The sequence below is a fragment of the Solanum stenotomum genome, chromosome 9 (genome assembly GCF_019186545.1).
Source record: "Solanum stenotomum isolate F172 chromosome 9, ASM1918654v1, whole genome shotgun sequence".
Lineage (NCBI taxonomy): Eukaryota > Viridiplantae > Streptophyta > Magnoliopsida > Solanales > Solanaceae > Solanum > Solanum stenotomum.
This window is the reverse complement of record NC_064290.1, coordinates 14,962,353-15,034,441: the sequence shown is the minus strand read 5'-3', so window position 1 is coordinate 15,034,441 and position 72,089 is coordinate 14,962,353. Positions and strand designations below refer to the sequence as shown.

Sequence of the window (72,089 nt, the reverse complement as noted above, 5' to 3'; positions counted from 1 at the left end):
TTGACCCAATTACCTGGATTTTAAAAATAAAAACCTATTCCCTATTATTAACCCAATGACCCGACCCCCTCTAGGATAACCCGGTACCAATTAACCCAATTACCCATTTCCATTTACCCATGCTCTCTCTTTAGATAATCTCATTTTCTCCCAAATTTATCCATTAACTTTTCCTCTGATTTCTACAGCGATCTTGCTCAACAAATCGATTCTTCGCCAACGAAAGGTAAGATTTTTGGATTCTAAGCTGTTTTGTCTACAGTATCTCTCTTTCGTTCTTCCTGCATCTCTTTCGTTGTTGATTACGAGTTAGGGTTTGTCTCCAAATTTTTGGCTCATTTGTTTGCCTCTTTACCGATATGTATTACGATATGTTAGTTAGGGTTTATGGGTATCTGTCTTTCTGACTCATTTGTTTTCCTTTTTACCGATATATATTACGATCTATTAGTTAGGGTTTGTGAGTATCTGTTTTTGTGTTATTTGTTTGACTTTTTACATCTAAAAATTAACAATTTGTTACTTTAGTTGTTGATTTACGAGTGTTGATGTTGTGGGTTAAGGTTTTTCAGTTATGGATTTACCTTTTTACATCTAAAATTTCACGATTGTTAGTTATTTGTTTGATTTTTTATGATTTAGGGTTTGTGGGTAGGTTTTAGGGTATTGATGAATTTGAAGGAGGTGGTTTAGGTTTTGGAGATGTTATTGATTATGGGCTGATTTCTGGTCCCAATATTTAATTGGGAAATTCTTGATTGAATATGGTCCATTTTTTATGTGGGGCCAATATTTTATTCATTCTTATTGAATATGATCCTCTTTTTCTCCAAATTTCTTAGTTATTTGTTTTTTTTTACAATTTGTTAATGTTTATTCTTATTGAATGTGGTCCCTTGTTGTCTTTGTGTGCCTTCTTAGGAATTTTGTTAATGTTATTACTATTTTTGGAAGTTGTTAATGTTGTCTTTGTGTCCCTTGATTGTGTGCATTTTTACGTGTTCTGTTTTTCCTTTCTTAGTTATTTTGTCTCATTCATGCTTTTGGAAGTTGTTAATGTTGTTTCTTGTGTGTCTTAGGTTGCCTAAAATGGTTTTGGTTGATCTAGTATTTCACTATGGTGGGAAATGGATAAGAAAGCCTAAATTGCTCTATGAGAAGAAGCTTGTTCACAAATGAAAAGGTTATAATTCTGATCTCTTATCTTATATAGATATTACTAATGAGTACATTAATATATTAGGCTATGTGGGTGTGCAGCAATTACTAGTATCTGTCCCTTCTGGAAAGTACTATGAAATAGAAGGTGATGAGGGGATTAGGACATTATTGTCCTTTGTTAATGATAAATTTGATGTAATTAATTTATTTGTTGTTGATGTTGAGAATATAATCAAAATGTTAGAGACTGTGGTAGTTATTGATGATGTATCCACTGATTGTACTTCTGATGGTACTGAAAATGATAGTGATACTTCCAATGATAACTCTGATTATAATTCTGAAGAATTAGAGGTTCTTGCACTAGAAAGGAGGAGGGTAATTGATGGTAGCTTGTGTGATTACAAGGATTTACACAAGTCAATGACATTTAAGGATATAGCTGAAGCTAGAAGATACATTAGTTTGCATTCATTGGCAAATGGCTATAACTTAACTACTAAAAAAAGTGACAGAAAAAGACTTAGGGTTGTTTGTAGAGATAAATGCAACTTTGTATGTCTAATTTCTGGTGAAAAGCATGTTGCCGGTGTTAGAGTGAAAACATTGAAAGGAGATCATAATAAAGCATGCAAGGATCCATGTGGTAACTATAAGGTCAGTGCAACTACAATGGCCTTTTACTTTAAGGAGAAGTTGCAAGCTAATCCCTACTACAAGATAAAGGAAATGAGAGTTGATATGAAAATTGCTTTCAACATTAATGCTCATTTTGAAAAGTGTAAGAGAGCTAAAAGAATGATTTTGGAGGACATGGAAGGCAGTTTTTGTGATGATTATAAGAAAATTGTTGGGTATGCAAATGCTTTAAAAAAGAGTAATCCAGGAACTTTGTCCTTAAGGTTTCAAGAAATGCATTAGAAGATGGAAAAAGAAAATTTTCGAGGATGTACATTTGTTTTGATGCATTGAAGAGTGGATTTAAGAATGGGTTGAGACCTTTCATTGGCCTAGATGATACATTTTTTAAGGGTAAAGCTAAAGGTCAATTGTTATCTGCTATTGGTCAAGACTCAATGAACCATTTCTATCCTATTGCTTGGGCTATTGTGGACAGAGAGTGCAAGGCATCTTGGGTGTGGTTCTTGAAATTACTTCAGAAGTCTCTAAACATCAACAGTGGAGAAAGAATCACATTCATGTCTGATATGCAAAAGGTAAATTCTCATATCTGTCACTTCTTTATTCCTTCTTACTTACTGTATCTTATAAATCTTTATATGTTGTCTTATGTATTTTCATTTGTCTTGTACTGATATACAGGGATTAATTGAAGAAATATTTTACCTAATGCTATGCATAGATTTTGTGTGAGGCACATAGAGGCCAACCGGAGAAAAAAAGGTAAGAGATCTAAAATGATGACTAAGGTATTGTGGTGGTGTGCATGGAGCACCTACAAAGAGGAGTTGGATGATTATTTGAAGACATTAGGTCAACTGTCTGAAGAAGCAAAAGACCATCTGTTGCATTTTCCAATACAAACTTGGTGTAGAGTATTTTTTGACACTGTTTGCAAGAACAGTAAGGTGGAAAACAATTTGGTTGAGTCATTTAACTCTTGGATATTGGAAGCAAGACACAAGTCAATAATTGGTATGCTTAAGGATATAAGAATCAATGTTATGACCAAGTTTGTCAAAAATGAAGATGAACTGATGACTTGGAACTGTGATTGGAGTCCTATAGCTATTGAAATGTACAATGAATTCTTGAAGATTGCTAATGTGTGTGAATTAAATTTCAATGAAGATGATGAATTTGAAGTAAGTGAAGGAAATGACAGACACATTGTCAATTTGGCAGCTAAGAAATGCACATGTAGGATATGGGATCTTACTGGAATACCATGTCCCCATTCAATCAAGGTTCTTATTTACAAGAATCTTGATCCATTGGGAGAGATTCACTGGTGGTACTCTAAGGAGGCATATCTTTTGACTTACCATTGTTAGCTACAACCAGTGCCTGGTCAAAAGTTTTGAAAAATTGAAGTTGAACAGGCAATGGAACCACCAGAATTGGTAAACTTGGCTGGCAGACCTAGAGTGAATAGGAAAAGAGATAAAGATGAAGCACTTAAGAGACAAACTGAGTGGGTTGCACCAAGAAGAGGGAGAAAAATAACATGTTCAAACTGTGGGATTCTTGGACACAATGCGAGAGGTTGTCATAAGGTAATCATTTCATTTGCTATGTAATTAGTTATTGTTATTGTAATTTTGATTTTTCTGTTATTTTATCAGTTTATCTTGTAATTGTGATTTTTTTATTTTTTATCAGTTTAATCAGAATAGTGAAGAAGGCACTTCTAATACTGGACAAGTTAAGAGTAAGAAGAAAAAGGTAAAACCATCTTTTTTAGTTCATTTACTTTACAATGTCATGCTTCAGTTTTGTGTAATTATCTCACTTCTAATATTGTAACTGTCTCACTTATTGCTATGTAATCCATCTTTTCATACTGTAATTGTCTCACTTATTAATATTGTAATTGTCTCACTTCTAAAAGGCAAAATCCATATTTTTTCTTATATTAGATGGATAAACAATGTGACAAGGGAAAAAAGCAAACAAATGAGAGGCATAAGACACAACCTACTCAAGATTGCGCATCAGATGAAGATGAAGATGAAGATTTTGATCTTGATGTTGAGGAAGACATGCCATGGAAGCAAAGAGATTTTTCACCAAAAGGGCCTACATGGAAGGGGAATGCACCTGAAACTGAAAATATGTTGGAGCAATTAAGAAAAGAAAAGGTATGAAAGTTGGACAATTTAGTAACCTATTTTACAAGAGTGATGCTTAGTATATCATTGTGGTCTTTTAATCAGATGGATATGCGATCCAACAAGGAAAAGAAACAAGGAAAGGAGAGGCATAGAACACTAATTGATGAAGAAGATGTTGAGGACTTTCCCTTAACAACTCCACCGCCTACTCAAGATGAAGATGAAGATTTTGATATTGATGTTGAGGATGACATGCCATGGAAGCCAAGAGATTTTTCAGAGTTGAATTCTAGAATCCAACAAAGACAAAATCAGGCACGACCTACAGGATCAAGAAGAATCAACTTCCTTGGAGATGGTCCGAGTGCAAGTGATTTGTATGCACCAAAGGGACTTACGTGGAAGGGCAGTGCATCTATTACTGGAAGAATGTTGGAGCAATCAAGAGTGGAAAAACTTAAGACAAAAAAGGATAATGGCAAGGCACAACAATGACAAGTTCAATAATGAAGACAATATTTTGTTATTTTGTTGCATGTTTTTGAGATACTAATGGCATACAAAAACATGCTTATGTGTTTAAAAGCTTTTTGTATTTGCACTAACTTCTTTTGGGGTATGTACTGAACTAACTTCACTATGTTCAAATCAATTTTTTGTCATTATATATGAAGTGTTCATCGTGTTCTGTAAATGTGTAAGAGAGAGATCATAAATGGTCAAGTTCTGTAAATGTGCAATTTTGTTCAGGTTCTGTAAAATATATGAATGTGAATAATGAAGAATTTGTTTGTCAAAAAGTTTAAGTTGTCCATGCTGGTTTGAGGAAGACAGGAATGATTATCTTGGGTGGAGGGTTGCCTAAGCACCATATTTGCAATGCCAATATGATGTGAGATTTAAAGGATGTGAGATTTTAATTTTCTTGTACTATTTTCGATTTATTCAATGCAGGCTCATTGTGATGCAACAATTGCATTTTCCATATTTGCAGCTGAGAAATTTGCAGCTACATGGACTAAAATGCTTCTTTNNATCATAAATGGTCAAGTTCTGTAAATGTGCAATTTTGTTCAGGTTCTGTAAAATATATGAATGTGGATAATGAAGAATTTGTTTGTCAAAAAGTTTAAGTTGTCCATGCTGGTTTGAGGAAGACAGGAATGATTATCTTAGGTGGAGGGCTGCCTAAGCACCATATTTGCAATGCCAATATGATGTGAGATTTAAAGGATGTGAGATTTTAATTTTCTTGTACTGTTTTCGATATTCAATGCAGGCTCATTGTGATGCAACAATTGCATTTCCCATATTTGCAGCTGAGAAATTTGCAGCTACATGGACTAAAATGCTTCTTTTGCAGATACATGGACATTTGCAGACATTTGCAAACATTTGCAACTGGATTTCCCATGATTTGGACTCAACTATAGGCACTTACTATTGACTTGTGACCATATTTGTTTCGTTATTTGATCAAGGTCATGCTTGAATGCTTCTTTTGCTAGTCCGATTATTTGTTTCGTTAGTGAAAATTGTAGAGTACGTTGCTTGAACTCTCCAAAAATGATGTTATACTCGTATTGGACCCTCAAAAATTATACTTGAGTTCTCATGACAGAATGAGCATTGGTCTGGGAATTTAACTTTGCATTACACTTGTTATGATTATGATGATAATGAAAAATTGGAGCAGTTGTGTTGTTGTATGACAATAATGACGGGACCAGTAGTCTTTGTTGCTATAGATGCATTGCATGTAATTTGGTATGTGTGCAGTTTAAGTAGGAAGCAAAAACATTTGTTATATTAAGCAAATACATTTCCAAAATGGTGCCAAGTTTGAACATTACTTTTTAGTGTGTATTACTTCAACTACTAAACATTACTTCATATTATATCAGTGCATATGTCCTTCCATTACAACACCAAAATGAAGAATAAAATGGTCCTTCCATTACAACACTAAAATGAAGAACAAAAAGGGAACCAACATATCAAAAGACACTAACAACTGAATTCACTAAATACTAACAACTAATGCTGAAAGTAAACACTAACAAAGGAAGTCACTTAGTCGTTAAAGCAACTAGAAATCCAACAAAAAGAAAACATGAAATCATAACTTTGTACTTTATCTTGTGATATTTGTCTTGAAATGTCCTAACTTTTTCCACTACCAAATCATTCGATGCCTCCAATGTAGCAATTGTTTCCGACAAATATCCTACTTTTATCTTCAAATTTTCCACAACAATCTTCAAGTTCTCCATTTCAATCTTCAAATTCTCCACTTCAATCTTCAAAATATCCATTTCCATCTTGACATCTTTCAACGACGACTCTAAATTACGTAGGTAAGCTACTTCAGGAAAAGCTTGGTCTTCCCATTCCCAATATCCACATGAAGAAAACTGCCATAAGAATACTCGAAATCAGTTCATATGAATAAATACGAAATAAGATCATACGAAGAAATACCAAATCAGATCAATAATAGGAATAAATCAGTTCATATACTTACATCCGGACGAGGACATCAGAAAAACCTTCTTCCCAGATTAGATGTAGTACTCGAAATCAGTGTTTTGACCACCAAACCACAAGAACATTTTCTTTGAGACGAATAAATATTTTGTGACATTTTTTGAGAAGAAAAATGAGAGGTGAACGAAAAAGAGATGCTGGAAGAACAATGGGTAGAACGAAAGAGAGATACAGGAAGAACGAAAGAGAGATGCCGTAGGCAAAACAACTTAAAATCCAAAAATCTTATCTTTCGTTGGCGAAAAATCGATTTGTTGAGCAAGATCGCTGTAGAAAATCAGAGGAGAAGTTAATGGGTAAATTTGGGAGAAAATGAGATTATCTAAAGAGAGAGCATAGGTAAATGGAAATGAGTAATTGGGTTAATTGGTACCGGGTTATCCTAGAGGGGGTCGGGTCATTGGGTTAAAAATAGGGAATAGGGTTTTTTTTTTAAATTCGGGTAATTGGGTCAATTTGGATCAATTTTGGGGATTCCGTCTAAATGAGGGGTAATTTTGGTGAAATTAGTAACGGGAGGGGTACAATTAACTTCATTTTAACGGCGAGGGTAAAGTCAAATAATAAACCAAAGTTGGGGGATATTTTTGACCCTTTTCCCTGAAATATATCATTTCATGATAGAATGATTTACTCTTGTTGAATAATGATACTTCAAATTTCGATCAACTTTGAACTCTCAATGGCTATAAACCACAATTGAGATTTAAAAAAAGAAGAGTAGAAAACTTATAAAATTCATTGTGGAAAAATAAGAGAAACCCCCTTTATTTATAGCCAACAAATGATAGTATGAACATTTGTGTATTATGTCTTATCGAAAAAGTCACAACTCATCAAAAAAGTCACAATTCTTTAAAAAAAATCACAATTCATCTAAAAAAATCACAACGCTTCAATATAACAAAGTGTTATTCAAATTACATTTTTTCTCTTGATGTCTTTTCAGAAAAAATACTTCATTTTTTATTCACGCCTTTTAAAATCAAACATATACAACGTATTCAAATCATGTTTAAGAATTATGATACAATGTTACAATAAATTCAACTCATGTTTTAAAAATATCAAGGTACGAAAAAAGAAAATATTATCAATAAACAAAAAACTAAACTAAAATTGTGATATAACGATATAATTTATATACATAAATAGATCCTTCACCAAAGAAACAGTGACAAATATATATATGGTAGACATTTTCAAATACATGATATAAGAACTAAGAAGTATAATCTTCTAGTACATTTTGTCTATTTATGTCTATTTCCCATTGCTTGACTTTTTCAGCCATTAGATCTTTGTAAGAAAGTAAAATCATTTATAACATACCATTAATTACATAATCTATATAATTATTCTTTGTGTTTCAGATTTCAAAATGTCGCATCAAAATTAAAATAATTGACATGATTTAGATATTTCAATTGTCAAAAAATATAGAATAAACGAAATTGTATCCACAAACATAAAAAAAAAAATTGAATTCAAAATTGTAAGTAAAAGAAAATGTTAAACTAAAACGATCAGATATCTTATTTATAGATATCCAGAAAAGAAACAACTTTATTTTCATGAGTTACTCAATTTAGCTATGTTATATTCTATTAATTGCTCTCTTCAGTTAACTATCGGTGCAATTAAAAATCCTTGCTCAAAATAGATACAAGTAATTCAAAACTCAAATAAAAATTAAAAATTAAAAATTGAAGAAAAATTGCAAGGTTATGTAAATGTTAATATTATCACTGCACGTCGTAATATAGACCTATACAACGCCATGTGTTTCATTTTATGTGATCCTATTTGATTTGATACGGGTGTTTAAAAAAAAAAATTAATCTTATAATCTAAAACAGTTCTTAAATATTTGTGTGGTGATAAATCATTACATTAAATTAAATTATTTCTACTAAAAAAAGATGACCTTTTTGGAACTAACTAAGTGCCCGTTTCGATGGGCTTTTAAGTTGGTCAAAAGTAGGGGTGTACATGATCGGGTTGGTTCGGGTTTTTCAAATATCAAACCAAACCGTTTGTGTAAAAATTTAAATTTATAAACCAAATCAAACTAATAAAATTCATATTTTTTCGGGTTTTTCAACCTCGGGTTGGTTCGGGTTTTTCAAATACCAAACCAAACCATTGTGTCGAATTTTTAAATTTATAAATCAAACCAAACTAATAAACCTCAAATTTTTTCAGATTTTTGGATTTTTCCGGTAAAGTTTGCAAACAAACATATAATTAACTTGTTCTCCAAATATTTCTTTAGTCCAACCAAAATACAATTATCTAAGGTGTTTTTTTTTAAAAATAAAGTACTAATGACACAAAAATATTCAATAAAAAATAATAATGAAATCATCATATGAAATAAATATTGCAAAGTCATAATGAAAATGATCATAATTTAAAAGTATTAAATCATGCTAAAATAAATTTAATAAGTATTAGTTACATTACTAAATATTTAAGGAAAATTATAATTAGATTATGTATTTTAATTGTCTAAACCAATGTAAAACTAAGGAACAAATATTCAATATTATTGTCATGCTTAGTGTTGAATTGATTTCCTTTTTACATTAGTATTAATTTGATTTTTGATTTAAGTTTTATTATAATTATCAACATCTATGAACTATAATCTTTATTGGACCATTCCAAATTCTAAGTTTTAAACTTGAAATAATATATTGTAAAAGATAAAAACTATGAAATAGTATAAGAAATATTTTAAAATTATATCAAAGTAAATATTTTTATGTATAAATTAAAATTTTAAAATTACATATATAATGTCGGGTTGGTTTGGTCTCGGGTTGTTTTTTTTTAGTTAAAACCAAACCAACCCAAATATAGTCGGGTTTTTTTCCCAATACCAAATCAAGTCAAACCAAACCACTAGTTGGATTCTTTTTTGGTTTGACTCGATTTGCGATTTGGTTCGGTTTTCGATTCAATTTTGTACACCCCTAGTCAAAAGTGACTTAAAACAAGTCAAAAGCTAAAAGTAGGTTGATCCTTACTTTTTTAATAACTTAAAAGTTATTCTACTTTGACCAAGTATATTACTACTTTTTTACTCTTAATTCTTTTAAATAATTTCCAAATTCTTTCATGTGATCTATTCAAATTATATATTTTTGAAATTTAAAATAAGTTGCACATTTAAAATTAACTTAAATATTAAGTTATTGAAATTGAATTAAAATATAAATTAATTTTGTTTTAGAAATAAAAACCTTAGATTAATCAACTTTTTATTATGTTAACAGTTTTAAGGGTATTTCAGACATTTTGATAAAAAAAAGTGTTTAACAACACTTATTTGCCAAACACATGAATAACATTTTTTCAATTGTAACACTTTTATTCAAACACATAACTACTTATTTTTAAAATAACTTTCAAAACTTTAAAAAGTTACTTTTTAAAAATTATTATTTTTTAAGTCAATCCAAACGGACTCTAAAAAACTATCATATAAAATGAAACAGAGAAGTATAATTTTCTAAAAAGACACGTGTCACATGCGTTAAGGTTGTAGAGTGCTAAAAAGATTTTGCCACGACTTTCATTTATTTCGTCGGCTAAGATGAAATTGGTTGAAGAATTTAATAGCCCCTCATCCTACTTGGACGGAGTATAATATACTATAGATTGAGGGTCTGTTTGGTAGGAAGGAAAATGTTTTCTTGGAAAATAAGTGAATTTCTAACTTATTTTTTCATGTTTGATTGGCGAGTAGAAAATATTTTTAATGTTTAATTGGCAAATGAAAAAATATTTTTAAAATTTGAAATATTTTTTAAAAACAATTGACGGAGGTGGCCTAAATGGGGTGGCGGGGGTGGGGTGGCATAAATTTTTTTTAAAATTTGAAATATTTTTCAAAAACAATTGACGGGGTGGCCTGGATGGGGTGGGGATTAGGGGGTAGGGGTAGAGGTAGTGTAAAAAAAGATTTTTTTTAAAATAAGTGAATTTGAAAAACATTTAATTCAACGAAACATAGGAAAATTGAAAAACATCGTACCAAACACACCCTGAGTGCTGTTTAGTTTACTGGCTAAAAATATTTTAAAAGGGAAAAAATAATTGAAGAAAGAAATAAAAAATAGTTAAGTCATCAACCAGAATATTCACGTTGTTCATCCCCTTTGTTTCTACTAAATTAGTTATAAATAATATTCAACCCTGACGCCGCCGCCGCCGCCCATACTTCGCTATTTATTTTTTATTTGTCCATAATTTTGAATATATATTTTTTTATATAGAAAACACTTTCTTCTAGAGACGTATGTGATGTAAAGTTCATTACTTAGATTTCGTATGATATCAAACACTGAATATTGTTTTTAATTAATAAAAAAAACTTGTCTAGAATGAATTTTGTACCCCCTTTAAAAACTAATAAATGAAATGTATATATTTATTATTATATTGATGGTTGTATTTTTCTTTAATAGACTTAAAAGTGAGTAGTTAATCTTAAATATAAAATATAAATGATACAGTAATTTTATCAAATCACTCTTATTAAATATAAGTTATTTAAATTTTGGAAAATGAATAGTATTTAATAGCAAGGGTAAGATAGGCAAATAATGATAAATATTCATTAATTTTATAAACTGGACAAGTATTGTTGGACATTTCAAAATAATATAGTAGACAAGTAAAAATAAATAAATAGAGTATCTTTTTCTTGATATAGTAAAACTGACAAATAAAAATAAACAAATAAATATTAAATATAGTAGCAAAAGTAAAAATTTCCAACATAGTTTTTTTAAAAAAAATATAAATATATATTAGAGTGTCGTATCTTAATTCAAATACAAATACTAAAAAGGGAAAATTGTATATAAACAAACTATTATTTAAATTAAATGCTATAAATATAGTTTGATTTAATTGTACTCATAGCAAACTGTTGCTATTTCGCCTCTCTCCTGGTGAATCTCATTTGCCACTCTCGTTCTCTCCCTCGNTAAAAATAAACAAATAAATATTAAATATAGTAGCAAAAGTAAAAATTTCCAACATAGTTTTTTTAAAAAAAATATAAATATATATTAGAGTGTCGTATCTTAATTCAAATACAAATACTAAAAAGGGAAAATTGTATATAATAGCAAACTATTATTTAAATTAAATGCTATAAATATAGTTTGATTTAATTGTACCCATAGCAAACTGTTGCTATTTCGCCTCTCTCCTGGTGAATCTCGTTCGCCACTCTCGTTCTCTCCCTCACCTCTCTCACTTTTTATACAAACGCAAATGTATAAAATGCGTTTGTGTTTATATAAAGCGAGAGAAAATTGTATATATACATATATTTTCGTTCCCCTCTCTCCCCTCTCCCAGATCTCGCTCGCCACTCTCCCAGATCTCACTCGCTCACTCGCCTCTCTCACTTTATACAAACACAAATGTATACACTGTGTTTGTGTTCGTATAAAGCGAGAGAAAATTATATATACAAATACAAATGCATATATTTTCGTCTTATACACTTATGATTATACAAATACGATCTTCCCCTGCCCAGTTTTCTTTTGTCTTTCTCTTTTTCTCGCTTTATACAAACACAGATTATACAATTGATCTTTTGTATATGTATACCAAAGCAGATTATACAACTACTTTCTTTTGTATATGTATAGCGAAATTATACAACTGCTTTCTTTTGTATATGTATAGCCGAATATACATATTTATGTTTGCTATGAAGCGCAATTATGCAAATTATAGCTATAGCATACAAATATAATTTTTGTGTTTGTTATATCTGAAAGTTGCTCTACTAAAAAAATATGATAGCGACGTAACTTATTTTGAACTGTAATATAGGATAGGCTGAACATTTCATTCATCACTACATTGGAATCTTTTTCCTATTGGGGATATTCTACGTACGATTTATATATAGCACAAAAATAATTACTATGTAGTTGTTCAAAATAGTTTTTGCATAACTAAGAAAGAAAGCATGTGCATAAATTGGTTTAATCAATAAATTAAATTGAAGAAATATTATTATTTTTTTAATATTGTGTTATTGAGTTGATACTTTTTAAATGATTTTATAATTTTTTTTGTTAGATTATCAATTTGATGTTCAGTTTTGTCATTTTGGTTAATAGTTAAATTAATATCCTAAATTTTGCTCTTAATTATATGAGCTTTAATATTTTACCAACCATATTCCCTAAATTTTAGTATAACTTTCGGTTTGTAGGCAATTCAAACTACATTATCTGTCTTTCTATTACGACACATTCTCTCTTCTAGGTTTTAGATTCAATTGTTATAAAGAAAGATATTTAATATTATTTTTTATAATTTATTGCATGAGTCTTTAGAAGAAATTAGAATATTTTTATCGCAAATAAAGGTGCACTTTTATTCTTTCTATTATTTTTATTTTATGAACATCATGTATATATGATTATATAAGCATTTTCTTGTTGATTAAATAAAAAATCGAACTGTGTTAAGGACTAAAAACTGATTAAACGATAATTAATCATTAATATTTTATTAATTTGAGTATCAATTTAACGTGTTCACAAATGAAAAAAATTGACAAACTAAATCCCAACTGATGCGCACCCCTAGACCGTGGTGAAAATCAGTTTTTTTCCTTAAATTGATCGGGTAGTAGAAGACTCAAATCCTAACATGTCAAAATTAGGTGTCTAACTAGCTATTTTTGAGTTTAGACAACCGTAATTTTATAGGATAAACATTTCTAATAAAAAGAATAATTATTAAAAAATATATATTTTAAAAGAAAAAAATAATATATTTATTTGAAATACTCTTTACTTTTAAAGAACCCATTCTTTAGGGGTGACAATGGGTGTGGGAGGGGTAGTCAAACCCACAAAATTCTCATCCTTGCGTAACATTTTTATCTATTATCAATTCGCTCCATCCTGTAATCATATAAATTTGGTTCGTTTCGTTTATGTTTATTTACATATACAAATATTTTAAAATTTTATAAATAATCATTATTATATTAAAAATAATTTAAATGTTGATTTAAAATTATTTTATTAGGCTATTAGCTAGTAACATTTTTAATTAATATAAATCTTTTATTAGCAATTTAATAATAAATTATTTTTAAATTTTTGTGCTAGTGAAGATAACTCAAAGTTTCTAATTTTATGTTGTCAGAAATCAAATAGAGATTTTGAAGGCCGCATTAATTGATTTCACAAAATTTAGCTGAGCAAACAACACAAAATTAAAAACCTTCAGCTAACTTCTTTATCAGACAATTTTTCAATCTACATAATTATGCACTCGCATAGTATTAAAAATTACTACTTAAGATTTTAATCGGATTAACCGTCCTACTTTTCATTCGTCCCACACCGCTTTTGCACTGCTCTATTGTCACTCTATCATTCTTGTTTCTTCTTTTAAAAGTAAAATTAGCTAATAAACAGTAAAAAATAATCTTTTTTTTTTCTTCTTAATATTATTTTATCAGTTAAAATAAAATGACTTCATATGCTTTTTTTAACGGACTTTTTTATCTATTAACTAATAATGAGGGTATTTTGGACCATACTGTTAACGGTAAAAATATTTTAACCTAAACTATTAATTGAAGATATTTTTATTTAGTTTCACGTAATTTAGTGTCATTCTTGACTCTTTTTTTGTTCTTATAATTAGGTGTCTAATTATCTCTGAATATTTTAGTATAAATTTTATGTGCTTTTTTTCATAATCAAGTGTGTAACTATCGTTGAATTTTTAGTGACTATAATTTTTGTTCGCATCTTATTACAAATACGTTTATTTATTTTGTTATATTTTTTTGCTTAAAAATATCATTGTCATTAGTCAATTAGTTTTAAACTGTTCTTCAACTAATCAAAAACAATATTCTTCATAATAATTGTTCAAAATTAAGAAAAAAAATGTTAATTTTACCCTCTAACTATTCAAAATAAATCAATTTTATCTTTATTGTTTTCATGTTTTGGGAGGGGGAGGGGGAGGGGTTGAATGAGTGTGTGTATATATATATATTATTTCATTCTTTTTTCTTTTTCTCCTTCTGAATAAGTTATTGTTTCTGAACATGAAATTATATACCTTGTTTTACATAACTATTTAAACATTTTATTTTCCTATAGCAACAATAATGAATTTATTTACTAATTCTAAGAATGATATAATTAAAAACAATAATGTTGGTAATTTAACTTTATTTATAAATTCGTAGTGTAAAAAATAATTATTAAAAATAGTCAAACTAATCTCATAACCTCCCGTTTTGCTCAAATTCTTACGATTAAGAGCATTTGTCATGAACTTTAGATGTATGTGGGTGGGGGGAATTGTCCCCGTATTATTAATAATGAAATTATTCACTAATTTTAAGAATAATATGATAAAAAATCTAATCTTAGTAATTTAACTCTATATTATAAAATTAATCGTGTAAAAAATAATTATTAAATTAGTCAAACTATTCTCATAATCTTCAATATAAATTTTTACTCAATAAATTAATATTTTTTTTTTCAAAATTACGTACCTAAACTCAGCTATATAGCCTGTAATTTATGAAAATTTAAACCACTTGATTTTATAGCTATTGAACTCATCCCATAGAAAGGATATTTATATATAGCTAATAATAGTAATAATAATAATAATAATAATAAAATAAAAATAGTAACTGTCTAATTGGTTTAATTTGATTTTTCTCATTTTTTTTGTTATGAACAACAATAAACAAAGCAATACTATTAAAACAAGACCAAGAGAATTAAAAGAAAAAAAATAATCTCTCTCTACATATATATATATATATATATATATATAATAGTAATTGTCTAATTGATTTAATTGATTTTTTAAATCATTTAAAAAAAATATCAAACTAAATATTATTGAATTCTAAGTAAAAAAAAGTGAAACTTAAAAATTTACTCCCATCCTTTCATATTAGATGTACCATTTCTATTTTACAGTGTAATTAAAAATCACTAATGTATTGATCACCTTTACTATTTTGCCTTTTGTTCATATTAATTAGTCTCTTAGAAAAAAAATTAAATTTTCAAAATTTATTTAAACTTCCAAGGTCATATTAATTATAAAGGTTAAAATAAAAAAAAAACATAATAATTTAATAAATAATCAAGTAGCATGTGACACAAATTTTTAACAGGATGCTCATTTAATATGAACAGAGACAGTAGATTATTTTATTGTTTAGGAGTACTAAATTTGTTTGCATATTATGGTTGGCACATGAGACATAGATAAGAGAAAAGATTTGGAATTTATAGAGTGAGAGAACACTTGGCTGGAGCTGTTTATACCAGGGACTCAGATATTGTGTTTATTTTATTAAAGAATTATAATTAAAAAATATATTAGTCTAATAATTAAAATATATAAAAATAAAACCTTGGCTCTGATATGGTTTTTTATAGTGCGCAGAGATCCAGGAAAACGACAACATATTTTTGTTTCTTCATCTCTCTCAGATTTAACCAACCCCCCCACCCCCTCCTTCGCTCTAAAGTTTTTCTGAACTGAACTCTCCGCCCTCTGCATTTTTCACCATTGCTATTGTCTTCTTTCTATCTTTTGAGTTCAAAGTTTATATATATATATAAAGGGGTTGTATAGTTTGATCGGAATTTTAAGAAAAATGGCGTCATCGACGGTATCGTCATGGATGATTGGGTCATGCATGTCAGTTCCTGGTGAAAAGGAGCATGAATTACATGGTTTTTTTGGGATTTATAAGTCTAAATGCAAATGGGCTATTCCAAGTAAAACAACCAAAGGGGTTTTCATAAACTCCAAATCCAATAATCCTGTTACATTTCCAATCTCTTCTTCCTTCTTATCTCAACCTAACCGTACCATTACTGGATTTTCCTCTTCCAATTCCTGCTTTCTATTTACCGGATCCGCAGCTACTCGTCCCCCAACAAAAAGTATCTCTTCTGCTCAAACAGGTAAATTCTACCTTTATGCTTGATTGATGGTTTTTTCGTGCCCCCTTTTAGATGTTTCGTTAAAATTAAGGTTGGTTAGAATTGGAGATGCATTTGTTATTTTGGAGTGTGTTTATTCTCAAGGTTGCATGGTTGATTGTTATAGCTAGTTAGTGAGTGTGTTCTTATATTTGTTTTTTTTACATTTTAAACAGACCCAGGTTGGTGAAATTGAATTGAGTTTATTGATTATTCTAGACTTGTTGATTTTGGCATTGCGTGTCATGTGAAAAGAGTGATAGATCATGCAATTTGTTTGTTGCTTAATGTCTGCAAACTTGTTTCTTGTTGGATTTCGAGATCATGCCTCAACACTTCCAACTGTGTTTCTTGGTTGTTTCTTTGGGCTACCATTAGTGTATTTTCTCATACTTGAAACCATTTGTTGGTTCTTTTCAAAAGTTTGGTTGGGTATTAAAAAATAGGTGCTTATGATGATCATACAAGGTGGAAGATAAAATATGTGCATAATGTTGTGTGATATTTTGTTTTAGTATTAGAGATTGAAAACAACTTGTTGGAACAAGTTTAAGAGTTGTAGTTATTGGCTGGACGTAAAGGAAATCATTGTCCCCCTTTCTTTCTTTTTGGTAGAAAGTGGTTACCTTGTGATGACCAAATTTTAGAAAATGATTTTATCATGGAATCTTTTTTTTTGGAAAATATTATCCGTCTTTTGTATCAAGCTACACGATTGGGTTTTCTTTGGAGTATTGCCACAGAACTACGAAGTTGTGAATTTCTACATCATTTTCTAATACGCTTTCCTTCAAGTTATCAACTTTCTTACATAGATTTTGATGTATTTGGCCGCTCCTTGTACCAGGGGAGGTAATGGCAATTGCTTCCCAATCGGCCATGGAGGCTGCACCAAAGAAGAAACCTCCAACCAAGGAAAGGCGAGTTGTTGTGACAGGGATGGGTGTGACCACACCAGTTGGTCATGATCCCCACACGTTTTATGAAAACCTGCTTGAAGGTGTCAGTGGCATAAGTGAAATAGAAGCTTTTGATTGTTCTCAGTATCCAACAGTACGTCTTCTTCTTGGGCTTGTTTTCTTCAACTTTAGTTATTTAGATGTTGATAATGAGGTACATATCGCAGAGAATTGCTGGAGAGATCAAGTCTTTCTCAACTGATGGCTGGATTGTACCCAAACTTTCTAAAAGAATGGACAAGTTCATGCTTTACATGCTAACGGCAGGTAAGAAAGCACTCTCAGATGGTGGAATTACTGAAGACATGATGAATGAATTGGATAAAAGAAGATGTGGAGTTTTAATTGGCTCTGCTATGGGTGGGATGAAGGTGATCCACTTTCTTTTTCTTTAATCACAAATCTGATGAAAATTTCGCTGGTCAAATATGCCAACTTTCTTTTTCCATTTTATTTTGTTATTTATGTGCTTCTGGGATCAGCTCTATTTGGTCTCCAACATCTCAAATATAATTGAGCAACGGCTTGTACATGATTGCCATGCATCGAAATCTCCTTAGAGAGAATCCCTATGCAGACCAGTAGTCTTTGCTAGAACCAAGCTAAGTGACCACTCACTAACTGATTTGCTTTACTTGAGCAGGTTTTTAATGATGCAATAGAGGCTCTAAGGGTTTCCTATAGGAAGATGAATCCTTTTTGTGTCCCATTTGCAACTACAAACATGGGTTCTGCCATGCTTGCCATGGACCTGGTTAGCCAAAGTTTTAAGTTTTCAGTTATTAGCTGTGATGTATGATTAAGTAACACCCGGATTTATGTGCCTTCTTAAAAATTCAATTGCAGGGATGGATGGGTCCAAATTATTCAATTTCAACAGCATGTGCAACAAGCAACTTCTGCATATTGAATGCCGCTAACCACATCATTAGAGGTGAAGCTGTAAGTTTCAAGCCTTTAAGTCATAGAAAGCTGTAGGAAGCAGAGGATTCAGTTTCATCTTACCATTGTTCATAGAGTTCCTTATACATAGGCAGATGATTCCAAGAATTAACATTCTTAGTAGCTTAGTTCTCTCTTTTTACACAATGACAATGTAGGACTTGATGCTGTGCGGTGGATCAGATGCAGCAATTATACCAATTGGTATGTACCTGTTCTCTTTTACCAGAAGTTTAGCCTATCAAGCTGAGGTTGTAAAACTGTTGTTTTATATAATTTTGTGTTATTTTGTTTTTTTATTTCTTTTGCAGGATTGGGAGGATTTGTTGCTTGCAGAGCACTTTCACAGAGAAATACCGACCCTTCAAGAGCTTCTCGGCCTTGGGATAGTGTAATGTCTTGTAAATCTTTTGCTCTTGTTCCTCTGCTTTCTGTCTAGTTGTTAGCACAAATATTTGTGGAATGGATTGGTGATTCTAGTGTACTTGTGCTATTCCTGTTGCAGTTCTTGAGTTTGGGACTAATAGGAAATTAGAAATATTTGACTTTGAATTTTTCTCTTGTTTACTGAGTGAGTTATGCATATCTCAAACTGCAGTTTCCATTCCATGAGATTGAACTTGTATGGCATATTTTCTTCAGAATTTATGACCATGTAGCTCCAATGGCACTCATGTGAACTTTGTGGAAGAGAGGCATACAAGATATTTTGTAGGAATTAAAAACACCTGTTTTATATTGGTGGAATATTTATATTTTTAGTGTACTTTCGGAGCAAATATGATATTCCAATCACCATGGACGATAGGATGCACTTTACAGAGAATCATGACCTTTTACGGGATTCTCAACTTTTTGCTTACATCTTACGTGCTTATGTTAATTGCTATATTCAAATGACTTGTAAGATGAAGCAATAGCACTACAAAATTTCAACCCCATCCTTTTCCTGGTTGTGCGTGTGTGTAGCATATTTAGTAAGAATTGCTTCCTTCTTATTTGTATCTTAATCCTGGACAGAATCGCGATGGATTTGTCATGGGTGAAGGAGCTGGTGTTCTGCTTCTGGAAGAACTTGAGCATGCCAAGGTGATTTATGCTTCAAAATCAATAAATGCTTTCTTGCTCACCCGCTTGTTGATCCTCAAACAGAATATGAAAGATAAAAAGCCAATCCCGGGTCATATAATTGTTTTAAGTTTTCTTTTTAAATTTCATGAGCAGCAAAGAGGTGCAACAATCTATGCTGAATTTCTAGGTGGAAGTTTTACTTGTGATGCTTATCACATGACAGAGCCTCATCCTAAAGGTAATTTCTCTCGTATATATATTCTTAATTTTACCCTTTGGGGTGGTCTAGTGGTTTGGGCTTGGACTTCCATGTTGGAGGTCTCAAGTTCGAAACCCCTTGTCTCTGAAAGCAAGGGGTTTGCCTTCTGGGTCGAGCTCGTCGCACCGAGCTTGCCTAGTGTGGGTTACCTCGCCTGTGTGGTTTGCAAGCTATTGCATAGGAGTGGGGTTTTTACCCTGTGCGCACCCAAAGGGTAGCGGCTGCGGGTTTCCCTTGTCATAAAAAAAAAATATTCTTAATTTGCGTAGATGTGTCCATGTTGAATGGGCGTGACATCGATATTCTTCTCGTGGACCTTTAAATTCAGTGAAACTTAGCAAAAATTGCATTTACTCATGCCGGATAGTTATACGGTTATGCACATCCTTACCGTATCCGTACGGGTACACAAATCTATATAACAGATATGTCGGAATTTTCATCCAAAAATTGTATAGTTCTCTTGTGAAGCTATTCGGTTGTTGGGGTTCTTTTCATTGGTTAATAAGATACAGTTAATTAGATAGAGTTAGTGAAGATTTCTCAAGAAGAGGAAGATCAATGTAGCTTGAGTCTAAGAAACCAAATGGGTAGGAACCAAGGCTAGGGATGTAGACGGGTTGAAGTTGTGGTACTCAGGAAGCTCGAGGAGTAGAATTGGAGTAGATATTTTAGTAGACAAGGAACTTAGGGAGCAAGTGGTAGAGGTTAGGAGGATGAATGATAGGATGATGGCCATTAAACTAGTTTTGGGGATAGAAATGAAGGAGTTTCCCTTTTAGATTGCGCGAAAGCTTTCGAGATGGTCATAGCTAACTCGAGCTTCCAATAGTGGGAAGAGCACCTGGTGACCTATGCTAGTGCGGTGGCTAAGACTCAGATAGATTACGTGCTCCTTTGGAAGTGTGATAGAGGTTTATGCAAGACTGCAAGGTTATTAGGGGTGAGAATTTTTCGTACTATATGGGGCTAGCCTCCTCCTTGCCTCTTCTCATGATTAGTAGCATTATTTAGTGATTTTGTAGTTTCTTATTCTTCTATGTGTATTACTATTTGTTGCTTCATTTACTTTGTATCTTGGTATTTGGTTGTCATTTTTCTTGCAATCCTGCTTTGATGACATTCCTTTTGAGCGAGGGTTTATGAGAAACAACCTCTTTAATCCACAAAGGTAGGGGTAAGGTCGGCGTCTATCTTCCCCTCTCTATAACCCACTTGTGGGATTACATAGGGTTTTGTTTTGTAATTAAAAAGTGTGTTTTTGGGTGACAATTCCTTCAGGGATATCCAATAAATTTGGAACGACACAGAGGTATGTTTTGGCGGGCAACATCAAAGAAACTTTTGAACATTGAAATTTCTTCATTTCTAGATGGACCTGTCCGACTCCTTTTCCCTTTTTTTCTTCTCTGTATCTAGGATTGCCTTGCTTTTCTTAAGGATGGCATATCAAATGTAAGATTTACTTTTTGCATGATGAAACGGAAGCGTTTATGTTTAATTTACCCCTCCAATTATTAGCTGTGAAATAGAGGCCTCCAAAATATGATTCCATCACTCTATACATCTTATACTCTGGAAGGGTTTAAATTTTGATGGGAAAGTTGTGTGGCTAAATGGTTAGGGTAATACATCTCCCAAACCTCTTCTCTTTCTATGACCTTAAATATCTGGTACCTTGCTTTTTCAAACAAATAGAGCAGCAGATATTCTTGAATCTGTCTATCCATCCATCTCATAAAAGGTACTGCCCCTAACCATATATAGGATTTGATTCTTTGATTATACATTGGGTTCGTTTGAAAGAAAATATGTTTCTTCTCTTACCTAATGACTTATAACGTGCATGTTTTTCTTTAGTCAACAAGATTTTGTTCCACAAGGTATTTACTCCTTTATTGACATCTTATAAAAATTACCTTTTATGGGATGCATGAGTCACACAAAGCTCCTGATGGACTCCTCTGTGTGGCCCACCTATCTTGCCATGCTTGACTTTATTCTTTTTCTCATGTCAACTGCAAATCTCGAAATAAACTGCTTCTTCCTGGTTGTAGTGACTTAAATGATATACTATTTCTTAGCTTCTTTTTTCTGTTTTGCCTAAGTTGGAGATGCAGTTGTACCCATCAAGGCTAGTTCCTCAAGTTCTAGTATTTTCTGATAATTGTAGTTGAAAGATTCTTCCAAACCAGTCAGATATACTTGCACAATTTGTAGCTTACTCAAAACAGAATTTAGCTTAACATAATAAGAATGCACAATCTCATGTTTACTGAGAAATACAATAGAGAAAAGGAAAACTTTGAACTCTTCTATTCTCTAACTAGCAGGAACTGGAGTCATCCTATGTGTAGAGAAGGCATTAGCTCAGTCAGGGGTATCCAAGGAAGATGTGAACTACATTAATGCGCATGCAACATCCACACCAGCAGGAGATCTCAAGGAGTATCAAGCTCTTGTTCATTGTTTTGGCCAGAATCCAGAGGTTAAATTGAAGTTCTCTCATTGAACTACTGTGTCCATGCCAATCCTCTCAGGTTTTTGGTTCAGCTGTTTAATCAGCTACTGCTCTATGTTTTCAGTTGCGAGTTAACTCCACAAAATCTATGATTGGTCACCTTCTTGGAGCTGCTGGTGCTGTTGAAGCTGTGGCAACTATTCAGGTTCTTTTATCTCATAACTCCTCAAAGTTTGCTGCAGCTGCAGTTCAGTTGCTTTCTAGTTTCTTGTGTAACATTTCATCCAACTATTTTCTTGCATAGTAGATTTCCTGGCTGCAGATTCTGATATTTCTGCTTGTGTACCCTGTTGGGTGATTTGGATATTATTTTGGTGTCATCCTGTTGAATAGACCAAATCATTCTGTTATTTATGTAAGCATCTAATTGAACTAGATAACGTCATTAGCATCTCATACTATTTTTAGCAACCGTTTCGGGGGAAGTGAAGAAGCAACAGATTAATTTGGTTCCTCATTTGTTTGTGTGCTCTAGAACTTTTTTTTTTCTTGAGAGTGAACTTGTGGCTGCTAATACAGAGAGCACAACTGAAGCTGTTTTACTGAGGAAGTTTCAATTTTTTACAATTTCGTGACATGAATTGGTTTCCTTTTGAATTTGAGTTCACTTATTGATGTAATATAGAAAAAAAAAAGGAAAATATACATGGTTGTTAATATCAGCTGCCAGTGAAAATGCGTATTTATGCCAATTAGTAGCGATGGCACGTTGTGGGACCTAAAGAAGGGGTAGCAAAGGGACTGGCTAACTTTTTACAGAGAGGAAAATTAGTAAAGGCCTAACCACCTGGTCTTGATGATGTCGAACTGTTGGTCAATGTAACCTCAAGTAGACATAAATGACTTGTAGGGATAGAAACATCAACTACCTTGGAATCTGGAAAAACTAAACCTAAGTGTTGATGCAAACCTTTAAAATCTATTTGCTTTCAAGTTCAAGAATATCTTTACAGAAGGGTTATGATTTACTTCTGATCTGCCAATCTGATTTGTTGAGCATAAACCTGGCAAGAATATCAGCAACGATTTTGCGTAGGACCTGCATACATAAAAATGAAGTGCATGGCAATGTATGTGCAATATCATATTGAAAGCTGCACCGCTTTGATATTAAATCCTACCCTTGGATATGGATATCTCCACTTTGTACAAAGTTCATCCAGGGAATGGGGTAATGCAAGCTACTAAAATAACCAGTTTCTAGCCGTGACATCTGGGTACGCTCTGGAAAGCCATAGTAGGATGCCCTTAATGTTAATAGTGGTATATAGACCAACTTAATCAAGGTGTACAAAATTGAGTTCTTTTTATATATATATTGTTGCTTAGAGTATTGCGCCCTGATGTAGTTTATGACACTCTTCATGTCGGACAGACTTTCTGATGTTATCCTCCGTCAGAAGACGATGTGTCAAAGTAAAAATTAAGTTACCCATGATTCCTTGCCTCGAGGTTAAATAGGCCGTGCTACATTATTTGTCATCTGAAATGTTGTCTACAGATGTTATAAATGATAACACGATTCAGGTATTTTGCAAGCACTTGTGCAGGTGGACTAGGGAATTTTTTATCTAGAAAAGTTACTCCATTAGGCCTGGGTTAGGTCTTCTCTGATGTTTAGACTACGGAAAAAGACATGAAATTTAGGTATACTTTGTAAATATTTCCTGGCTACGTATTTGAACCATGAATATGTCATGGAAGTATTAGACAGTAATGATACTTTTGAGGTCTCTGTGTGTGTGTGTAAACAGGTTAACCTACACTAGATTTTTGGGTGTAATCTATGAATTTCTAGGTAACTAACTGATTTATCATCAAATAATTGGGAAAAGAGATCTGGAGAAAACAAAAATATGGATAGTTGGAGTCAAGTTAAAGAAAAGTTTCATATTCAATACAGTGGCCTTTCAAACTGTCGTTACCAACAGAAATGAGAGTGACCTTTTAAATCTTTGAATAATTCCCGGACAGGTGGTTATAAGGTAGGATGTAAATGATATAGGAGCTATACAAAATGTATATGACCAATTTAGTTCAATCAAAAAAAGTTTGGGTACATGCTTTAGTCCTGAAACTGTGTGCAATGATGGCAATGTTTCACATAACGTGATAACGGTGCTTTTATGCAAGTATCAAGGTGCGAAGGTGTGTGCTTGTTCAAGACATGACTATGAGGGAACACTAACCAATAAATCTCTTGCAAGATGATGTAGTTTTATGTTAACAGAAAAGTTGTATTAATTCCTAATCAATGGATAAATATGTTAGTCATCAGGAATTCAAAATTACTAATTATAGCATAAAAGCTAATCCCTGACGAAGAAATCTACAACCGTATTCTTTCATTTGACTCAGAAACTTAGTATGGATTTGGACTTGATTGTCACGGTTTTCATTTCATATATTTCACTTAATTCTTTTAGTTCCTTTGTTCACATGATAATGGTTTGTCTTTATACTTCTCTTGCAGAATGTGTATATTCATACATATACACACACACACAAGACAAACACATATTCTTCACCAACTCCTCTCTTAAGTAAAGCACGTGCTTCAATTACTTCTTTGGTGTAGAAGCCCAGCTTATCTTGTCATTTTTCCACACTTTTCACCTTTGAACAACATTAGTGCCCTCTCTCTAAGTTAATAGTATAGATGTTCATAGCTAGGTGGTACCAAATTCATAGTTGTTTAAGGTTGTAATCCAACTTTTAAAAGAAGACATCCATAGAAGTTGTAGGATGTAATATTATTTTTAAAATGATAAAATCATATCTTCATCAACTTCTTGTTTGAATTTAAAAAGAAAAAAAGAAGCATACTTATTTTTTGTTGTTAAGAAAAAGAGCATACTTGTACAAGGAAGTCGCATCATATTCATAAAAGTATATGTAATCTGAGTTTTGAAAGAAGAAAATCAAGCCTGTAGAAAGACATTTTCAAAGGAACATTGGTGGGAGCCTTGAAACAATGCACAGCGGGAGCTTTCCATAGTGGTAATTTATTTTTTGTTAGAAATTGTTGCTTTTTGCAGTGAATGTTGCTGCTGTGAGTTACTCTAGCTTGAAGTTAAGAACCCAAATGAACTGGGAGTAGAGTAACTTTGTCAACTTAAATTATTTAAATAAATGTTGACTGATGAAGCAAAAGAGACAAACTTTATCTAATTTTTTTTACCATGTGGGTATAGTTTTTTGTTTTGGCTATGAGAGTAGCTATGGCGATTGTTTTAGGATAAGTGATTACCTATTTTGAGATAATTCAAAGACAATTTTCTGCTGCTACATAGTTCCTTGCAGTGTTGGTGCTGCACAGTGTAATTGAAGTTAGATTAAAGTTCTAATTGTATCATCTCTGTTCTTGAATTTCATTGTAATCCGCCTTGACAGTGGAAAGGATGGTGAGGATAGACAGTCCTTGGACATTTACTTGAGCATGTTGCAGTAACATGTTTTTGTTATAGTTTATTTGTGATAATAATAAATTAGTTTGATAGTACATAGATGTTGCAGAACTTATTCTTAAGGTGATTGATGATTACAGATTTCATCCTGTAAATCTTTCTTGACTATACTTTTAAACATGTCTCTTGCAAAAATTATCTGGCTGAAACTGCTGACTGACGGTTAGAATTGGACTTCTCAGGCAATACGAACTGGTTGGGTTCATCCAAATATTAATCTTGAAAACCCAGATGAAGGCGTGGTAAGGATTTATCTTTTGTTCATTTAAGCATGGAATATCATCATACATAAAGAATTTTATCATATGAAACTGCTAAGAAAGCTTGCTGTATCAAGAGCATGCCGTTGGTTACACTTAATGGCTGACCAGCTAGTTAAGTTTAACTTTGCAGCTTCTCTGAATTTTTTACTATATCGCCAAAAGCTGGTTTATAGTGGAGCCTTTTATGGAAATGAAAAACTCACGAGTTATGAATCACAAGTCTATTAGTTTGATTCACATTTTCTGCATTATTAGGGCTTTGCTCTGATATTGCAACCAAGACAGATTCTTTTGTGACATGAATATACAAAGCATTTGATATATCATGTCTCCCCTGTTTTACTATTTCAGCTTTACTCTTTATTGACCTGGTAATCACCGCATCTGATATGTAATATCAATGAAACAGGATACAAATATACTTGTTGGCTCCAAAAAGGAACGACTGGATATTAAGGTGGCATTATCTAATTCATTTGGATTTGGTGGCCACAACTCATCAATCTTATTTGCTCCTTACAAGTAGATCTCTCGAACAATATTGATGCATCTGACAGATACAAGGTATGTAGGTGCGTGCTTGTTTGTATTGAGGAAGTGAGGAAGATTAAGAAAGCCATGTATTTTTAAGGGTACACTTAGCAAATCTAGTTAGTTGTTTGGTAGGGAACAAAACGGGAGAAGAAGGATCACTGTTTTAACATGTAACAACCTCGTTAGTTTGTTTCCGCAAAATAGAGGGAAATGGAACTTCATTCCTTCTAGACTATGGGACCTGCTTCCTACTAAACCCCATATGCTGCAGTGATCAAAGTAAATTTGAGAATCTTGAATCTGGAATATGACTATCTTATTCTTCGATTTTATTATTGGTCATTTGGTTGTTGTTTCTTTTGCTACGGTTATCATATTATTTGTTGTTGTTACTTTTCTCTTCTCTATTATTTTGATCATGGCTTCTTCACTACTGCATTTCCTTTTCAAATCTGCTTTGATATGCTTTACTTGAGCCGAGAGTTTGTCGGAAACAACCTCTCAACCTTCACAAGGTAGGGGTAAGGTCTGCATACGCACCACCCTCCCCAGACCCCACTTGTGGAATTACATTGGGTATGTTGTTATCAAGTCTGGAAAAAGAGAGTGGTCTATTTACTCAGAGACTATACTTCTAGGCTATGCCAAGCTTGCGGCTAAGACAAGTTTTCTTGAACAAGTGGATTCAATATTTTGGTACAGAACACCTATTTGGCAAAAAGAGAAGTGTTAGCAATGACTTGAGGTTATATATCAAACTGTTGGTTGAACAGATTTCCTTTTTACGATAAAAGGGAATCACCTGAGCTTGGCAATTTAGTGAGAGTTGATAGCTTTTCTATTCAAAATGTTGCTAGCTCTTTGTAGCATTGATTCACATCTGCAATGGAAACCAAATGAAACAAGCCTCCTTTCCCCACTTCTTTTTCTCTTACAGTTACTCCCCTTGTATTCATTGAACTTAATTACATATGTTTTCATTTTAGGAATATTTGAAAGGATCCTTGATTCCCAGAGTTACTTGAAGGACACTCGTACAAGAGGCCTCAGTCTCGAAGAATTTGTCTTTTGGAAGATAGTCTAATGACGGTGGTACTTCCCTCTGATATACAGAATTCGTTTTAGATGATTGTTGGAGAAAGAAGATCCTGAAGTGAAGAATGGGAGAAGGATCAAGTTTTATCTCCATAGTTGTGACAATCTCCTTTTCTCTTAGCTAAATTATTATTATATACTAAACTAAATTGTTTCTCATATATCCTTTACACATAACAGCAAATGATTTATGTGACCCTTAGGTGTTTGCATATGGCCCTTAATGCTAGTGTACTAGTTTCTTTGTATACCATATATTCTGCAAGACCTTTAAATTTTGACTTCTTGATATTTGAATGAACAAACTCTGAAGGACTTTGTCAAAGGAAAAAACAAGGTGATAACTTTAGGATATACAGAAAAATTACACGTTTGGTTTTTATTCTGTCCTTTAGCAATCCAACTTATCTCTAGTGGGGTATAAGTTCTTTAGAAATTGAAGTCGTATTGACTTTCTTAAGTAACTTATTAGTTAAAAGTTAAATGTCACAACTCTTATGATAACCAGAATTCAGCTTTATGGATTTACAAATTTGACGACAATGGTAGTATTTTAGCTACAGTTTTATTAATAAACTAAATTAAAGGAGTACATCATGCTCAAATATAGGCAAGCTAGAATAAGAAATGAAAAATTACAAAATTTCACAGATATTATATGTAGAACTAAAAAGAAAAACTTTAGTTGTGCGATGTTAATGTGCTGCAAAAACTTGTGTATTGTGCTACTCTTGTTGGCACAGTAATTGTTTAGTGTATCAGACTGCTCTCTTAGTTGCACCTATTCAATTGAATAGCTAATGTGCAAAACTTTTTTTGATTACAATAACTTTTACTTTACTATTGGTGATTTTCTGTATCTCTTCTATTTGTGAGTATATTTATGATTCCCTTTGTGGTTTTTTAGACTCAGTTCATAAGAACTTCTTCTTGGATTTCCCCTGCTAGCATCATCTGTGTTGCACTGGATCCTTCCTTCAAATGGTTTGACCACTTTGCTGTACAACTTCTTATTATTTCCTATATTCTAAGTTAGCGTTTGACCTCAAATTCTCAAATATTTTTGACAAATCATTTTTGAGTGAAGTTTCACTATGCAGTTGGGAGAAATGTTTGACTATTTCAAAAATATGATATATACCCATAAGTTCTAAAAATTATTAAAAATACCTTTTAGTTTGTATTGTCATTTTATATGAACATGTTTCATTGAAAATAATTGATAACAATCAACAACAAAAATAAATTGTTCCTTTTTTGCCATGTTTTGTATAGACAGCAGAGATGAATAGTTATTAATAGAGTAATTTGGTAGATAAATATTAGTTGGAATTAATAAATGATGAGTGCTTTTTATGAAATATAAAAGTTTTGGAATAATTTTTTAATTTTTAAATAGGTCAATTTACATAAATAATATATGGTATAACTTTATTTACGAATTATGACATATCTTTTACTATACAGATATTAGCCTTACTTTTCTTACCACAAATAGCCTCAACAAACAGAGTCACCAGTAGCAGAGCTAAGATTTTCAATAAAGAATTCAAAATATGAAGAAATTAACACATAAAGTAGCTGAAGGAGGTTCAACATCTATTATATATACCTAAAAAATTACTTTAACCATGTATAATATAATTTTTCGCCGAAGGAGGTTCAGATGAACCCCTTAACTATAAGGTGGCTCCGCCACTGAGGACCATTATCACTGCTAGTTCCTCTTCCGCATAACTATAACTGGCCATGCTTATACTAAAAATAATATTAACATATCTTCAAAATAAATGTCCAATTCATTTTTAAAATATAAATTTTTGACATATCTTTAAAATAATAATTCTAATTATATTAAAATAACATTTGAAATTTAGATATAATGCATTGTTAACATCGCTAATAAGAGAAAAAAACATATACACCAATTGTAATACATTTTGTAATCAATATTTTTCTATATACAAGATATTATAGGCATGTTTCAATGCACATGGTGAATATATAACTAAAACATTTTTAGTTCAAAATAATACATTTTGAATTCAATACATTACACATATTATATGCATTATTCAATGCACATTGTGAATATATAACTAAAATATTTTTAATACAATAATATATTTTAACACCGTTAATAAGAAAGAAAAATAACAACTGTAATACATTTAAATTCAATATACGATACATACTATATACATGTTTCAATACACGTGTTGAATATATAACTAAAACATTTTTTAATACAAATGTATTATAAGTATTATGTATGAATTCCAAATATTTTCCTACAATTTAAATTAATTTTACATTGTTAAAATGTATTATATTTGTTGAAATAACAACAATCAAATTTATAACAATGTATAATATTGAATTCAAATTGTATCACAACTATAGTTTATATAATAACACATAAACTAATTGATAACTTTTGAATATTTGAAATTCAGGTATAATATCTTTTTAATATCTTTTAATAAGAGAGAAAAATAAATAACAATTATAATACATTTTGAATTCAATACTTGATACCATTAGAGTATATATGTACCCTAATGATATCAAGGAGTAAATTAGTATTGCTTTCACTGAATTATTTTTTGATACCACCAGAGTATAGAGTATATATATACTCTGATGGTATCAAGGAGTAACTTAGTAGTTTTTTCACTGAAGTGACCTTTTCTTCCTTGATACCACCAGAGTATATACTCTGGTGGTATCAAATATCAAATGACTATTAAAATTAAAGTTATGTCATAAATGGTAATAAATATAAAGTAACATTAAAAGGGATAATTAATCAAATAAAATATATTATTTAAATAATTATTCCTTTTTAAAAAATTCAAATATTAGAACTTGGTCCAAATACTAGTTTTTTCTAGTATTTGAGAACTTGGGATATTTGACAAATTATATAGCCAAACACTATTTCTCAAATTTTTCCCATTTTTTTTCAAATGGGGGCCAAATGGGTCTAAGGTTCAAGGGTTATCAAAAGTTTGTTATTTTATTTGTTTATTATGTGGTAATTTTCCTCTATATGATTTTTTGGGTAAGACCACGGTTAAAGATGAAGAAATGCTTACCACTTCATCACAACTCTTATTAATAAGTTATTTTTCATTGAAAAATAGTCTCACATCACATTTTGTGGAGATGTAAATTATTCTTATACATTGATTGTGATGGAGTAGTAAATCAGGGTAGTGAATTTAATATAAGTTAAATAAATCTAAGTCTATTTAAGTCTTAATATAAGACTTTTCGGCGCGAATATAAATTTAGTAGGCATTTGGACATACAATATGAAATCACGATATGAAATCATGAGATAAAATTAGTGTTTGGACCTGTAATTTCATGCTGATTTCATCTCAGGATTTCATATCATGAGATGAAATCCCAAATTCTCCAAAAATCATGATTTGGGAATTTCACATATAAAAATGGGCAAACTATATAAATCCCACAAGTTTAGGTCCTAATTACTAAGATTCACGATAGTTCAAATATTACTTCTTCTACCATATTTCGTTCTTAAGATATATGAGTCAGAATCCGCGAGATACATGTCTTTGTCGAAATTTAAAATTGAGATACATATTTTATTTATTTAAATTAATTGGTTATAACTAATTTCCTTAATTGAAGGAGTAATTAAGGATTTTCAGAATACATGGACAATTAATTCTGGAAATTTAAATTAATCGAATCTCTTAATATAAAGCGGAAATCAATGAGTGTATGTATGTTTAATTAATTTCATTTTATCTTTCTTTGAAATAATAAATTCATTAATATTATTAATAAAAGCCAAAAACATGTGTATCTTGGTCATATAATTTGATTAATTTATTTTATTACTCTTCAAAATAATAAATTCACTAATTTGATGTATCTATTATCAATATATGATGTATCAAACAAACTAAATATTGATACATGAGTATCATACAAGTACATTCATATGTATCATAGAAGTATCTAGGACTAATTTCATATATTTGCTATATGTATCTGATATTAACTTCATGTATATATTTATATGATTTAATATTAATTTCATGTATATATTTATATGATCTAATATTATTTGAGAAAATGGTCTAAAACCCCTCAATCTATACCCGAAATCTCAACTACACACTCCAACTTCACGGGTGTCCTATCAGCCCCCTGAACTATTTAAAAATGAAATAAATAACCCCTTAAAACGCTATAACCACTCATGTGTCTTGTGGTGAAACACACACTTGACACACGTTTTTCACCAATTAATCTTTTTAAATTATTTTTTCTCCTTCTTATTTATCCTTTCTTCCTCAATTATTTTTCAACCTTAATTCTTTGTGAAAGTTTCGATTTAAAATAATATTGAGGGATTTGAATCCAACTTGGGAGAATTTATTTTTTTTGTTGAAGATTTAATTACCTAGAGTAGTTGTAGAGAAATGTAGACATGCCGCCTCCTCCATCCTTTTCTTCAACCCCGCCGCTAAGAAAATCGATATCACCGCCACCATCTCCCCCTCCACCTCCACAACCCCTAAATGTTTTACTAGGGATAAACTATGATCTAATCCTTTCAGGTTAACTTCCTCATTATCTCTTAGTTATAGGAGTTTTTTTTTTCAAAAACAGATGAGGAATTTTGAATAGAGATTTAGAAGCCAAATGATTTTTGAGGAGTTTAAGAAAATGATGAACGCGGCGGCGGATTTTGAATAGAGATCTGATCCTTGGTTTCCGCCTTTATCACCTTCCATCTCTTCACCATTAACTCTTTCACTTTCTTCACCTGCTCAAAGTTTTAACCCAAAAAATATTTGTTGTCTTGTCAATGAATTGAATACAAAGTTTAATCTTCTATAACAAATAAATTTAATCTAAACCCTCTTTAGTATATAAAGTAGTTGAATTTATATTCAATAGTAAAAAAGAAGTATTTTTCTTCAAAAAGTTAAGAACATTGTTTTGTAAAGACAAAATCTTATCAAGAGAAGAAAAAGTTTGATGGATTGGTTTAGATTACAAATTAATTCTTTACAAAGATTAAGAATTAATTAGGAGATGAATTTCCAAAAGGTTGCCGGAAAATCTTCGAACTCCAACCATGACAAAATTTAGATCAAGAAAATAGTTTAGATAATAAGAAAGAGAAAGAAAACAATGAAAAAAGAAAGAGAAAAAACTATCAAAAAAATAATAAAAAAGAAAAAATAGGCAGTTCACTTGAATGCACTCTTTGTGCCAACTCAGCATTTCAGGAGTTATTTATTTCATTTTAACTAGTCCAAGGGGGGTGATAGGACACCCGTAAAGTTAGAGTGTGTAGTTGAGATTTCGGGTATAGGTTGGAGTGGTTTTGGACCATTTTTTCATATTATTTATGTATCTTTTATATGAATAATTTGTTGTATCAAATATCAATTTCATTTGTTATATTCAAAAATATGTATCTCATATACATAGTAAGTATATACATCTAATTATGTGTATCTAAATATGAAATGTAACTTAAACGCGTGTATTTAGGAGAAAATCACGACGATAGAGTATTTGTATGAGAGTGAATAAAGTACTTAGTTATTCATATTCATAAATGTGTCAGATGTATGTAATATGAGTGAATTTCACAGCAATAGTAATAGTAAGATTCTTAAAAACAACAAACAAACTAGGGCACAATAATATGCATATCGCCTCAGCTTAATTAGGGGAAACATGAAATAAAACAGAGAAAAGAAATTCGAAGTAACTTACGTAACCCTTGCCACCACCAATCGACAAAACAAATACTGATTTTTTTGAATACATGGAGGTTTGTTACGATTTTTCTCACACAACACTCAGAGAATGGGCAGAATATGCATTTTGTTTCATTTTTTTCTCCTTTCCATTGTGGTATTTCTTTAATGCAATTGTAATTGTGATCCAGAAGTCATATATCAATTAAAATATCAACAAAAGAAATTCATCCATCAATATTAAACACGGGGTAATAGTATCACTTTTAAACAAATCTGCAAAATCCATATTTAAGGGATTTAGTTTTAAAATTTGAAAATGCAAACATGTATTGAGAGGATTAAAGGAAGAGAGATATGGTGGATGTGGGTGAAGGACGTGGGGTGGGGGGATACATATGAGTAATGAGATTAAGGAAGGGAAACGATTCATGTGAGAGTAATTTGAATTGCTAATGGATCATTAATTAAGGAGTTTAAATTTTAAGATAATTATTCAATATCATATTTAAAGAATTTGTGTATCTGATTAAATCTTTTAAAATATATGGTATAAATATTAAAAGTGGTATTATGTGTAATTATTTTAAGAGTAAATTTTTGGTTTAGCAAACATAAAAATCATATTAACGTTCTATAACTACAGTTTTGCTATTTGTGCTCCATAGCAAACATAGTTTGCTATAGAGCATCAAATCTATATAAAATCGTAGGCATCATCTGATTGTATAAAATTGTATACATCTGATTTGTATAAATCGTGGTGATTTGTATAAATCGGGTGTCTGAGTCTATGAAAATTGCGTTTGTATATGTATATGTTCTTTGTGTTTGTATATCTGCATAAAATTTCGTATACAATTGAATCAAGTTAAAACAATTGTATTTGTATATAAAATCTCTTTCTCGCTTTATACAACACAAATTATATATTGTATTTTGTATAATTTGTGTTTGTATAAAGCGAGAAAAGAAGAAAGACAAAAGAAAACTAGGCAAAGGAAGATTTATATTTGTATAATTATAAGTGTATAGGACGAAGATATATGTATTTGTACTTGTATTACAGTTCTCTCCACTTTATACAAACACAACACAATTACATTTGTGTTTGTATAAAGTGAGAGAGGCGAGGGAGAGTGGCGAACGAGATTCAAGGGGGAGAGTCGAATGACAAAATTTTTGCTACAAATTAGAATTAAATAAAACTGTGGTTATAACATTTATTTTTAATTAATAGTTTGTTATTTTATACAATTTTCCCTTATTTTAAACTAGAGGTAAAATAAGTATATATGGTAGTGAAGTATGTCTAGCTATGTAGTTTTTCCTTTAAAAATTGACCCACAAGTTTATTTTATAAAAACAACCTCACACACACACACACACACACACATATATATATATATATATATCTACTAACCATTTATTTCATACATAAATAATATTTATAATTCATATCATTACTTTTAATATCATTTATATCTCATATAATGACTATTTTCACTAATATAGAATTTATTATTATTACTTCAAATCAATTTCTACTTTACCATTTATATCCAACAAACTCATTATTTTTTTATCAAATATAATTACCAATTAAATTGACCAACAAATGACTCAAAGTAACAATGTTGGTTTGTCTTCTCAATCATATGAACGAGTAATGCAAGTTCAACGTGAGAAGATTGTTGGTACTATATGAGAGGATTATATTAAAGATTAGTACACCATACAACTTATCTTTAATTTTTTCTAATTGAATTAAAATTTGATCAATAAATATTGTACTTTTTAATAATATCTCTGTGATAGTGTATTATGCAATTTAATAAACTTGTATTTATTTGGTAAATTTATATAAAGAATTGAGACAATTTTTATAGTTTTATAACTTATGAGATTTTTATATTTATGAAAAACATATAATATAAAAAATTTAAATCGCATGTCCAAACAAAATTTTAATTTCAATCATAATTTCATATCATGACTAAAACAAGTTGTTAGTCAGACTCTAATACATTACAAGATAGGGAAGACTTTTAGTACGTGGAAGTATCAATCATGTGACTTGTACTGAACAATACTTAATACACTAAGGGGTCGTTTGGTGTGAGGGATAATACCAAATAGTCCCGGGATTAAATTATAGTACCGCTTATTTTGTTGTTTGGTTGGCAAGTTCGGGATAACTTATCCCGGGATTAATAATTAGTACCGGGATAAGTTATCCCTCTCCTTGGGTGGTATAGTAATCCCGGGATAACTTATCCCGGGATAAAATAGGTAAATGACAAAAATGTCTCTTTCAACCCTTTTGTTATATCACTTTTTACATTAATGAAGGACATTTTTGTAAACAAATAAATTATTTTTAAAATTTATTATTTTGAATACAACAAACCAAACACTCAATAAAAAATAATCCCAACACAACTTATCCCATCATAACTAATTCCAACATAACTTATCCCAACATAACTTATCCCATCATAACTCATTTTCAAACCAAACGACCCCTAATAGCGGAGGGGATCTAAATCAGTGAGAGCATTGGCACTGAAACTTTAAGGATTATTAGTGCTGCCATGTTTAGCTAAAGGTTGAAATTTAAGGATTATTAGTGCTGCCATGTATAGCTAGAGGTAGTAAAGTTATGTGATCCATAAAATTAGGCATTTTCAGCACCTTTTCCTATTCCTCTGTTTCTACAATGCTCTCTCGTTTTATCTCCAAATCCTTACATCTCCGACTGTTCACCCTACTTTCCCCCAACACCCATGTCTTAAACCCCAAACCCATTTCCCCTAAACCCTCATTTTCACATTTCTTACCCAACAACTCCTGTTTCTTCTCCACAGGTAACAACAATGGCAAAGATTCGGACCATGAGGGAATAGAAAGCCAAGTTCTTGATGATGGGTCTTGGGCAAAAGAACTAGGGTATAAACCTTGGAGTTTTGATGTGGAGGGGGAAGAAGAACGACTGTTTGATGTTGGAGAAGAGGTTAGGGTAGGAGCTGAAATGAAGGGGTTTAAAGTTGAGAAAAAGTTTCTTCAATTGGAAGAGAAAGCTCTTAATGAGGTTCTTAAAGGTAGTTTTTTTTTTTTTAAAGATTATTTCAGATTGTTTTACCCTAAAAGGTGCAATTTTTTACTTCCTATTTTTCATCTTAGAACACTGTAAAAGATTTGTGCTTTATGGTTTGGTTGTAAAGTCTTGTATGTTTACTCCCATTTGTTTCATAAAAGGTGCACTATTCGTTGAGTGTTGAGTGGTGAGTGGTGACTAGCCTAAATTGTCATGCTCCAAACTTGATAGGTCAGCAGCCTACTTAGGTAAACATGTTATTTTATGTTTCCTGTTTAGCTTAACCAAGAACATTTCTTTCCCCAAGTTAAAGACATTAATAAACATGGTTAATCGTGAAGATAAGTTCAATATCATTCTGCATTATTCTGACGTTCATACTTGAAACAGTACATATTATGACAAAGTTTAGCTAAAAAGAGATTAGATTCCAGAGAGTGTAAATGCTATTTGCTCAAACCTTATGGTCTAAGTTAAAATAATACATTCTGCAGTTCTTGTGTAGCCACCCGTGTTTAGGGAGAATTCACCCATTGTGGCCACCTAAGCTTTCTCCTAGCAGCAGTAGAGTGAAGGAGTAAAATAATTTTTGTTTGAGTAAAAAGTTGCAATGTTGAACTCACAATGCTTGACATGACTCAATTCCCAGTCTTTTCTGCATCAGCCAGGCAATAGCTAAAATGGTAAACACTTTTCTTTACCTCACTCGTTCAAGTTGGTATTCTCCAGTCACGTCATTTCACGCTACTCCTTCAGACATGTCCAATTCAGCTTAGTACACGATGTTGTTAGTTTCAGAACCACCTAAAAGTCTTTCTTTGGCCAATTTTCCTTTTGGATCTCGTTCAAAATAGAATATTGATTCATCCATTATTCAAAAGAGCCTTCCTTTAATAATGTCTAGTGTGATATTTCCAAACAGATTGATTCCCAATTTGTAGCCTGTAGGAAAGAATCTTTCATAGTGCATACATGTATGCAGTATTGGAGACCAAGGTGCTTAGTTTCTTGTTATATTTTATTTTGTTTGGGCCATCGTTGTGGAACCCTTGCTCTAGATGTTTGTGTTCAACCTCCAACTATGTTTTCTTGTGACACTGAAAAGTTTGAGAATGTGGCAGGTTCTTGTATGGATGAATTGACAATAAAAAAGAGTACAAAGCCCTCAGTAAGTGTGTATTCAGAAGAAGTTTTGGAAATAATTGAGATAATCAAGGGTGGTGGGGAGGATTTGAGGCAACAGTTAATTTTGGTGGCTTCAAAACTATCATTCAAGTGCGTCGTAGAGATTTTTGACCTTTTGAATGAACAAAGAATATCTGGATTGAAGTTCTTTAATTGGCTTCGGGACTCACATCCTGAATTTCGCTGCAGTGCTTATGTCAATAGTCTGATTATTTGTAATTGTGGATGGTTAGATGACTATAAAACAATGTTCTATTTGTTGGAGGAGTTTAAGGCTGAAAAAACTTGTTTAACCGACAAGGCTTTTGGGTTCTTAACTGTATTTGGATCTTGTAAGGATTCATTGATAAATTCAACAAAGAAAGTGGTTGATATGTTAAATGAGGTTGGAGGATCCTGCTGTGGTTCTGGTGTTTGTGGATTAATCGAGATGTTTTGTTGTTTGGACTTGTTTGAAATGGCAACATTTGTAATAGAGATCACTGAAAGAACAGCTTCTCGCTACAATATTTTGATCCGTAAAAGGTGTCAGGCAGGCCAAATTAAAAAAGCACGAGCAATTATCAAAGAGATGTCTGAATTTGGTTGTTCTCCTAATACCAAGTCATATAACTACCTGCTTGGCTCATTGTGTAAGAATGATAAGCTGGAATATGTGCGTATTGTGCTTGAAGAAATGAGAAATAAGGGTCTCAATCCAGATGCAATTACTTTTGAAACTTTAGTATATCATTCATCTAGTCGTGGTCAGGTTGAGTTTGCCTCTGCATTTATGAATTTGATGGTAAATGTGAATGTGGAACCACGTTCTACTACTCATGCTGCATTTCTTAAAGTTTTGCTTGAAGCAGGAGAGCGTGAGAAAGCATATAAGTATGTGATTGACATGAGTGCCAAGTATAACCACTGTGGAAATACACTATACAGCTTGCTTGTGAGGCTTAATCAGAAGAAAGGAGACATTATGGCTGCTCAAAACATTCTCAATGAAATGATTGACAAGGGTCTCAAGCCAGACTTTGGAATTTTCATCAAAATTGTAAAGCAGCTAAGGAAGACTAGAAGGAAAAGTTTAGCTCGAGATCTTAGGATGAAATACTCGGTTTTCTATTGTAGTACAAAAGCTAACAATTCTTTATCCAATTCGTTTGTCCCATGCCGAGGTTAAATGCATCTCTCTAGCTGGTTCGTCTGCGGAAGAAAGATTAGGAGCGTGCATAATTTGATTTTAACCGAAAAGGTGACCGAAGAATATTTTAGTTGTAAGTTCCTGTTTCACTCTTTGCTCTGCATACAATACCTCTCTTAGTTTTCAACTTCAATCCTATATCAGCTTTCCTGATTGTCTTCACGGTGTTACCTTCAACCTCTGTGGCCTCTGCCGTTGACATTGTCTCGCTTCTCCTCAGTCTCCACCAACATTACCTATGTTACATCTCCCAAGTTTTGATTTTCTCTTTATTGTCAACTTCAGCTCCATGGATTTTTGGCTAATTGTCAGTTTTTAGTATCTATATTGTGCAATTTTGTTGCTCAAGTATTTTTCTTCACCTTCTTGCCTCTGTAGTTTCCACTTACCATCCTCTAATTTGTTGAATGTATATATGCATTGATATACATTTAAGGCCAAGAAACCTAATTAATCACATAGGGATACAGAGGAAATAAGAACGCAACATGTCTAGCAATACTGCTGGTCAGGTTTTTTTTTTGCAAAGGTGAACTCTTTGTCCCTGTCTTATGTGAAATTTATCTATGTTCTGCCTCTTTTCTTTTTTCCTTTCCTTTTTTATCTGGAGCAGGCAGACATGGTTTCCTTATTATGATTTGAGTGGCCTTTGTTTTCAGTTTTATTTATATTTTTGGAGTATCCTGATTATGATTGATTGATTGTCCATGCTCAGATGTAAGGAAATGGTTAAATTTGCCTTGTCATTTGCAATTATTTCCAATGTGGAATACTTCTTTTTTATCTTTTTTCTTCGCTGTTTGTGGCATCCTTGATTCTTAAACTGTGTAGTTTATAATATATAAAAAGTAGTGTGAATGTGGGGGGGGGTGGGGGGGGAGGGTCTCATTGACCAAATCTTCTACTCTTTTTTTTTAACAAATAGAATTGGTCAGTGTAGCCCAGTTGGTTTGGCCACCTGCCCTGCATGCTTTCCTTTTGGATTTTGGTTCTTCTCAATTATTACAAGCAAATGTAACTTTCTTTTTCTACATCAGTTCCAATTTCACGATGCCTCTTGTTTTCACTACTGGATTGAGCAAATCTTGGGGGAATATTTACATACTGCAGCTGTGGTTTCTGGGAGGCCAGGAAGCCATGGTTAATTGAAAAAATAGAGGTTGCACCTTCTTAGAAAGTGGAGTTCATCTTGAAGATTATGTTCGGCTCCCTGTGGAGCACACTATTATTTGCTTCTGGAAAGCAAAGGTACAGAACAGTTCTTCTGCAGGCTTATCCTCTAATTGTTGTTAAGGATATATACTTTAAATCCTTATTCATACCGTCTCTTTGTGCTACATTGCTTAGACTCTTCAAAATATCAACGAGTGCGTGTCGGATTCTCCAAAACTTGTGTATTTTTAGAGAATTTGACACGGGTGTGGCAACAGAGGTGAAGAGTCCGCGCAACTTAGTCTTTGCTATGTTGCTTGGACTCTTCAAAAATGTCAACGGGTGCATGTCGGATTCTCCAAAATTAGTGTATTTTAATTTTGGAGAATGTAATATGGTAGCAGCATCGAAAGTGAAGAGTTTGCACAACTTAGTCTTTGTGTTCTTGCAAGTTTTCTTTTACATAGCAGTATAGTGCTTGCTTTTCTAAACTGTTAAGCGGATGAATAAGCAAATAATAATAGGTAACTTTGATTCTCCATGCTCTTATTATCTATCAGATACTCTGAGGTTTTCAAAAACTTGACACCAAAATTATCCCTGTTCTTGTCCCAGGTTTTGCTAGAGTCCTGCTTCTGGTCTGTACACTATTGTGGCTGTGACGTTTGTGAATATGTGATGACAAGGTCCTTCGAAACTTCGTACAATTACAAAGTAAAGAGAGAAGGTGTATAGGAATTTAACAGCTCTTTATAGAAGAAAGTGTAAAGTATTAATTTCTCTATCCTTTCAGTATGTGATATATTTGGCTGTAGAAATGACTTCTCGATTTTGTATGCTCTCTTGAAGCTCCAGACATTTTCTTGATGTTTTTGTATTTTTTTCAGCAGCTCTCTTTGGGAAAAATATCTAATAATCGATTGCAACCTAAAAAGACTACCATTCTGTTTATTTTATCAAAAAAAATAAAATAAAATGACTACCATTCTGTTTAACCTTACTTTTTAAGAGAAAAAGGAAGTTTCAAGTGTAGATAAGAGGGTGCTTGGATGGGTTTAAAATCTGGGTTAACCAGCTTCTAAGCTCTTTTTAGCTTATTTGAGTACTTGGGAAAGCTAAAGAGTACTTTAAAGCATTTGGTTTTTAAGCTAAAATAAGCCTTAAGTTGGGCAACCCTACTTAGGCTTTTTGGCTTAAAAATTGTTTTTGTTTGATCAACAATTATCCCATATATCTTTTTCTAATTCCAACAATACCCTCACTAACAAAAGCCCTAGACTTCTGTTCCTTTTCTTTTCTTCTTTCTTCTCCATAGCCATTTCGTGCCGTCTCTTCTTTCCTCTTCCTTTTTTCCATCTCTACTTTTGTTTCTGTAAAGATATGAAACCTAGACCTAACTCAACTCCAAAAGCTAGCTCATGAGGGTAGGATTGCCCAAGTCCATATAAGCAGACCGTCTGTCCATTTCCCAACCTATGTGGGACTTTTACCCACTCTGACACCTCCCTCCACACTTTTACCCACTCTGAGACCTCCCTCCACGCCCAGAACTGGAGCGTGGTTCGGAAACCCAAATGGGGATGAACCTGAGTTGATACCATGTAAAGATATTACATGTAGGCCTAGCTCAATCCCAAGAGCTAGCTCATGAGGGAAGGATTGCTCAAATCCATATAAGCAGACCGTTAATCCATTCCCTAACCAATGTGGGACCTTTATCCATTCTAAAATCTAGTAGTTTCTACTTAAAATCTCCACATAGTTGAGTGGTCTCACCATTAAGTGTTGTTATTTCTCATCCCCTTGTATCTGGATATATTGCTATTTTGAAATACTTTATCAATTTTACCATGTCTTTTTTTTTTTCACTGTTTGTTCAACTAAGGGTCTTTTGTGAACAACCTCCCTGCCTTTGGGTAACGTCTGTACACACTCCTACCCTCCCCAAACCCAACTTGTGGGATTACGCTAGATTTGTTGTTGTTCTTCTCAATTTTACCATGTAATACTGTAAGAGAGACAAGATGCAAGAGATGAATTTCAGATCTAAGAGATTTCACGTGAGCCTCCAAAAAATATGAGACTAGAAAATCTAAAATGTTCTAATTATGTAGTCCCAGTGTTATTAAACGCAGAAAATCTCTAAGGTATGTTGGGGCTTTAAGTGCAAATAAGGCGTAGATTTTAATGAGAAAAGGACAAATGGAGAAAAAAAAGTAAATATATATGATTAGTCCAAGGCTAATAATTATAACGATGAATAAGAAGTAAATGTAAAAAAACTGATTTTTTTACGATAAAATGAAATATCAATTGTTTAGCGTCTCCCCTTGAGGAGAGACTCATTGGCAAAGTATAAGTCTGTCTTAAGGCCTTGATGATACTGAAGCGTACATTAAGCGAGCCAAAGTGTTTGCACTCAACACGTTTTGAGCCTTGCTTAAGGCTTAAGCATGCCTATAACGAAACTGTGTAGTCCACGTGAATTCTACAATACACAGGTGGAAGTAGAAACTAATCTCTAAATGAAATAGCAATGTCAGAAGGAGGTTTCAACAAATAGAAATCACCAATAAGAAATAGTATTTTATGGCATCTGGATTACGAATGCAAGAAAACAGATTTCAATGATGTGAAACAACTGCTCCTCCTTGAGAATTTCTAGATTGTATTCCTAAAAGCAATGGTCTTTGTACTAGTTTTTACTTTTTACCTCCAATACAGTTCAATTAACCAGAGCTTCGAATTAGCAAGTGTTGAGCTTGGATAATTGATGATGGATCATGTGATAATTCTAACAGTATATTACAAGTTTTATAATAGTTGCACCTCTAATTGGTTAAAATGAGCACTCTTCAGCACACATTTGTTGGGTATAATATTAACATTATAGTTGGATGCAAACTTCATGAACTAGAGATATCTTGTGCCTCCTCACTTTTACCTTCCTCAGTTAACTACTGGATATAGGCTTCATCGGACGTTGTGAAAATTTCGTGTTACTGCAACATTCGTATATTAAATTTGACGTACATGAGGAAGCATTGGGAGGTACTAGCTAAATGTAATCAACTCTTCAGGCAGGGAAAGTACCATATTAATGTCGCCTACCGGGCTTTAAAAGAGGTAAAGTCACCAATGTCCCTGGGAGGGGTTTAGTGTGTCACAATGCTGCTAATCTAAGGGTGTGTTTATACTATGGATAGCACTATGGGGAAGGTTGATAGCTCAGGACCTGCTGATGAGATGGGGTATACCTGTGGATGGTATGTGTGTCCTTTGCTTCTTGTTTTTTCTACGACCTGAAAAATGCCTTGCAGTGGCTACAATGGAATTAAAAATTTATTTACTGGGAGAATGGCAATGGATACACAGGAATACAAGGAGCAAGAAAACCTCAGAATGTCCTACTCAAAGCCTTCCTTTGCATTCTGTTTATGATCTTTGGATTCAATGGAATGCTAGACTCTTATCAGAAAAGAGCCAACAGAATGGAGAACTTGCTGCATGAGCTTAAAACTACTGTCTATATTAGAGTCTGAAAAAATATCTTGCGAGTACGTTGTCATTTTTACTTAGCTTAATACTCCATCCATTTCAATTTGCTTGTCTAACTTTCCTTTTTAGTCCGTTTAAAGAAGAATGTCTCTTTCCTTTTTTGGTAACTTTTTAATTCTAACTTTTCACATGACATGTTTAAGACTACAAAATTAAAGGGAATTTTAGTAAATTCTACATAGCTTTAGATTAAGAACACAAGATTCAAAAGTTTTATGTACTTTCTTAAACTCTGAGCCAAGTCAAAACAAGACAAACAAATTGAAACCAAGGGAGTAGCTAAGAGGTGCATGAGGTCACAAATAGGAGTATAGGACGTTTACTCTTTTTTCCCAGATAAGGTAAGTTGAGTCTTGTTTTGTGTAGCTTTACTTGGTAATCAGCATGGAAAAGTGCAGCTGATTGTAACTGTGTTTTTAAATGCTTCCTTTTCTATTTAATCCTTGTGAAGGATGGAAAAGTGCAGTTGATTGTTACATTGATATTCATATTCGATATATTGATGCAATATGTGTCAGTGTGTTGTGGCACTTTGGTGAGGGTCAAACTTAAGCTCTGCAACTCACTTTCTACTTTAGATTGACAGAGCAGTAGTCGCAAAACGAGTTCTGCAACTTTTATTAGCTCAGTAATGTTTTTTTCTCCTTGCCTAGTAACTCCATATCATGGTAGGTGGATGTGATTAGCATTGATGAAGCTCAGTTCTTTGATGAGTCTTTATGATTTCTGTTGCAATGCTGCTGGTGTTGATGGGACTGTAATTGTTGCAGGCCTAGATGGTGATTACTTGAGGTATTCCTTGAATTTTCTGGAAACTACTTTCTGAATCTATATAGCATACTCAATTTCTCTTCCAACTGTAGCTCTGAACTTTTAGTTCTGATCCTCTACTACTCCTTTTACCTCCATCAACATTATTTAGCAGAAGATTTTTGCTCTTACATGGTATTGGGTGCTTGCTTTCAGGAAGGGCTCGACATAATTCCAGTTGTGGTTTACTGTGATAAAGTTGACAACCAGATGTAAACTATGTAGCAGAAGGGCATTTTTCATCTTTAGGAAGACTTCTGAGACAGACTTGAGCTTAAATGAGGGCATCTCCAACCCATCCTCTATTTTATGCTCAAAATATAAAGTTCTCTGTTTTTTTTAGACAGCCAACTCCAATCCTATTCTATTTTAATCTTAAAACATAATCTTTTTCTCTCTCTTCAATATTATTATATTATTATTTCTATTTCATTTTTATTTTCTTATTTCATAATATAAATCATTTCTTCTTTTGGTAAATAATCACTCTATGTAATACTCCCTCTGTCCCATTTTATGTGGCAACATTTCCTTTTTGGTCAGTCCCAAAAAAAATGTCACATTTTCTTATATGACAAGTTTATAAAAGTACAATTCCTCTTTTATCCTTGTTGGTCCCATTTAATCTTAAAATAATACTCCAATACATTTATGAGGAGAGAGAAAAAAAGTCTACTTTTTAAAGGGCAATTTGGTAAACATTTCAAAGTCTTCATTTATTTCTTAAACTCCGTGCCCGGTCAAATGTTGCCACATAAAATGGGGCGGAGGGAGTACAAAATTTTATTTTTTTTCAAATTCTTTATTTAATATAACATTATATTTTAATCTAAATAACATAAATTGCAATAAATATTATATATAATACATATTAACGAACAATTCAAATAAAAGTGAAAACATCATAAATATTATATCATTGTAAAATTATTTTAAATTTTACGTAAATGCTCAACTTTCAAGACTATTATGTTACACTCATAAATGCTCTATTAATATATTACGGAGTCAAAATGAACAATTTTTGTCCTTATTTTTTTAGGTGTAGCTAAAAATTGTTTAAATTAACAATTTCATCTTATATCCAATTATTCCGTACTAATTTACTTCCCCTCTTCCATTTTGAACTATAACATCAAATATTTTCATGCTCATTAAAAAGTGTAGTTTAATAATTTATCAATATAACATAAAAGTAGGTTGTTTGAATTATCATGTAAATTTTGTGCATACTTCATAATGAAAAATAATTATAATTTAAATTACATATTTAAAATGACAAAAAATAAATTAGAAAAATTGTTAATTCGGGATGGAAGTAGTATACTTATCAATAATATGTTTAGATGTTATATTACTTAGAAAATAATTACAAATATTAGAGACTTAATTAATAATTTTATATAATATAAATAAAATTAAAATAACTTTCAATTACATATTTAAAGTGACAATTTTTTTTTAAAAAATAGAAAAATTATTAATGTGGGTGTGAGTAGTAACTTGTTAATAATATATTTTTAGATGTTATAGTACATTAGAAAATAATAACAAATGATTTAACTAGTAGTATAATAGAAATAATATTAAAATAATCAAAAACTAAAATAGAGAGATGAATAGTAGTTCTCCAAACTATTCACCTCTCTATAATTGAAGAATAGAGAGTGAAATAGAGAGTGCTTAGAGAACCCATTCTCTATTTTACTCTCCAAATATAGAGAATATAGAGTAAAATAGAGATGGGTTGGAGATGGTCTGCATCTTCAACCCTCTATTTTACTCTTCAAATATAGAGTTCTCTATTTTTTTCAGACAACTAACTCCAACTCAATTCTCTATTTTACTCTCTAAAAAAAATATTTTTCTCTCTCCTCAATATTATATTATTATTTATATTTCATTCTTCGTAATATAAATCCTTTATTTCTTTTTCCCAAATAATTACTTTATATAATTTTCATGTGATATAAAATTATATTTTTCAAATTTTTATTTAATATAAAATTATATTTTATTCTAAATTTCTAAATAACATAACCACAATCGACAACAATTCTCTAGATCATATCATAATTCCATTATTGTTTTATTGTTTCATGTGATTACATGCAACAAGAACAACAACGTATAATTGAAAAAAGAAATCGACAATCACAACCACAATCGCAACAATTCTCTGGATGATACCCTAATTTTTTTTTCGAATAGAGTTAAATCTGGAAACGACGTACTGGATTACTAAATTATTATTGTGATTAATTAATTATTATGTTATGTATTGTATTGCATTTTATCTTATATTTAAATTATTATGTTATATATTGTATTGTTATCTTGTATTTAAATTATTATGTTATGTATTGTATTGTTATCTTGTATTTAAATTATCACGTTATATATTGTATTTTTAAATTAAATTTTTTCATCTTATCATTTTAATTTGTGTATTCTTTAGTGAAAATTATTGATAAAATCAAATTATATTGTTGACGAAAATTAGGAAAAAAAATAATACTATTAATTCGGGATGAAAGTAGTATATGTTAAATAATATATTTCTAAAAATATTATATTACATTTAAAAAGAATTAGTAATATTAGATATTTAATAAATGACATTATATGTAAAATAATATGTTATTAGAAAATAATACAAAATAATAATAAAATATTAAAAAAGTGAAATAAAGAATATGAATAGCTACTATTCACTCTAAATATGAAGAACAGAGAGTAATATGGAGGGAGGTTGGAGTGCCCATTCTCTATTTTACTCTCCAAATATAGAGAATGGAGAGTAAAATAAAGGTGGTTTGGAGATGGAGTTAGAGAATGGAGAATAAAATAAAGGTGGATTGGAAATGGGGTAAGTGTTACAGTAATTTGGAATTCAAAAGTTAGTTGACAAAATTAGTTAAACACTGTTAAGCTACAATAATCAGTGTAGTAATAGTTACTTAGATGTTAGTTATAACTGATTTGTGTTAGATGGAATAAGTCAGTCAAGTTCTTTATAAATAGACATTGTAATCATCAGTTACATTCATATATGGAATATACAGAATTCTTTTTCTCTTTCTAATCTCTCTTTCTATTCTTCTTCTTCTTCAGTACCAACTGTTTTCTCGAGAAATCCTAAAACATTGTTGTGAAGATCACCAATCCGACTTCTTTATCACAGGTATACAGGACTGCAAGAATGCAAGAAGCATACTTAATTGCTGTGAGACAGCCAATATCTAATTAGTCTCAGATGGGTTCAAAAAGATTCATGGACCAAAGGATTGGTAACAATAAGCCTCTGTTATCTACACCTGGTACAAATACTTCTAGTTTTTCTAAGGCAGTAAATAGAAGAACTTTGAGCATAGAGGAGATGAATGAAAAAAAGGGCAAAGGGATTATGTTACTTTTGCAATGAAAAGTACATGCCTGGGCATAAGTGTAAGAATTCCAAGCAGTTGTATCTGTTGGAAATGGAAGAATTAGAAGAAGGGCAGGATTCAATGCAGGAACAAGGTGGAGAATTACAAGAGGAACAAAATAAATAACTAGAGTTGGGACCACCTGTGGAACACATGGAGATTTCTATGCATGTGTTAAATGGGTCTTTGGGATTCAAAACCTTGAAGGTGACTAATTATCACTCAAAAATGGCATTACATATATTAATTGATACAAGAAGTTCTCATAACTTCATTGATCCTAATCTGGTCAAGCAATTGGGATGTGAAGTGAACTCTATTAAACCTGAGATGGTAGCCGCAGCAAATGGTAGCATGCGGGTGGACAAGATGACGTCTGTGACTTGGTTACTACAAGGAGCGGAGTTTTCTGCTGATTTTCTATTATTACCTTTAGGTTCTTGTGGAGTTGTGCTGGGGTTCCAATGGCTATTAACGTTGGGTGATATCAAGTTGAATTTCAGAAATTTAACAATGGAGTTTTGGTACAAGGGAAGGAAGCATTTACTCAAAGGGTCTGGCAGTTAAGTGTTAACTCCTAGTGCTGGGGAACTGACCAAACACTCTGGAAATCAGTCTCAGCTTTGTATGATTCAAGTAATTCCTCAGGGAAGTGATGAAGACAAGTGGCATACATTAGAAGTAGCAGCTGATAAAGATCTTGAAGAAGACCTTGCACTACTAGAGGTATTGTCAGAATTTTCTGCATTATTTGAAGAACCTGTTGGTTTACCACTTTCTAGAGGTGTATTTGATCATAGGATTATGTTGCATTTTGGAGTTGAACCTATGAATAAGAGACCTTATAGATATCCTTCAGTGAAAAAGGATATTATTGAGGGTCTTGTACAACAAATGTTGGATCAAGGGATCATTCAACCTAGTTGCAGTCTTTTTGCATCACCAGTGATATTAGTAGGCAAAAATGATGGCACCTGGAGACTATGTGTAGACTATAGAGACTTGAATAAGTTTACTATAAAGAACAAGTTTCCAATCCCTATTGTAGAAGATCTATTAGATGAACTAGGAGGATCTAAAATATTTTCTAAAATAGACTTAAGGTCTGGATACCATCAACTAAGAATGGCAAATGAGAATGTGCCTAAAACTGCTTTTAGAACACACTCGGGACATTTTGAATACTTAGTCATGCCTTTTGGTTTATCAAATGCCCCAGCTACATTTCAAGGTTTGATAAACACTGTGTTCCAGAATTTTCTAAGGAAGCATGTCTTGGTGTGTTTTGATGACATACTAATAAATAGTAGAACTATGGAGGAACACATATTACATCTGAGGTCTGTTTTTTTGAAAATCTATTTGCCAAGAAAAGCAAATGTTTCTTTGGTGTCCATAGAATTGAATACCTTGCTCACTTTATCACATCAGAAGGTGTTTCTACCGATCCTCAAAAGATCCAAGCTGTGAGGGATTGGCCTGTCCCAACTACTCTTAAGCAATTAAGGGGTTTTTTAGGCTTGGCTGGTTATTGCAAAAGATTTATACAGAGATTTGGAGTTATTTGTAAACCTCTTACTAATCTAACTAAAAAAGATAAATTCAAATGGCACCACACAGCTCAGGAGGCATTTTTGCAATTAAAGGAAGCTTTGACTCAATCTTCTGTATTAGCTTTACCTGATGCCAACAAAACTTTCATTGTTGAAATTGATGCTAGTGGTTATGGAATTGGTGTTGTTCTTATGCAAGAGGGACATCCTATAACCTTTATTAGCAAGGCATTATCTCTAAGACATGCTGCTATGTGAGTTTATGATATAGAGTTATTGGCCATTGTCCAAGCTGTTACAAGTGGTCTCATTACTTGTTAGGTCAGAGGTTTATTATAAGGACTGATCAAAGAGCTTTGAAGTACCTTATGGAACAAAAGTTGCACACAAACTCACAGTTATTATGGTTAACAAAGTTGATGCCATTTGACTATTCTATTGAGTTCAAAAAAGGAGTTGAGAACAAAGTCGTTATGCACTGTCGAGAGTTACCGGGGCTGAGTTACATGCTTTGGTGATTTCCCCAACCAACACTGATCTCTTTCAAGCTATTGTGGATAGTTGGCACTCAGACCCAGAGCTTACATAGTTGATTGCAGATTTACAAGCTAGTCCTGACTCTCAAAAGCAGTTTACTTGGTTGCAAGGCCAATTAAGAAGGAAAGGAAAACTAGTGATTGGCAAGGTGCAGAGTTTAAGGAATGACATTATGTCCCTATGGCATGCTGGCCTTCTAGGAGGTCATTCAGGTGTAGAAGCTACCCTCAAGAGATTGTTGACACTATTTTATTGGAAGAATATGAGAACAGAAGTGAAGGATTTCATTCAAAGGTGTGATGTTTGTCAGAAGAACAAATCTGATTTAGCTGCTTACCCTGGGTTGTTACAACCATTATCTATTCCTGAGGTGGTGTGGTCTCAAATTAGTATGGACTTCATTGGTGGTCTTCCCAAATCTCATGGTTGTGAGGTGATTCTGGTGGTCGTCGACAGACTCAGCAAATATGGTCATTTCCACCCACTGAAATATCCCTATACTACTCAATCAGTCGCCCATGTGTTTTTGGATACTATTGTGAAATTACATGGCTTACCTGATGCTATAACTAGTGATAGAGATGTTGTGTTCCTGAGCTCTTTTTGGCAGGAGTTATTTACTCTTCAAAGGGTATTGTTGCATACATCTACAACTTATCATCTTCAGTCTAATGGACAAACAAAAATGTTGAATAGATGCCTTGAAACCTACTTAAGATGCTACTGCAGTGATGATGCTTCCAATTGGTTGGCTTGTTTGCCTATGGCTGAGTATTGGTATAATACTTGCTTCCATTCAACCATACAAACCACACCATATAAAGCCTTATATGGCAGGCCGCCCCCTCTACATCTCCCTTACTTACCTGGTGAATCAGCTTCTGCCGAAGTTGACACTACCTTGGTGAACAGAGAACTTAAGTTGCAACTACTTAAGCATCATTTGCATAGAGCTCAACTCCGAATGAAGCAATAGGTAGATTCTCATAAAAGTGAGAGGCATTTTGTTGTAGGGGATTGGGTCTACTTTAAGGTGTATCCGTACAAACAAGCGACTATCTCTCATCACTTTTCTCATAAGCTTGCTGCTAAATACTATGGTCCCTTTCAGATCATTAAAAAGGTTGGCCCTGTGGCCTACACTTTTTTGTTGCCTCGTTCTGTCAAGATTCATTCAACTATGCATGTCTCGTTATTAAAAAAGTGTTATAGAGTGTCTTCCCACATTTCTTATCCTCCGACTGTTGACCTAGCCAATCCAAATTGCCCTACTCCGGAGTTTGTTTTACAGCGAAGAATAGTCAAGAAGGGCAACAAGGTTGTTGCTCAGTTATTGGTTAAATAGGTTGGTCTTTTCACTGATGTAGCCACTTGGGAATTTGCTACCATCTTGAAGACAAGGTTTCCATCCTTTGATCCTTGAGGACAAGGATCTTTTGTATAGGGGAGTACTGTTACAGTAATTTGGAATTCAAAAGTTAGTTAAACACTGTTAAGCTACAATAATCAGTGTAGTGGTAGTTAGTTAGATGTTAGTTGTAACTGATTTGTGTTAGATGGAATAAGTCAGTCAAGTTCTTTATAAATAGACATTGCAATCATCAGTTACATCATATATGGAATATACAAAATTCTTTTTCTCTTTCTATTCTTCTTCTTCTTCTTCTTTACTAACTGTTTTCTCGAGAAATCCTGAAATAGTGCTTCGATCCTCGAATTTATTGTGAATTCCTGCAATCGAGTAACAGTAAGATGTACATGCATGTTTGCCGCCAGCACTATGCCAATGAACAATCTGTCAATGAAGCTGCAAAAATTGTTGCTAGTTGTTCCCTAACACTTGGGTGTCACTCCTTAAAGTCTGAAATATTGGTCTCAAATTCATGTATCCTTTTTCTTATGTATATAGAAGTATTAAATATGTTGCTTTAGAATCATAACACTTGGGTTTTACTCCTTAAAGTCTGAAATATTGGTCTTAAATTCATGTATCATTTTTCTTCTGTATATAGAAGTATTAAATGTGTTGCTTCATAATCAAAATTTGCCAACAGTTATCTTAAGTTACATTACAAGACAACGCTGGTTGTATTACAAAATCTGTAGCTTTTTTTTTGCAGTTCTCATTCTCGTTTAAGATAATATCATGGCTAAATATGTGCCTGTTTTCGCTACAACAATAAAAATTTCCATTTTCACTGAAAATAAGTATTTTCCGCTACGGTTTTCCTATTAATACCAATTGACACTGGTCTCTTTGCTTCTTTAAGAATGTCTGGGTTGAGTCTAATTTATATTTGAATCGGTTTAGAAGATCAGATGTTTAATAGTATTGACAGATCTCTTTCAGTCATCTCAACGGAAAAAAAATACTTATCCGCACTTGTTTATCAAACACATTTACAATTGTTTTGCCTCAACATTTTCTCCAAAACGTGTAACTGCTTATTTTAGAAAACTACTTCAGAATTTGAGAAGTGCTTTTTAGTATTTGACGCTTAAAACTATGTAAATTGAGCTAATAATCCTTCTTGGGTAGATATGACAGAGACATGTCACGGACTTAGAGTCTCACTAAAGCTCCATGCGGCACTTGACAACTTACTCACTAATCTTTCAAAATCCCCTTTGAACTAAGATCGCTAAGAGAATGTAGGAAAGATTTGGAAAGTTTTGGAAAAAGGCTTTGTATGGCTTGGAAGATGGCTTACAACTTGTTTGATGAGTTTGGAAATGGGACGCCTCTATTTATACTACTTCTTAGGGGTCTTTGGGTAAATAATATTTATAATATAAGTCCCTCTATATTTACACTTTAGTTCATATTCTAGAATTCTCTACACTCTCTAGGGAATTCTAAAGTCTTCTTGAAAATATCTAGGGGGTTTTAGAGTTCTGTATAAGCTTCTCCACAACTCTAGATTCTTCTTCCTATTCCAGAGCCGAATTCGAACAGTGAAGTGGCGGGACATGACAAGCGGGACTGTATTGGTATATGAATTTTCCTCATTTTATTTTTTCAAGATCACTATCTATTAGCGCATTTGAGTTTCATATATATGGCTGACAAGGTAGGGGTAAGGTCTGCGTAAACATCCTCGTCTTCTGACTCTACTTGTGAGATTAGACCGAGTGATTGCGTTGTTGTCCCTGCAGCTGTGAGATTTTGTTGCCCAAGAGTTCCTCTTTTCTCTGCTCTTTCATGATCTTCATTTTTATTCTTTATTCTTACATTATCTCTACAGACTACAATCTAATTAGGTTGCAAGCTACCAGAGGCTTAGCATTGCTACTGTGACGTACTTGTAACATAAACCTGAAACTGGAAGGTCCCATCTTTAGTTTCATATATAAGAATGTCTATGCCTACAGCTTAGATTAGTGGAATTAGAAATTATAACTGAATTAATAAATCTAATTAACATGATTATTGCATTTGAAAAAAGTTTACGGAATTGGAATAAACGTTGAATGCAGTCAATTATGAAATATTATATTGGAAGATCTTAGCTGACAAGAAAGATCTATGAACGTTGAGACTATCCGCAATTTGGTGAACTAGATATAATGAGTGTAAACAACTAGAGGCCAACTCAAATCTTCATATAGCAAAGGCCTGCTAAGTATTGTCATTCTGTTTGGATGATTATTAAGTATTGTTTCATAATGTTTCGTATCATATTGTATTGTATTGTTTTAGATTATATCGCTCTCTGTCGTTACATAATGTTATACATCAAGAATTTGATCCGTCGTTACATAATGTCTTACATCAAAAATTTGAGTGATAAACCTACTAGGTAGGGTACTATGAGAAAGTAGAGTAAAGGATAAATAAAGATAAAAAGAGAAGAAAATTAAGATAACACAATCACACCAAATCAATCGTTACATTTAATAGTTGGCTAACGATGAATTTAAACGATAGGCATTCCAGCCCGTTTTAATGGAGGGGCGCGCTATTTGTTTACATCCATTAGTTTGAAAGGGATTCAATGACAATTTTGATGGAGATCAAATGACTGTTCATGTACCTTTATCCTTGGAGGCTCAAGTAGAGGCCCGTTTACTCAATGTTATCTCATATGAATCTTTTGTCTCCGGCTATTGAGGATCAATACAATAGAATTTAAGTAACAATCAAAATAAATACTATATTTAAACTAACAATACAATACAATATAATAATACAATACAATACAATGGGTAACAACCATCCAAACAAGTGTGAAAGGAAATCCCTCTTGGTAAAACTGCAAAATGCAAATCAAATGCATTCAATAAATTTACTAGTATATTACAGATGACTCGGATATACTTTATGTAATTGCATACTGCAATAATATATTACCAATAACTCACCAACTCAAGTAGCTTGTATTGAATGCATTTGCATACGTACACTCGATTTCCTACCTACAACCCTATCAAAAAAACAAATCACCTGTTGAAGGTGATATACATGGATGAATTAAATGAAAAAAGGACACGCAAAAAAACCCAGGGTACTGGATATCCAGAAGCCCCAAGTACAAACTATGGCACGAAAACTACCGAGCCTCTTGACAGAGCTCTCCATCTTGACGTAGCATCATCAAATCAGACTTCACCTTCATCCTTCTATTTTTGAGATCTGGTTTTCTTTTTAGTCTTAGATCTCTTTGCGGACAGCACAGATGATGCACTCTTGCCTTCAAGCTTCTTTGTTAGCTTCACAATGCTTGACATTCCTTTTCGTGCTGCTGCCCGATGTTCAGGCCTCCGGCTCATCATCTTGCGGTCAAGGGGCCAGTAGGCATATGGCTCAAGTTTGTCTTTCTTCTTGACATCACCACCTGCCTTCTTGCTTGCATACTCTGTTCCAGTGTACGCCCATCCTGAATCAGATGTTCTCCTCCGTTTCTGAGAATTCCTTGAGCTCTCTGAAAAGCGACTCCCTGCTTTGCTTCTTACATCTAAATCATCAGTAGTTGGCTTGACTCGTTTTTGCTTCTTATCTCCCTCGTGAATAATCAAACGGCCTTCAGAGTCTATTTCTGCTTCGTCTTCTGATTCAGGCTTCCTCTTGAGATTGCCAGATGCTCTAAGAGCTGACCTGGTCTTCTTCTGGTCAAGTAAGTCAAGTGGCTCATCATCTAATTGATCAAACAGATCTTCCTGCAAACTCTTGGCTAATTTCCGTGTTTTCTTGGACCTGGAAATATGACATACACCCACTCATCTTACATGTGAAATAGTCTAAGCTACAAAGCATCATTAATTTCCTTTAAAAAATTACATTTAACTTCCAAGTTCCAACGTACTGTAGAACATTACATCTTAAAACATTCCCACTCACCGTAATAAAGATGCTTTGGAGTCTGATACTAATGTAGCCTTGCTCCTACGACCAGCAGTAGTTTTCGTGTCCATATATTCTGCATCACTATTCTCAGATTCTCCATCATCGAACTCAGAAAATATTTTTGTATGATTCCATCTGCTTAGCCTGTAACAGGATGGAAACGTTAATACCACAAGTACTAAAATAATACTTGACAAGATACAAAGGCATTGAAATGACTTCTTATCCATGCATTACAAACTACAAAGATGAGAGACCAAAGAGGCATTGTCCATCTTAACTGGGACAGATCTGAACATTCAACACTAACACAAACAGTCAAAAAGAGGCAAACATTTGTTTCATAATAATAAATTGTTCCAACCAACAAAGGTATATAAAATACTCCAACATGTTTTAGTCGCTTCACCATGTGTCAGGCCTCCAATATGTGTAGGTATATATGGAGGAAAGGAAACCACAACAAACATTTGTTTCATGATAAATAAATTGTTCCAACCAACAAAGGTTTTGTTCTCAACTTCAGTATGTAGGTACATATGGAGGAAAGGAAACCAACCTTGATGTTGTTGCTTTTGTCATACGGGACTTGCTTTCCTCAGAATTCGAGGCGAGGCTCCTATCTCTTCGCTCCTTGATCTACATTTTCATCAGAAGAATAAATAACTCATCTGAACATTTAATATCCCACGAGCATTTTCACAGGTTTTAGTCCAGCTCATAACTAACCTTTCTTATGTTAGTAAGGAGTTTCATATGCCCTTCAGGCATCACCTCTTTTACAGCATCCAATCCACACTTCTTGATAAGCATTTCAATAAGCAGCTTAACCTGTAAAACATAACATGCACCCAGCCACCTTTCAATCAACAGCTAAGATTTTCATAACAGGAAAGTGATTCCACAAACCAAAATTAGAAAAGAACACTGAAGATGGACTAATTGCATACAGGAACCAAAACTAACTCAAACTAAAGTAGTTTAGGATCTAGAAGAAAAGCAAAAACCTTGGCTTTGAAATGGTTCTTGGTACTATTTTGCCAACCAAGAAGGGCCTCTACCATGTTCTTTAAATGTGCTTGCAATCCATCGGCAGTCGATTTTGTGACCAGTACCTTCAACAGCCCTAAATTAGCCTGCATTCAAGACAAGTTTCAGGTGACATTCATAAGATGGCGGGTGAACATAGTTCGAAGAGTGTCCTAATACAGACAAAAACACACCTTAATTATTTCTTTGTTCTCTCTCTTAAGGAGAAGAAATGTTGATGGTAGGACACTGTAAGCAGCAGAAACAAGGTCTGAAAATTCATAAGCAAGGCGAGCTAGGCCTTTAACCGCTGCACTGATCATATGAGGTGTTTCCCCGGCAAGACCCCCAGCAATCTGCAAGCGAAACATCAACAACAATGATGCTTATGTCAAACTGAAAGATCCTACTTCATCACATAAATTCATCAAATTATTACTTGTCATACCATATTAAAAAACTGATGCAGGTTCTCCTTTCTGCCACCTTTGTCCTCATCGGCACAAGCATGGCCAATCTTGACAAGAATCTCATACGCTCGGTTCCTTGTTTTCTTGTTAGCCTTATATGGAATCATCAAATAACTCAGCACATAAATCAAATAATTATGATGTAAACAATATAGCTGTCCTTCCAGTTATGCAGCCAAGACTAGTTAATGGTGAGAAATTATTACGTTATGAACTTCTAAAAGAACTCAAAGCAAAATGATCATATGCATGAAAGAAGAAAGTAACTATTTTAGGAACTAACTTGACGCTTTTCTAAGTTACCCAATCTTAAAGAGAAATCGAAGACCATTCAAGGCGATGAACAACAAATGAAAGAGTAACTGTAAATTGATGGAGGTAAAAGATAAGAGAACAAAAATGAGGTTACAAGTGTAGTTTGTGCAATCATATTCCATCAGAATCCTACAAAGACTAATGCTTAGCTCACTGTACTTTAGAATGTCATTTCACATGTAAATACTAACAAACATTTATTAACTAATAGCACACGTAGGCTATAGGCTAGGTACTCTTAAAAGTTTGATGACATGAACTGTGCACTTTCTATAGTCAAGGTCCCCACAAAATGATTCATGAAAATTATCTCATGGCACTGCTTATTGCAACACAAGTTTAGAGTTTCCATACGTTACATTTAGTCAGTCACCAAACTGGTTGGTACCACTTCGCAACTATGGGACAAAATCAGGAGGACAAATTCACAGATTAACAGCCATATAAATTCTTATGGAAATGAAATATGGGTAAACTCTAGAGTGGAACTCCATCAAAATTAATAAGTATACCTCTTTGAGTGCAAGCAAAATTTCAGTCATAAAAGAAGTAATACTGTCACGCCTCCTCTGTTCTGATTTATCCTGTAGAATGCAATAAACTGTTAAAAGACTTAGCAAAATTTAGTAAAAATTTGCATAAATCAGAGGCATCTTAGTATTATCCACAAGAGGATAATCCTCACCTTTGTAACATGGACAATCAAAAAGTATAGGCAGTCAAGTCTGTGACGCTTGGCTGGAAAATGACAGGCAGGTAGTGTTTCAATCATCAAATTAAGCAACTCTTCGGTCTTCGTTGAAATAAATTCATCACAGTCCTGTACACAGAAGTTGCAAAACTTATTAGTCACAAAATAAATGTGTCAAAAATATAATTAAGAATCATAAAAGAGGTGCTTTAACATTATAGTTCAGATTACTTGCTTCAGAACAAGGACAAGGGAATATATTAATTTCATGCTAAATTCAACCTTGGAATTTAATTCAATTGGGTACCATCAAATGACTGCACTAACATGAAAGGCCTGAATCGCCTTTCCTCCAAATATTTTGAACCATGATAATGATATTTTACAAAGCTTACTCAACTCATAAGTTATCTTGAAATCGTTTCTAATTTTTTGGATATAACCGTCGAGGCAACAATAACTTCATGTTACTTGGGGAAAAAACTTACCTGAAGGATCATGGAGAGAACTTTATATGCCTTCTTCTGGATCAAGCCTTCCTCGTCCTGTGCCTCATATTAGTTAATAAACTTTCGACATCGAGAAGCTAAAAGTGCAGAAGCAAAGCCACAACTGCTACCAACCTTTAAAGCAGGCTTTAAAGCACCAAACAGCACACCAATTTCTTGAGCATTTAAACCAGGCAAGAATGAAACTGCCAGGTCAAACAACTGTGCCCTAAATGGTAGCAGCAAGAGATATGGATGTCATTAACACAAAAGGAAAAAGGGCTTGACGGCAGAAGGAATGAAACAAATGTGATTTAATCATCCTACCTCTCCAACGAAGAACTTTTACTGGATGAGTCATCAATCTGCATTGAATGCGATTTTTTGTCCTTCCCTGCCTCCCCAACTTCTTGGGTCACCTCCAAAAGCCTCTGCATGATTTTCGTAAATAGCACTCTTACCACCCTTCTTTTTCCTTTGGATTGGTCGAGACTCTTTTCTCTCACTTTGTCAGCAATAGAGGCCAATACACCAATTGTTCTCTGTATTTAATACTCATTATCAAAAAAACTGAGCAAGCAAAATATTTTCACCAGTTTTTCTAAAAAGCAATTCAAATTTTCAGATATTAATAATTTAGAAAAAATAGAATTGCCAATTCACCAATAATGATTTCTCTACATGCATCATCAAACAAACCAGACAGAAAAAGAAAAATGTTTAGCACACAATCTTTTGGATTCCAATAAACAGACCTTGTCAACAGCTGGAAAGAAAATGAAATACTATGAGATAGCATTCCTCCAATCGACAATGTGGCAATACTATCAAGGATCTCAGTCGAAACTTATGCAATGTGACGGATAATTAAAAGTGCAAATTAAAAAAAATTACACGAGCAAGGACAAAGCTTAGGCAGAACCTTACAGAGACCCTTCTTCTTAAATCAATAACACCTACTACCTCCATAACAATAATGTGTTGATTTGGAGCAAAAGGATCGAACTGACCAATTCGCAGTCTAAACTTGGACACAGATTCAAATACTTTTTGCAAAAGAAAAAAAAGATATGGATAACATAATGTTAATAATTATTTTAGATGTAAAATAATGTTATGTTAATAATATATCAAGGTAAGGTTAAATATATTGAAATTTTAATATATTCATGTGCTGAGTCTGGGTTTACTTAAAACACAGTATAGTAGGTTGATGCAGCTTGATCACAGTTTCCTTGGCTCAACTCCATCACTTTTATAGGATATACATAGAACAGTTAAGAGATGCAGCCTTTTGGAGCCATCACTTGATAACATCATTGGAGCAGAAAAGAAAAAAAAGATTGGTTTCCTTTCATATCAAGTATCATATGGAAAAGCAATAAACAAAAATGTCAGAGTGGTCGAAATAGCTACAGGCCCACAAACTATTATTGAAAGACGAAGTTCCAACAAGCTTCTTTTGTTTCTCACATGACACTATGATAATATGCAGAATATGCATTTTGTTTCTTTCCTTTTTTCCCTTTTCATTGTACACTGTTTCTTTAAAGCAGTTGTGACTGTGATCCAAGAATTCATATATCAATTAAAACATCAATAAAAGAATATCATCCATCACTATTAAACAGGGGGTAATAGTATCTCTTTTAAACAAACCTGCAAAAATCCACCAGTATCTTTAGAGGATTTCAAGAAGACGTCGTAGAGAACAGGCAGCAGTTTCTGAGCAGAAAGGCTCAATGTGTTCAAGTTATTATCTGCAACTTGCTGGTTGTAACGTGCAATGGCTCGTTCTCTGGAAACGCTTGTTTCAGTATCAGACAAATCCACTTTCCCTTTTAAAATACTATTGTTCTGCTGAATGAGGATCTGCAAACTGGAGCATATTATCCCACAAACATCAGGCTCTTCATGTAGAGCTTTGCGGAATACCTTCTCCAGATCCTTGAAGCTTTCAGCAGTGTCCACAGGGTAATTGCAAAATGAGGGTAACAGTGACCACAATGAGTACACAATTCCATCAATAGTTCTCGCTGAATATATCTTTCCCTCGCGCTCAAGCTGGCAGAAAACATAAGAATGAGTTCACTGTGTAAATAAAAGAAAGTAGGGAGGGGCAGGAGATGTGATTTAGCATCAAACATACCATTGCAGACCTCTGCTTCATAGCTGCAACCATCGACAAAATTGAGTTGGTAAAGAAACTTAAATGCGCACCAACAATATTTTGCTTTAGAATTGGGAAAAGCCAGATGTTGGATTCTGATAGATCTTGTGCATCCAGTTTAAGAGGAAGAAGAGTAAGAAAAGATTCAGGTCCCATTGCACCAACAGCTGATCCAACACATTCGTGCAGCTGTTATCAACAAAGCCGTAAACTATCAGCATATTCTATTAGATAAGAAAATGTTATAGCTAAACAGATACTCACAAATCATATTACTAAGAACATTAAGGAATTACAGAAAAAAACAACTCCACAAGGGCAAAGATCCCCTGCTAAGACACGACCTATATTTCCACGGATAATGGTTAGGGACCATGGTCAGTCTCTGACAATATTTTGGAAGCGGGAGGTTATTTGAGTAACTTTTATATTTGAGTAACTTGCCAAGCAGGCCTCAGATTTTCATGGTTCTTTTTTCCGACTGAATCTAATTTTAGGTGAGAAATAAGATCCACATAAAGTAAGATCTTACTTGGGCAAAATTCCACACATATTCCATTACATGACTAATAAGATGGACAAGGTAAACCTTGGAGAATACGAGAATCATTAATGTTTCAAAAACCAGCATTACTTTGAGCAATAAACTGTTCATCAAAGAAATTGTTAGCAACAACATATCCAGTGTAATCCCACAAGTGGGGTTTTGGAGAGGGTAGAATGTATGCAAACCTTACCCATACCTTTGTGGGGAAGAGAGGTTGTTTCTGATAGACCATCAACTCAAAAGAGAAGTTTCCGAAGTATATTGAAGTAGGATTGCAACAAAAAAAAAAAAAAGATGAAGCAACAAATAGTAATACACATTGAAGAACAAGAAACTATATGATTACTAAATATCACTACTAATAGGAATGAGAGGAGAGGAGGTTGGCCCCCTGCCTCTGCCACAGAGAGTGTGACAACACTCTTCTACCTACTAACCTTCTACCCTAATCATCAGCCTTCCGGTCATGTTGTTGTGTCATGTCTTTGTCTAATCACCTCCCCAAATTCTTCTTCGGTCTATCTCTACCTCACCTAAATACCACTACAGTCAACCTCACACCTCCGTACTGGTGCATCGGCACACCTCCTTTTGACATGTTTGAATCATCTCAGCCTCACCTTCTTCATCTTGTCCGCCACAAAGGCCACTCCCTCCATACCCTATATAACTTTGTTCCTAATCTTATCTCTTCTAGTTTGCCCACACATTGATATGAGCATCTTCATCTCTCCTACATTCATCTTCTGAATGTGCGCGTTCTTGCCTGTCCAAAGTCCAAACCCTTAGCCTCATCAACACAGTTGGTCCAACCACCACCCTGTAGAACTTACTTTTAAAGCTTAGTGATACATTCTTATGGCACAATACCATGGATGTAAGCCTCCATCTCATACACTCTACTCTAATACGATGTGAGACATCATCATTAATCTCCTTGTTTCCTTGGATTATGGTTCGAAGATACTTGAAGCTTCCTTTTTGGGTATGACTTTTGCATCAATCTTCACTAAACTTGCATTCTAGGTACTATGCATAGTCCTACTTAATCTGAAACCTTTAGACTCTAAGGTTTCTCTCCAAACTTCCAACATGTCGTTAACTCCACCGTGCGTCTCATCAATCAATATTGTCATATGTGAATAAATACACCACGACACCTTCCCTTGAATATGTTGTGTCAGTTCATCCATCACTAAGGCAAATAGGAACAGACTAAGGGTGATCCCTAATGCAATCCCATCATGATTGAGAGGGGTTTTGAATCACCTCCATTGTTTTAACTCCATAGTACATGTCTTTAATTTCCCTAATGTAGAGGTGTCAATGATTTTTTAAAAACTAATTTACTAAGTGAAACGAATATTAGGTTTCTCTTAATATAATTGAAGACTTTTATATAAATGTGTAACCATACAGAATAATCGGGTAGGTGTTTTATTTTATAATGTGTGCCTCTTCTTCACCAACACTTCGTCATTATCGTCCTTGATGCACTTCACTTGGTCTAGGTTACATGGCCTCCTCTCTCACCTTGGCAAGCTTATACAACTATATATTCCCGCCTTTGCACTCAAGCTCTTCATACATGTCCTCAAAAAATGTCGTGACTGCTAGCTTTACATCCTTCTCCACTGTCTAACCTTCTTGGCTTCCACTTTTCCTTAGACCTTTCCATTCCACCACAAATCCCTTTTTTACTCACCTGGGCTAACCCTCGAGACCCCTAAGTTGAATCTTTAATGCAATCAATATGTTAGTCAAATCATCCTTACCATGACACTTATGTTTTGTCAAACATATGATACAAATTCGTTGCATTGAATCACATTATTGGAAATAATGATGATAAGGGCAATTCAAGAGATCAAGTTGGTCTCATTTGGAAATTGATGGTGTTGACAAAAGGCAAAAGGCCAGGCACACCCATTAAACGCACCATCCAGAAATCAAGAGCAATTATAACAAGTGTTCAACACAATCATTGATTATATTTGTACAAATCTATGATTTTTGAAGTGTATCTCACACTTAGAAATAAATTGTGGTTTTTCGTAGTGTATCTCACACTTAGAAATAAATATATTTCATGACATAACAATCATCAACAGAAGGAGTTTGTTGATCCTTTCTTTGCTAGGTCTCAACTACTCTTTTTAATTCTCAAGCATCTCTATTCTATATTTTTCCTAGTCAATTCTCTTGTTGGTGCCAAAAGGGATCAAACCTGTTTTTTTATCAAGAGGGTTATGCCATTTGTCAAATAAAACGTTATATATAAAACATCAGTCCAAGATGTCTCGAACGAAAACTAAAATGCTACTCCATCCTTTGTCTCTACATTCTATGCTTTCTAGAATTTTCCGCACAAACTTGTGAGAAGAAGTTAGCAAGGTGGAAGTCCCAATATCTCTCCATGGGTGGAAGATTGACCTTGATAAACTTTGTGCTTGATGCACTTCCAACGTATATGATGTCATTATTTCCTATCCCACCAGGAATCATCAATAGGTTGGATAGCATCAAGAGGAAATTTCTATGGCAAGGGAACAAAGACAGGAAGGGTTACCACCTAGTCAAATGGAAGGCAATGATCAATGAGAAAAGATTTGGGGGAATGGGGATCAAAACTCTAAAGAATCAGAGTAAAGCTTTAAGAATGAGATGGTCATGGAAATATTCAAATGAAAATCGAAGTCTATGGGTTAGAGTCATTAAAGCTAAATATGAGGCGATGATTGGATGACAAAGGAGGTCACTACTCCTTATGGAAATCTATCAGAATTTTTTGAAATGAATTCAAAGTTAATACCATAGTCAAAGTGACAAATGGAGTTAAAACTGTCTTATGATTGGCATGAAGCAGGCAACATGGAGACATTATTCCTAGAGAGCACAATAGCAGAATTGTGGACACCTCATGGGTGGAATTTTGTGTTCAGGAGACACCTCAATGATTGGGAAATACCAAGAGTAACAAAATTCTTCAGCACCATCGACCAATTCAGTGGTTTGAAGGCCGGACAAGACATCCTACAGTGGCAGGGAAATAGTAACGGGACTTTTAAAGTAAATGCAGCTTACAGGAAGATGGACCAACCTTCAACTAAACCAGCAGATACTCCGATGGCCTTGGAAACAAATTCGGAAAGCCAAAATCCCACACAAAGTAGCTTGCTTTGTCTGGTTATTGGTTAAGGAAGTAGTGCTGACACAAGATAACTTGATGAAAAAGGGGATCCCTTTATGTTCGAGATGTTTTTTTTCTGTGTGGAAACTGCAGAAACAGTGGTTCATCTATTTATACACTGCAAGGTCACAAGTCAACTATGGAGATTATTCCTATGTCTCAAAAATATATCTTGGTCCATGCCAGGGAAAATCACAGAAGCATTACACAGTTGGGAAGAAGCAAGGAGTTCACACTAAAAACAGAAACAAATGGAGAATTGTACCTGCAGCTATATGGATGGAGAGGAACCTTAGAGTCTTTGAGAATATGGAGAATACTATAGAACAAGCCAAAATAAATTGTATTTTGACTTTATGTTTTTGGTGTAACCACATATACTCTAATGATATTGTCTCTATCATTGATGTCTTAAGACTCATTATAAGGATAGGACAGTAGATTTTGAGTTCTTTTGTAAATATGGGTTCAGTACAACCCATGTACTGTGTTACAGAAATAGAAACAGTTAGTTACCTATATCAAAAAAAAATAATTACATATCAAGTTCTATTATTAACTCATTTAGTGAATCAAGTTGATCCAGATAGAAATCCATATAAATTTGATAGATTGTAGCTAAGGAAAGGAATGAACGAAAAATAAATTTAAATGCATGTAAAATACTAGCTTGTCTTTTTAATGAAAGAATATTACGTTGCTTTTATCAATCAGACATATTTAATATTTGGCTAATATAATCATTTTTGTAGTTCATTTAAAAAAAATTCCTTTCTGATCCTATTCTACATACAAAAAATTTGTGTTCATTTGCAACATTTAAAGTATTGGGATCATAAAACATTGTTTATCAATTTTTGAGATCTCCATTCAATCCAAGGACTGAGCAGTAACAGTACTGTACTATTTTAATTGCAAAGACCAACTTGATCAATAATCTTCACTAAAGTGAAATGCTTCACTTGGTTAGTCATCAAAAGAGCCTGCTCAACTCAAGAAGTCCTACAGAAGAAAGGAATGCAACTAGTCCCTAGGTGTTTCCTATGCAAGTTGATAGGGGAAAAAACAAACACCTATTCCTACATTGCAAATTCACTACACAGATCTGGGAGCTGTTCCTCACATCACAGACTTCAGCTGGACTATGCCAGCACACACTTCTGACCTTTTTAGTTGCTGGATCAGAAGGAGGTAGCAAGACTCAAAAGAAGCGGTGGAAGCTAGTTTTGAAGATAGATCTAATTCCATTCACAAAGTAAAATGGAATTGTTTGGTATCACTACTTTTTCGGTGTAAATAGCTCTATATAAAAGATGTAGATCAAATTATATTAATAGGGAGCTTGTAATTTTGGTTAGGGCAGTAAATTTTTTAAGGTGGCCAGCATGTCTTTAATACGGAAGAATACAACTTTACCAATGTTCAAAAACAAATTCTCATTGTCAGTCAGATATCCAATAAGAAAAATGACAAAGTGATGCCTAAGAGGTTGAATTGTAAATAGCAGCAACATAAGAATAAATAGGTGAGGGAGAAAAGAAAAAGAAAAAAGGATTCCCCCCATGACATCATGGTTAACACGACAAAAGCCATTTCCATGATTAAACAACCCCAAAAGCAAGGCTCACCTGTCTACGGAAAGGGAAGTCTTCATCTGGCAACTTTTCCATATCAGCCAAACTCTGTAGTGTTCCCTTCAGAAGGTGAGAAGAATAGCAACCTAAAAAGAAGTCAATGAAAAACACCACTTTGCTTGTCATTCCTTGGTTGATGTATAGGAAGAAAGCAAAATGAGAATTAAATCTAGCTCATTACATCACCAATTCTGTCCAATGATAAGTCACTTACTATAGGCATGATCATTAGCAGAATACTAAGAAGGAAAGAAGCAATAATAAGTACTCAGTTTTATCAAAGTGGATATCATTTTAGGAAGTCCAAATCCATGAAACCTGATTTGAATTAGTGTCAAAAACTATATACACAATAATTTATAGACCATTCAACAAATTTGAAACTAATTATTGAGTTTTAGAACTTAAGATGGCTATATATTTTTTAAAAGATAATCACCTAGCTTATCAAACATGGCAACCACCACTTGAAATGACATGTCCCAGACTGCTGCATAGTGATAGGTAAGCAAGCTCTCAATTGTGGCACAGATTTTCTCAATGATAGTTGGTCCAGATTTTTTCATATCAGTATTCGAACTAATTATGTTATCCACACCCTGTTTGATCAAGTTTTCATCAATGCATTCATGTATTAAGCTCTTGAGTGCCTCCAGCGCAGCCCTTATAGCTTCCTCATGTTCAGAACCCAGTACATCTGAAAGACCATAAAGTAAATAAGTAATAATGAAACAACAACTACCAAAATCAGAATTGGACAGGAAAATAACTAAACTGGTAGGTGAAGTGAAAGACTTTATCCCCCTCTTTATTTTGCATGAAACAAATTGAATTCTTAATATTATTTTATTCAGAAGTGTGCAATCTATGCAAGGTAAGAAAATAGGGGGAAAAAAACCCACCACTAAGAGAGTTGAACACCACAGGGAGCTTAACCACACATAATTGCCTGTTAATTGAATATACTTTTCTCATCCCAATGCCAAGCAAGCGAGCTGTGAATGTCAAAGTATCAGCAGATGACTCATTTGCAGAAACTGAAGCAGCAAATGAACCCAAGAGGTCCAAAAGCACTTCTGGAGATACTTCTGCTGTTGGATGGATACAAAGAGCATTCAAACCATCTGTAATGCGCCTATTAACAAGAGGCTGATGCAATTCCAATAAAGATTTGAAGTACTTCAAAGTGCTATTCAAGTACTTTGAAGACATAAAAGGAAGACAAAGTTTCAGAGCATCCAGCACGTGTAAGACTTCTTGTGCTCCTTTGGGTCTTTCAGAGGCATTTACAGTTGTTCCTCCTGCAAGAAGAAGGGACCTTTCAAAGAGATTTGTGATTGCCTCACTAGCAGGTGCCAATAGAGGAGCAAGCACAGATGATGACTGAAAGTTTTGCAGGAGATCACGTAGACAATTATGTGACATCTTCCTCACCTATTCAATTGACCAACCCAAAACAGAAGAAAAATCACTGACAATATACTTGATCTTCCTAACTTCTGAGTTGAAGCATTATGTAAAGGCTAAAAATAGCAAGAATATTATCCATAATACTATAAGCAAGCAGATACCCATTTTTACATCATAGCTTCCATATTCTCTAATCTCTGCCTTTGCAGGGGATTGGCATCCATGTAAATCTATAAAAAAAAAATCCTTCATTTGTTCTATCGTTGTATTCTCTCATTCCTTTTTATGTTATCACACCAACACTTGTTGACAAAATAATCTCAAATCTAAAATCTTAATTTCTCTTTTTAGTAACTACTATGGAATTCCAACAAAAGGATCAGAGTTGCTGGGCATGGCTGTACGCATATAACTTTTGAAATACACATTACATTGATTATTGACCCACAAGAAGATCATTCTGCTCATACTCGTCTTTTATGACATAATCAATATAACTGTGTTAACATCATGACTTAAGAAATTGAAAATCGATCAAAATTGTAGATTACTGGATTCTGTAAACATGCATCCTACTAATTGTATCATTACATAGGAAGCTACTAAGCTTGTGCCAGCAGTCTGTTACTTAGTTGAGAAAGCCATTTTGCGCTTTAAAATAATTACTTTTACTATAGTCTGCTGCTCTACCTAAGAAACATGGACTAAATAAGATAAAGACCGAGTCTTTTCATGTAATGAAATTTCCATATTGTTAAAGATGCGCTTGATAGATTAACCAAAAGAAAGGCATGATACTAGAGGGGAATGCATTAAATTTCTTATCAAAACTGTTAAATAAAGAAAAGTAGTGACCTTTTGCCGATCATCTGTTATATACCCAATAAACAGACCATAAAGTTGAGCGACATCAGACCAGTTCCCCTTGGCTCCAACAATTAGCAAATGCACAACACACTTCAAGCACGAAACAATCCCTTCAATACCAATAGTCTTCAATCCAAGAAGTTGAATCATAACATCAGATAAATATTCATACTTCTTCCTCAACATAGCTTGGTTTATTCTAGGAACAACGAGAGACAAAATCGTGGAAAGAGCATCAATAAGATGGGATGGCGGCCCTTCAGGGGCAGCGGTATATAGGGTTTGGAGTGAGGAACAAGTAGCACCGAAGTAAGCAATTGGCGTAAGAGGAAAACTCTGCTCTCTGAGCTCCTGTGACATTGTACCAATGGCGGTGCAGATGTGGACGTGGTGCTCATTGTTGGAATCGCAAAATTGTGATAATACAGTATTGCAGAAGTCATCTGACGAGTTCTCCGGGAAAGGCAGTTCCATTTCAATCCCCTCCATCACTGTGAGGGAGCTTGAACGGCGGCGGCGAAACCTAAAGCACTAAACCCTCAAAAATATTCAAGCCAAACAAAGCACTAAACCCTCAAAATATTCATTGATGTTATGGAGTATAAAAATATGAATTATATAATTCATTATTAGTTATTCGTATTAAATAAAATTTTCTTAATAGTTTGTATTTTGTAGGAAAAGAAAAATATGAATGATAAGTTGATAACTGACATTAGCCTCCGGGGCGTTATATAGTTTACATATAAGTAAAAGTTTTATTTTTAAAAATCTTCGTGATTTTAATATAACTAGCTAAATTTACATATTTTACACCATTTATTGCGTTAGTTAATAATAAAAGAAAAAAAAATTGTTATATGTTATAGTAATAGTAAAAAATCTTTATAAAAATAACGTAAATTTGTAAGATAAAAAAGGGTTAGTATATTAAAAGTGACAAAGTAGTTTGTTTATTAGGTAGGAGTCCTCCAAGTTTTAAATATTAGGTAGAAGTGACAAATATATAATTAATATTAATGAAATTAAAAAAAATTTCCTCAACAGCCCCAAACTTTTAACTTTTACACTTTTACCCTATATTTTTTACCTCAAAATACCTAAAATTTCACTAAAATATATGAGAAGAAAAAAGGCGGTACTTTTTTCTCACCTGCAGCGTCTTCAACAACGAGCCTGAAGGACAATTACCAAGTCTTCAACGAGGCTGAAGTATGCTTCTCAATTCCCTTCTTCTTCTTTTTCTTCATCCTCATCATTCTTAATTTGTAAGCATATATGTGGTTTATGAGAAGATCTATCAAGAAAATTTTGTGAAAATGGATACCAAAATTTTTTGAACTTTTTGCATTGCATTGATTCCGTTTGATCTTGAAATTAACTCAAAAGAGCATTATTGATAAGTATAAAAATTACTTTGTGTCCATTCTTCAGCTAGGTTTATTAAATCTAATTTGATTATTTCAGCCAACAACTTTCGTAGTTGTCTGGACAACTGCTGAAGTTGTTTGTAGAAATAAATAAACATCTCTGTCAGATATAGAAATTGTCTAACAACAGTCTGTAACTATCGGACGATTATAGAAGTTGTCCAACAACTGTCTGTAGTTATCGGACGATTATAGAAGTTGTCCCAACAACTACTGCAGTTGTTTGACAGTTGTGTTCAGTTGTTGGTCAACGAATTAGTTTTTAGGACAAGTAATATAATTGTGGGCAAAGTTTTAATTGTTGAAATAAATAATTGAAGAATTATAGCAGTCTCCAAAGCTACTAAACTTTTATGCCAATTGTTGATAGTTGTGAGGTAACTAAATAGATGTAAAACAAGTAATCAGTGTTCTTTTGCAATTTTGCAGTTCTTTGATGAATGTCTTACTTGTGATGTCTCCAGGTATTGTTTCCCTCTATGGAAGACCATATAATAATAGGAGTTGATTTACATGGTGAATGGGTGGAGAATCCTACTCGTTATACTTGGCGTTCGAAGGGCCGAGAGACAGTACCGATATAGATAAGCGAGAATGTTACGTACAATGAATTGGTTGACATCATTGTTTCTAGGCTTGAATTAGATTGTGATAAAAATGATCTCTCTATTAGTTACATGCTTGGCTTTATTGAAAAGCAAAAAGGAGCTCCTTCTAGGATAAGAAACGATCTTGATTTGCGATTTTTTTTGGATGATCAAAGTAGGCCAATTTTAAGGATATTTGTGGTTGAGAAGATTATAGAGACTACAAATTCAGTTGTAAATGATGAAGAGCATCCTGTTACAATGGATATTCCTATAAATGAGGAAGCTTCACTACATCCGATATCAACACAAGGTAACCGCTACACAGATGATGACGGCACAGATTTTTATACGGGTAAAATTTTCAAAGACAAGCAAAAATTAACTAAATTGTTGAAGCTTGCTTCCGTGAAGAAAGATCAAAGATTCAAATCTGTGAAGAGTTCTAAAGATGTGTATTGTGCTAGATGTGTAGATCAGAATTGTGATTGGTGGTTGCGAGCTACAAAACTTAAAAGTTGTAATAGATTTGAAATTACAAAGTATCGCAGCATTCACTCATGTGGGGCACAACACCTTACAAGTCATCATCCACATGCCTCAGCAGATGTCATTGCAGAATACATACAACCTAATTACTTGAATGGAAAAGGTCCCTCCACAAAAGACATAAAAAATATAGTGCAAGCAGATTTGGGCTGCAAGATTAGTTACTGGAAGTGTTGGAAAAGCAGTGAGATAGCAAAGGCTATGATAAGAGGGACACCGGAGCACGGATATGCAGTTCTAGATGGTTATCGTCATATGCTTATGACTATAAATGAAGGAAGCAAGACATCGTTAAAGCTTGATGACAAGGGAAGGTTCAAATATTTTTTTGCATCTTATGGAGCTTGGATTAGGGGGTTTGTGCATATGAGAAAAGTTTTAGCCGTTGATGGAACATTCTTAAGAGGTCGTTACGATGGAGTTTTGTTGTCTGCTGTCGCACAGGATACAGAAAATCATGTTTTTCCTGTTGCATTTTGTGTAGTAGATAAGGAATGTGATGCCGCATTTGAGTACTTTTTTGAGAAATTGTTGGACATAGTCCCTGATACTTCAGAGTTGTGCATTATTTCTGATAGGCATCCAAGCATAGAAAAAATACTATCAAATTTTTACTCTGAAGCATACCATGGATGTTGCACGAGGCATCTTGGTGAAAATGTCCGTAAAATTTTTCATTGTGGAGATTTTCTTGGACATTATTACCATGCAACAAAAGCATATCGGAGAGATGTGTTTCATGACCATTTTGAACAAATTCAAATTATCAATGCGGAGGTCGCTGATTATCTTGAGAATGTTGGGTTTCACAAATGGAGTAGAGCATATTTTCCAGGAAACATGTAAACTTCTTACTAGTTCAAACATAAATATTGCGGGTCTCTAACAATTGTTGTAGTTGTTGGAATAATTAGTGTACTTGTTCGAACAATTATTGTAATTGTTGGGACAATTATTATAATCGTTGGAACAATTATTATAGTTGTTGGACAACTTTCATAGTTGTTTCAACAGCTGCAGAAATTGTGGGACATTAAAAACAATTGTTTTCAAAACTACAATAGTTATTAAAAATCTGCAATAGTTTGTATTTTAATTTTTGATATTTTTGAATTTTTATATTTCAGATATGATGTATTGACCTCAAATATTGTTGAGTCTGTTAATGCAATGTTCAATGAAGCAAGAGAATTTCCCATTATTGCCTTGTTCAATGATATAAGCAAGAGATGGTCGAAAAAATTTCATGAGAGAAGAATGGCATACGCCAAGTTAAAAACCACCTTCGTTCCTTCAGCTGAAACTAAAATAATGGCTAATAAGAATCTGGGAAATAAATTATTGGTCCATCAAATTGATGAGGACACCTTCAGCGTCACCGCGGACAATGGAATCGCAATGGTCCATCTTTGAAGTAAAATATGTTCGTGTCGAGAGTTTGACTTGGAT

General features: G+C 33.2%; 4 protein-coding genes and 1 long non-coding RNA gene across 5 annotated transcripts; 4 read left to right on the top strand and 1 right to left on the bottom strand.

The window, feature by feature from the left end:
* The first annotated feature begins 15,981 nt into the window (after window positions 1-15,981).
* Window positions 15,982-27,909, top strand: LOC125876402 (3-oxoacyl-[acyl-carrier-protein] synthase II, chloroplastic-like). The gene is made up of 14 exons (XM_049557587.1): window positions 15,982-16,522; window positions 17,388-17,593; window positions 17,667-17,870; window positions 18,143-18,253; window positions 18,346-18,441; window positions 18,600-18,645; window positions 18,753-18,832; window positions 19,462-19,530; window positions 19,666-19,750; window positions 22,105-22,259; window positions 22,357-22,437; window positions 25,942-26,001; window positions 26,432-26,586; window positions 27,543-27,909. Exons 1-13 carry the CDS (start codon window positions 16,210-16,212, stop codon window positions 26,546-26,548), a joined length of 1,623 nt encoding a protein of 540 aa, XP_049413544.1. The 5' UTR covers window positions 15,982-16,209; the 3' UTR covers window positions 26,549-26,586; window positions 27,543-27,909.
* An 8,170-nt stretch (window positions 27,910-36,079) lies between these two features.
* Window positions 36,080-39,036, top strand: LOC125876403 (pentatricopeptide repeat-containing protein At3g60050-like). The gene is made up of 2 exons (XM_049557588.1): window positions 36,080-36,511; window positions 37,629-39,036. Exons 1-2 carry the CDS (start codon window positions 36,130-36,132, stop codon window positions 38,858-38,860), a joined length of 1,614 nt encoding a protein of 537 aa, XP_049413545.1. The 5' UTR covers window positions 36,080-36,129; the 3' UTR covers window positions 38,861-39,036.
* An 815-nt stretch (window positions 39,037-39,851) lies between these two features.
* LOC125876411 (uncharacterized) lies at window positions 39,852-40,777 on the top strand. The gene is made up of 3 exons (XR_007447488.1): window positions 39,852-39,895; window positions 39,992-40,129; window positions 40,649-40,777. It is a non-coding gene; the product is annotated as an uncharacterized LOC125876411 (long non-coding RNA).
* A 13,390-nt stretch (window positions 40,778-54,167) lies between these two features.
* LOC125876398 (uncharacterized) lies at window positions 54,168-68,644 on the bottom strand. Its single transcript, XM_049557582.1, has 18 exons — window positions 68,063-68,644; window positions 66,700-67,231; window positions 66,237-66,494; window positions 65,792-65,883; window positions 60,406-60,615; window positions 59,916-60,320; window positions 58,584-58,798; window positions 58,392-58,485; window positions 58,257-58,313; window positions 57,763-57,897; window positions 57,590-57,661; window positions 56,741-56,854; window positions 56,487-56,648; window positions 56,271-56,399; window positions 55,993-56,094; window positions 55,823-55,902; window positions 55,258-55,407; window positions 54,168-55,113 (listed from the first exon to the last, which is right to left on the bottom strand). Exons 1-18 carry the CDS (start codon window positions 68,561-68,563, stop codon window positions 54,540-54,542), a joined length of 3,882 nt encoding a protein of 1,293 aa, XP_049413539.1. The 5' UTR covers window positions 68,564-68,644; the 3' UTR covers window positions 54,168-54,539.
* A 1,537-nt stretch (window positions 68,645-70,181) lies between these two features.
* LOC125877306 (uncharacterized) lies at window positions 70,182-72,053 on the top strand. Its single transcript, XM_049558640.1, has 2 exons — window positions 70,182-71,482; window positions 71,768-72,053. Exons 1-2 carry the CDS (start codon window positions 70,182-70,184, stop codon window positions 72,051-72,053), a joined length of 1,587 nt encoding a protein of 528 aa, XP_049414597.1.
* Window positions 72,054-72,089: the final 36 nt, after the last annotated feature.

Excerpts from the sequence above, each read along its gene's own strand:
- LOC125876402 (XM_049557587.1), top strand. The coding sequence starts at position 16,210 with ATGGCGTCATCGACGGTATCGTCATGGATGATTGGGTCATGCATGTCA. Across the intron at positions 22,260-22,356 it reads GTTTTGGCCAGAATCCAGAG|TTGCGAGTTAACTCCACAAA; the intron begins GTTAAATTGAAG and ends CTATGTTTTCAG. Across the intron at positions 26,002-26,431 it reads AAAACCCAGATGAAGGCGTG|GATACAAATATACTTGTTGG; the intron begins GTAAGGATTTAT and ends TCAATGAAACAG.
- LOC125876403 (XM_049557588.1), top strand. The coding sequence starts at position 36,130 with ATGCTCTCTCGTTTTATCTCCAAATCCTTACATCTCCGACTGTTCACC. Across the intron at positions 36,512-37,628 it reads TCTTAATGAGGTTCTTAAAG|GTTCTTGTATGGATGAATTG; the intron begins GTAGTTTTTTTT and ends AGAATGTGGCAG.
- LOC125876398 (XM_049557582.1), bottom strand. The coding sequence starts at position 68,563 with ATGGAGGGGATTGAAATGGAACTGCCTTTCCCGGAGAACTCGTCAGAT. Across the intron at positions 65,884-66,236 it reads TGCCATGTTTGATAAGCTAG|GTTGCTATTCTTCTCACCTT; the intron begins GTGATTATCTTT and ends ACTTCTTTTTAG. Across the intron at positions 58,314-58,391 it reads CTTTAAAGCCTGCTTTAAAG|GACGAGGAAGGCTTGATCCA; the intron begins GTTGGTAGCAGT and ends TATGAGGCACAG.
- LOC125877306 (XM_049558640.1), top strand. The coding sequence starts at position 70,182 with ATGCTTGGCTTTATTGAAAAGCAAAAAGGAGCTCCTTCTAGGATAAGA. Across the intron at positions 71,483-71,767 it reads GCATATTTTCCAGGAAACAT|ATATGATGTATTGACCTCAA; the intron begins GTAAACTTCTTA and ends TTTATATTTCAG.